This window comes from Chondrus crispus, genomic scaffold, assembly GCF_000350225.1.
Source record: "Chondrus crispus Stackhouse genomic scaffold, scaffold_183, whole genome shotgun sequence".
Lineage (NCBI taxonomy): Eukaryota > Rhodophyta > Florideophyceae > Gigartinales > Gigartinaceae > Chondrus > Chondrus crispus.
In genome coordinates this window covers 5,362-76,995 of record NW_005179054.1, presented here as the reverse complement: position 1 = coordinate 76,995, position 71,634 = coordinate 5,362, and the positions used below count along the sequence as shown (strand labels likewise).

Genomic DNA, 71,634 nt, shown 5'->3' with positions numbered 1-71,634 from the left:
TCCTCCCCCTCTCCGCGAGGCCCGCGCGCCTGGTATACGGCTTTCGATCAGCCCGCCTCTAACTCTGCCTCTGCTGACCACGACACTCGCTTTTCAAGACCTATTCACGAGGCCGTAGCAGCTTTACTTCAGCAGTATGGCATGTACGGTCGTGCATGGGATAGGCTCGGACATGAAACTATATTCCGCGCTTGTGACTATCTTTCCTCGTTCGATACTGCTGCCGACCATTCGGGGCTCGCCAGTGAAGGCGTCATTCTCTTTCTTGAGGAACTTTCTGATCTCACCCTCGCCCCGCTCAGCAGGCTCATGCAGGAGAGGGACCCGTCTTCCGTTTCTGACACCCTTGTCACTATGCCACTAGTCGGCAACGGCGTATGTTCCCAACTCATGCAGGGAGACAGATCGGGTATTCGACGAATTTAGGTCATATGCAGCACGGCTCCATCAGTCTTTGCACTGTTCGCCTTCCATGTCGAGATGAACCGTCTGTGCTTCGTATGTGCATGGTACAAATGGAGAGAACATCATCCAGCTAGAGATGCATCTGGTGTATTCACTCACCGTGTTTCGATCCTGTATTGACGGCTACGAGCACGGCTAGATCGAGGACATGGCGCAGTCTCGTGAGATATCGAATTCGTTGTCATCTTGAATTCGGCTACGTATCACCCGTGCGTACTGTACAGTACCGTATGATGATAATCAAATCGCTAGAGCACCACTTCCGGGTATTGATCGCGTTTGGTCCATGTCCAAAGGCGGAACGCATACAATTTCGCCCATGGCATCTGTGCATGGGAGAGCTTCTGTTGATCTGTCCTCAGCAACTGTGAACCATTTGGTTAGATAGGCTACAGAAAATGCTGCTTTATTATCCCGGAAAGGCTTTGCCACGCATCGCAACGGATCCTCGTCACTGCTACAAGACCTGATCAAGCAAAACAATGGAATCATACCGTAGCTTCAACAGAACTTGCTCTGTCTATATCTTTCTTGGTATAGCAAGTAGCGCTTTGCTCGAATGGTGTAGCTATCGCCTTGGGCTACAGACTCCAGACCAATGAAAACACTAACTTTGTAACAGAACACCTGTAGAAATCGTCTTACAGTACAAGTTTACAACAACTCTCGAGGAAAACATTGCACTTTTGCGGTGCGACGACAGTTTCATGCGTCTGTCAATGCGGCCACGCCGGGTAGAGTCTTTCCTTCGAGCAGTTCGAGGCTCGCACCACCGCCCGTGGAAACGTGAGACACAGAATCCGCTGCACCCATCTCTTTTACTGCAGTGGCCGTGTCACCTCCACCAATGATCGTCACAGCTCCAGATGAAGTAGCTTCCACGACAGCATCGACCACGGCCTTTGTTCCTTTTGCAAACGCTTCAAACTCAAACACGCCGACAGGACCGTTCCACACGACTGTCTTCGCCCGCAACACGACCTCGCGCATTGCCTCTTGGCTCTTCGGACCTGCATCGAGACCCATCCATTCATCCGGAATGCCCTCTGAGTCCGTCGCAACTCTTGTGTTAGCCACTGGGGCAAACTTGTCAGCAATCGTGAAGTCGACGGGGAAATGAAGCTTGACATTCTTCGCCTTAGCTTTGTCCACAATTTCCTGCGCGATCTTTGCACCGGCTTCGTCGAAAAGCGACTGTCCAATGGCCATTCCCTCGACGGCTTTCTTGAATGTGAATGCCATACCTCCTCCAATGATCATCTCATCGACCTTATCAAGTAAGTTCTCAATGAGTTGGATCTTATCGGACACCTTGGATCCTCCTAAAATGCTAAGAAACGGGCGTTGGGGTTCCTGCAGGGCCTTTCCAAAATACTCAAGCTCCTTCTTCATGAGAAAGCCAGAGGCCTTTTGTGGGAGATCCACGCCGACCATGGACGAGTGAGCGCGGTGAGCAGTGCCAAAGGCGTCGTTAACGTAAACATCAGCCAAAGTGCTGAGACTCTTCCGAAACTCCGTCACCTTAGCAGCATCAGCCTTGATCTTGTTGCCATCAGCATCAACGCCCTTGCCCTCCTCCTCGATGTGGAAGCGCAAATTCTCGAGCAAGAAGACGGATCCGGTCTCGGGGTCCTTGCAAGCCTCCTCAGTAGCGGAGCCGACGGCATCTTCGAGGAAGGTGACCGTCTTGCCGATCTTCTCCGAGACGACGTCTGCCACGGGCTTGAGCGAGAACTTGGGGTTAACACGGCCGGACGGGCGTCCGAGATGCGAAGCGAGGACGACGGACTTGGCGCCCTTTTCCAGAGCGTATTTGATGGTGGGGAGGGCGGCGTCGATACGCTGGGTGTTGGTGATGGTCTTGCCGGTCTCCTTGTCGAAGGGGACGTTGAAGTCGACACGGATGAAGACGCGCTTGCCAGCGAGATCGAGAGCGTCGATACAGAGCTTGGAGAAAGACATGGTAGTGGGAATTTGAGCTGCGAGTTGGAAAAGAATGGGTGGGTCAATGGCGATGTAGGTTAGTACCTAGGCTGGAAGGGCTAACCTCGACTATTAAAAAGGACTGGTTTTAGATTCGTCTGATAGGGTTGGCTGCGGTGTTTGGACTTGTACGAGATGGTTTTGATGTGATCCAATGGGATGGTCAGATTTTTCGGTTGGCTGCTAGCCCAATGGACTTGCGAAGAGAAACTAATCAACCAATAGTACATCGCAGAACAAAAATGATTCTGCAGTGACGACAATTGAGTAAATAGAGATTTAGAGGATCTCTACCCGGTGACGGTATTCGATTCTCTAATCAAAAATTTCCGGCCAAGTGCTTAATTTTTATTGGGTACTTCTATTGCTCTAATTCTCAATAGATTTACCAGAATACTGTAGAATCGCAGCGCAACTCTACCGCGGAGCCCACATCCGGTCAGTACCGCTGCACTCATCCCGTTCAACGCTTTAGAGCAACCCCACCGGGCACATCTATTTGATCAATAGAATTTCCGCTCACAATTTTCAACCCCACCGCGCAATTCTATCGCTTTCCGAAATCGAATAGAACAATTTTGGGATCTATCCGAGCGCCGATAGATTCTAAAAACGTTCTATCCGGTGAATAGATTCCGCGATAGAATGCCACGTGCCAGGCGTGTCAGCCGAATTCTGGCCAATTGTGCATCCTTCTCACCCGAGAACCTCCGCTGCTTCGTCGCTGCAGCATGCATTCCGGTGGCGCGTGACCTGTGCATGCTCGCGACGATGCTTTCATCATCGCCATCGCTGTCGTCCATATACTGTACTGAAGGACGCTTCCGAGGACTGTTCTCCGGTCCATTGGCGATGATAACTCGTGAGAGCGCGTAGTTGGACAATACCCGAGAGAGGGCGCGCGACGAAGAGGGAAAGAGGGCACAGGCTGCGGAAGAGAGACATGCAGCCGCGCGGGATTCACGGCGAGGGGTGGGCGTCTCGATGAACGATCGCCTCTTCGCAGACGATGTGTGACGTCTCGCCGTTGTCTGCGCGGGCATATAGCGATAGATTTGCAACATATGCGTTGGGGTTGACGCGAATAGATTCCACACGAATAGATTGACGAATAGGCACAAAATTCAATTCGGGCAACCGGCGAATGGTCAGCGTACACGTTGTATTTCTATCCGGCAATAGAATCGACGCGGTGGGGATGCTCTTACAATGGCAACTTCGCAGCCCTGCGGGAAGCCGGAACTGGGTGCTGCCCGGGATCTTTCTCGATAAAGCGGCGGCGGATAGTGTCTTGGAAGATTTTTCCTGCCTGGTCGGTGCGGAGATCGGATCTTCGACGCTGCGATCCATGCAAGGGCGAGAACGCAATTCTTCTCGGCATCTCAGTTCTTTCCGCGCCCCATAGCTGGCAGAGTAGAGTGAGTGCACGGGAGAGCGGAAAGTACGTTGCGCGACGATGCGATGTAACAGCTGCAATTGCACTTCAATGCAAACCGCCAGCAGCGCTAGCGGTTTGCATTGAAGTGCAATTTGCGGGGCACCCACATCTGCCAAGCGCAGCTACCCCACTAGCCAATCCGGGGGGCCGTCCTGTCACCTCTATTCGATATATTAGAGCGCGATTTGGGTTTAATGAGGGGTCGAATAGACCCAGATCGTGCTCTAATCTATTGGGAAATTTTTTCGAATAGATTAGAAAACGTGCAATAGAGTATGGTTTTTTCTTTGCGGCTGAAAATTTGTCATTAGAATAGAGAATAGACCCGCGGTAGAGATGCTCTTAGTGCTACTTGTGAATCCGAATCCCTCCCGGTTCACCCTGCAGGAGGAGCAGGTAACTAGAATAATAGCCGTTGTAGTCTAGTTGCTACGCGAAGGCCGCCTTACAGCACCTATGCCCCTGTCAATTGAGTCAGGATTCCTATGAATCCTCCCTCCATTATCTACTTCCTAGCCCTCTTCCTGAACAACGCATGTCGCAACACCTGCTGACTCTTCGGAAGCGGCATCGACTTAGGCCGGTCACGTTCATACTCGGCATATCTCATCCCCCTAGCCCCTGTCAACGATGACAACGACGACGGTCTCCTCCTCATTACGTCCATCCGTCCAAGACCGCCACCCGGCCCGTTACCTGCCAACGCCCGCTCTTCATCATCCACGTCTAGGTGTTCCGTCGCATCAGCCTCATTCGCCGATAGCACCGCTGCAAGCAAGTCCAGTTGTTCTTCCTTAGTCTCGAAATCCAGCTTGGCCTTGTCCATCCCTTCAAGATGTGTGATCACCTTGAACGCATAACCTTGGTCAATCAAGAATTGTTGCCGTTTGGAAGAGTAGAACATCTCCTGAGTATCCGTTGACACGAGCGAGTAGAAAAATGCGTTGAAGTTTTGCCCGGCACGCGGTTTCGGTCGTAGGATACGTCCGAGACGCTGCGCCTCCTGTCGGCGAGACCCATAATGTGAGCTCACTTGAATCAGGACGTTCGCCTCCGGGATATCGATAGATGTATCACCAACTTTCGACAATAGAATCGTCCCTAGCTCGGGGTTGTGCTGAAAGTTGGCAAGGATTCGTAGTCTCTCAGTCTGTGTCGTTGGTCCGTATATGTATGGCCTACAAAGTCTTCTGGCGTACATTTGGAGCGCATACACGTTATCTGCAAAAATGATCACTTTGTCCCCTCGATCTTCATGAAACTTGACGAGGAATTGACACATACGGAACTTGTTCGGGTTCATTGCATAAAGAAGCTTTCTTCTTGCTGGCGTCGATGACAGATACTCACGATAAAACTCCTTCGTCATCGGACACCATACCTCCGCGCATTGAACAGTCGCAAGGTAGTTTTCTCGTTGCAGGTCGAGCCAGTTTGCCTCGTATAGCTTCGGTCCAATGAGGAAGTTGATATCTCCGATCTTCTCATCTTCACGAAGCAGCGTTGCCGTCAGTCCTAACTTACAATGCGCTTTGATAACACCAATGACCCGACGAAATACGTTTGCTGGCACCACATGCACCTCATCAAGGAGCAAAAGGCCCCATTCCTTCGATTTCAATTCATTCAGCATTCTTTCAGACTCCGCTGCTCGCCGCCCGCTATGTGAAATCATCGAATATGTTGTTACTGTCACGCCGCCGTAGAAGCTCTTATCTTTTGGACCGCCGCCCGACGCCACGAAACGCCCAACATGGTCCCGCGGCATCGTGCTCCACGTCGCAAACTGGTATCGCCATTGTTCCACAGACACAGAACTGGTGCATAAGCACAAGACAGGCTTTTTGATCGTGCATGCCGCCGTTACACCAACAAGACTTTTTCCAGCCCCGCAAGGCAACACAATTACACCCGATCGTGCTCTGCCGTTTCCAAACATTTTCTCTAGGCTCTTCTCTTGGTAGGGGCGAATCTTCGCGATTGGTTTCAAGTCAAGATCTATGCTCCGATTCGTCGAATCATTCCTGAAATCGTATTCTTCCATAAGTGGATAGTCCAGTTCAATCGCACGACGCTTGACGTGTTCCACCATCTCAGGACGCACCTCAAATTCAAATGCCTTCTTCTTGGCGCTACCAACCAAGTAATCTTCTTCATCTTCGTCATCTTCATCATCTAGGGCCTTCGCAAGTGCAGCTAGAGTAGCTGCATCGCTCACCGCTTCTTCACGACCAGCGATAACAATGCCTTGCTCTTCCGTTTCTACCTCTTTGCTTTCGGCACCGATCGCGCTCTCCGGCATTCGAGATGAAGAAATTTCTGGATCCGCAGCAAAAATCCGCAGTACCTTCTCATCTAATGTCTGCACGAGGTACTTTCCCTTCTTCAGTACCAGCTTAGTCTTCCCATATGTTTTTGTGCAATCTCGAATAAATTTCGGAACTTCCTTTGGCAACGCCGTCTTGCAAAGCTTCCCCAACGCACGAATAATGCTTTCGCTATCTAAACCAACGCTTACCGCCGCATAAAGCGCATACGGCGTAAGCCGATATTCGTGAAGCTGCTCGGGGCGCGACACTGGTTCTGCAATAGCCACAAGAAAATCGTACGCCTGCTTATAAATCGGGGAGAAAGTCTCCAAGAAGATACGCATATCTCCCGATACATATACTGGGCGGGACTGATGATCCGGTCGCAGCGGTAGTTGACTAAAGTCCCTAATCTCTGCGTCATCGTCATCCGCTTCCTCAACGTCAAGGTTGAACGTGGCCTCCCTCGCGGCACGCGGAATTGGCACCATGTCGTCCTCGTCTCTGACGTCTTCTTTAGGGCGCTTCTCCTTATCCGGTCTATACTCAGAATCGCCGGAGTCAGAGTCGCCTTCGCGACGACGTTTCTTTCGTCGCCTTCGGCGCTCCCTGTTCTCACGCTTGTCCTCCTTGCGTCTCCTCTTGCGCTCTCGCCGGTGGCGTGCCTCTACATCAACGTCTACGTTTGGGTTGTACGCATCGACATCTATCGGCTCCTCGCCTTCCGTGCTGCGAAAGCTTATGCCAGTAGACGCTGCTCGCCTCGGGTTTGATCGCCCATCCATGTCGAGCAGGGTGTATGCGGAGACTCTGCGTGACAGACAATGCCGGGCTGATCAAAACTCTTGCCTCTCTGACTTTTTGCAGCAGAAAGTGAGAAGGGATCGTGCAAACCTGAAAGGTCAAGGGCGTTCAGACCACTCAGTTCGATAGTTGGTGGCCTGCTAGGGTGTTCAAGCCTTCAGCGCGTCAGTCTCCATCGGCTGGCAATTTCCCGCAGCACAAACGCAGCGACGTAAACTGTAGAGACTGAGAAAGTGCAGGGAGAAGGAGCTGGATGACGAAGCAGGTCAAATGTTTGATATCTCGGGAGTTACACACCGTCTGTTCCGACTGCACATTTCCCATGGTTCTAACGCCTCACCGGCCTTCACGCAATTGCGATGTGGCGCTGGCACAAAAAAAAATACGGCACAGTGCCTTTCTAGAAAAACTATGCACGTGTACACGTGTGTGTATGCGATGCGAACAGAGGCGAGGCAAAAAAAGTTCTGTTTACCGACAACCTTTTTTGCTTTTACTTTACATAAAGTCACGAAAACGCGTGTTTTGGCAGAGTGTTTGCCAAGATAGGCATATCATAGGGCCATTGGCCATGAGGTGGCGAAAGCCATTTCGTCCAATAAGAACGCTCCGGACCGCCGCCGTCCATACTTGGACGGCTGGTATTGGGCGACGAATGTAGTCGGACCAAAAGGGAGAATTTTGTATGCGCACCATCGTAGATTTAACTATTAATTAGTAATCTACACTCGACGGAGGCGCGGTATCGCGCCCACCAGTCTCGGACTGGATGACATAAAGTTGTGTGACCGGGGGCAGCTCGCCCCCTCACACAGGAAAGGAACCAACTCTCGATCACGTTTATTGCTCACCTCGTTCATGGTAGCATCGCGGTGAGGAACGATCTCACTGCGCCCTTCAGACCACCACCGACCCGCGCTTCCCTCCTTCCTCCTTTACTCCACTCATCCTATCTGCGCATCCACCAACACTTCTCAACCACGCCTACGAACGCCACAGTAGACTACTGCGCCACCCTCGAACCTACAGTGCGCCCGCGGCCCCGGGATCGGGTGGCGCATCTCAGTTCTCTGAGTCAACTCATGGTGTCGGTCTACTACTCCTCGACAGCCTTTTTCGCTTCTTCCGCTCTACTTTCTCGCGCTGCATCTTACTGCACCGCACTGCTCTTCCCTACTTTCGTTCGTCCTACATTCTCAAGTACGTCTCAAGCTCAAGTAAATCAAGTTTGTAAATCTAGTCAAGTCTAGTCAAGTCCAGTCAAGTGTTTGTCGGTGGTGGGGTTACTTGTTGGGGTTTGACGTTGTGTGTGATTGCTGTGTTTTATTTGGTCTCTATTCGGGTTTTCTCGACCTATTGTCTAAGAGACTTTACTTCGGTGTCGATTGGGGTTCCCATTTTACAACTTTCAGTTGTTTTATTTGGGCTTCGGAGACTTCCTTTAACTTTTGCCAACACTGGCAAAGGTTGTCGACATTGATAATCACTGCGAACTTCGTCCGTCAATAATGGAGATCATTTTGCCCTCTTGCACCACTGCACAGTAATTGTTGACAACTTTGGTCAACAATATTCGGCTTGTGTGCGTGATCGTTGTGTTTTTCGTGGTGCTGATTTTCTCTCAAGTTTGATCTTCGCACCCCTCAATACACTCACTACGGTTCGCACTTCTGCACAACTTTCGATCAACTCTCCGTCATGTCAAGTAATGGTGAACCTGAGCAAAGTTCTAAAACTCAAAGTCCCGTCTGACTTCATCCAATGGCGCAGGAAGATGACGGCTTATCTTCAGCGCAACGATTCACTTCTAGTTGGACTGAAACCGAAGCCCACCGGCCGTGGTTCATCTTCGAGTGATGCAATCGAGGACTGGATGATGCGAGCTGCGCGTGCAAAAGGCAATATCATTCTTTGCCTTGGAGACGCCGTCGCGTCCCAAACACGCTTGTTTGTGGACGACGATGAAAAGACGGCCTCCGATCTGTGGAAAGAGCTTCAGCGTATCTTCACCATGTCAAACGCTCAAGCGGTGCAAAACATCAAACAAAAGTTGGACACCTTAATCTTCAAAGACAATGGTAACTGGGACAAGCATGTCGCTTCGTTTTTAACAACCATTGGGGAGCTAGCTAGGTATTATGCTGAGCTCTCTGAGTCGGAGAAAACTTCCAAGTTAATCCGCTCTTTGCCTTCCTCGTTTGCGCCTCTCGCCATGGTCTCTAGTCTACAGGACCTCAACTTCGACAAAATTTTCAATGCTGTGCAAACCGAGATTGCACGTCGAGGTAATCCTCACAACATGCAGCAGCCGAGTGACAATAACTCTTCTCAGCCTAAGGCCAACTTCGCGCAAAGAGGCGGTCGTGGTTCAAGAGGTAGAGGTCGAGGAAGAAGTTCCAGGGGTAGACGTGTTGGATAAAGAGGAACTTTCGGAGGGCGAGTCGACAAACGCACTTGTAACTACCGCAAACGTCCGGGTCACTTTTACAATGACTGTTGGGACCGACTAAGGGACGAGGGAGCAGGAAGTGGACAAGCGCCTCAAGGACGTCTTTCGTCCCGTCCCAATCGAAATGTGCACTTCGGCACACAACTTCCGGACGCTCTTCCTCCTCGTGGTACCATCCACAACAGTAGTGACCCTCCTACTCGCGGTTGGGGAGCTAGCAACAACCGCCGAAGCCAAGGAGGTCCTCGCCCCTCTACCCGCTTCGCTCAAGCGGACGACGAAGTCCCAAGAGGATTCATGGTGCAACTACAAAACAACGACTTCGACTTCCGAAGCCAAATTGCTGAAGTATCTACCACGAAGAGGTCCTGTGCGCACATTGACTCCGGTGCTACGCATCATTTCTTCAATTCTCGAAAATCGTTCATCAAATACTCACGTATTTCACAAGATGTAATGGCTGCATCTGGTGTGTCAAGACTAGTTGGCCAAGGAGAAGTGTCAATCCCTCTTGGCGGTGGCATAGTGATCGAAGCTTACCATGCCCCTCACTTCTCTTCCAACATTCTCTCAGTCGGGCTCTTAAGTTCTAACTTCATTGTTGCGTTTACCGACGACATCCGTCCGCACAACGCATTTTTCCTAATGGAGAAAGGAACTTGGACGATTTTGTGGGAAACTCAGAAGAAGAATGGATTGTACACTCTCGATATGAACAATTCAAAATCAAACATATCTTTGACAACAGCCGCCATGAACGTCAACAAGAGAATTCTTGTTGACGTAGAGTGGCATGGGAAGACTGGCCACCTTGGCATTAACCGCTACATCAAGCTTTCTCATGCAGTCGAATCTGTTCCGTTCTTTGAAAAGTCCATCCTTCAGCAACTCGATTGCGCCCCTTGCTTAAAAGGGAAATCTCATCGTGCTCCTTTATCTAAAAGTGTATTCATCACAAAACCGCCACTGGATTTGATTCACACTGACATTTCAGGTCCTGTGACTCCAAGTGTCGCTGGGAACTCCTACACACTTGCAATACTGGACGACTACAGCGGTAAGTCTGATTGTGGTAAATCACCAAGTGCCCACTAGTCTACATACTGTACTCGAACACCCGACAGTGTATGACAAGGACCGCATTGGTTAATTCCCAATTCGAAAGGTAATTACCTTATCGCCCGGTAAGTTGGGCAGCGCAAATCGCGTCCGTGTACGTACTGTACTCGAATCATACCGTCTAATGTATGATACCGGCGTACCTCGCTGGCGGCCAAGTGCAGGACCGTTACTGCCCGACGTGTGGTCGTACCGTTACAATCTGGCACTGTAAGAACGGGGACTACAGTAGTAGATATAATAAAGTAGGGAAGGGGAAGGACTCGAGGGAATGATCGATCAACACAGTGGCATCATCTCGAGGGCCGACCCCTTTGTCCCTTGGTTTTGTGCCTAAGTCTTTCGCCTGACTACGTTTTTGTCTTCCCTTTTTGTACATCGAGTACAACGAAAAGTACTCCACCGCAGGGGTAACGCACGACGAGCGCTCCGCATAGCGCCCGGATTCGTCCTCCGTGACGGCGTCGCCTCCGCACGTCGTCGAGTTACCACGTCGAGGACGTCGATCTGCCTTTCGTGGCATCGTTGTGTCGAACCCACACCGTTCTACCAAAATCTCTACCAACCAGCTACCGAACTCCCTTCTGTCTTGTTTTGTGGTTATTACTACACTTGTGCACGGCACTCGTCGCGTCTCGCACGCCTCGAACTACAGTACGACGTGTGGCAGCTCCCGCCACCCGAAGCCCGTCGAGCGCGGCACGTTCTACTACACTGGTCTCCCGACCTAGAAGTGTGAGCGCACGCTACGTTTTCTGCGCAAAGCAATATCGTTGGCAACCGTCGCCTCGTCGATATGAGTTCGCCTCATCGTTCCCTCGCCGGTTCCGAAGCGGCGGAACCGTCCGCTCCGATCCCACCGCCGGTTGAACCGAGCGGAGTCGTTGAACATGCTTCCGACTTTCGCCCAACTCAAGGTGCTCCCGACATGGATTCGTACGAGAGGATGCTTCGAAACCTCGAGGATATACGGGAAGCGCTCCGTAGCGACGTCTATGATGATGTCTATGAGCATTGCCGAGACAATTTCCGTGACCAAATGTTGGGTCGATACCAATCTTTCACGCAAGGACTTGAGAGCCTCCGAACTCACGTCGATACGATCGAATCTCGACTCGTCCTTTGCTAGAGCCTTATGCCCGATAGGTCAACTGACCTGACCGCAGAGCAGATGGGCGCGTTCTCGCGCCTAGCCGCTCAAGTGAATAAGCAACGAAGCCGCGCGAATCGGCTGCGAGAGAGAGGATCGGATATATCCTCAACGTCCGCGAACGCTCGCGACGTGTCTCGACCGAGTCCTGTTTTGTTGCGCCCTTTTGACCCTCTTCCTACAGGTTCCGATCGTCTGGAACCGAGTCGGCTTCGTCGTGAAGCTCACGCTCGTGATGCACGGGCCACAGGCCCTCCGTTTGTGTCCCACAAGATTCCATACCGACCGGAAACGCCTTCACCGCCACTCGCTGTGACGCCCTTCGGTCATTTAGGACCTCTTGAGCCTGGGATCGAGCCCACGAAGACCTTACTTCAAGAGTTCAGCCACGTTGTCGACTATCGACTCTATCGTCTCGACGATACTTCTATTCTCGTCTCGGAGAACGATGCCGGACGAATTGGCAAATACGTGAAGCGCTGCCAAGGCATACGGCCTACGATGAAGACCTTGGATGGCTACTGCCCGATAACGCTGCTGTCTTTTCTCAAGGACATCAGCATCTTCTTTAACGCACAGCGCCTCAACGACGGCGTAGCTGTACAAGTCATTGCTCATTTCTTGGAGCGTGACGCGGAACGCCTGTACACTTCTTACACGATGACGGCGTTACGATCCGGTTCGCTACGGAGCGCTGGGTCAATTTCGTGGCCCGGGTTGGTGAACCTGCTGATCTGCCGCTATCTTACGGACGACGTTCTCAACGATGCCTACGAAAAGGTCGCTACGATTAGTCAACTTCCGCATGAAAACGAAAACGTGTACGCAGATCGACTCGAAGATCTCCCGTACTCCTGTACCGCCGTGTTCTCCGACGCCGCGCTGGTGAACTACTTCATCCACGGATTGGCTGTCGAAACGAGGGATGTAGTAACCAAGACCGTTTATCGCCTTCCGTTTGGCGAACGAAACGACCTTGCCGCTGTTCGCCGCATCGCGCTCGCGGAGGGTAATACCTACCGAGCCCGTTCGGGAAAAGCTTTACCCGACATCGGAGCGAACGCGCAACGGACGCCTCGAGTACGCCCACTGAGTGTGGGAGAACGGGTACCGACCGGTGTCGGTAAACGTAACAACCCGGAGGGAGATCCCGTAGGGGTGATCAGACGGTACTGGAAAGGCAGGGGATAACTCAGCATGTACACGGGGTGCACGTACCGCCACGGGTGACAGGTGGCGGCGGAATGGCCACGTGTACCACCGTACGTATAACGTCTCGATAGGTTACAGTAGACTAGAAGGTCTTACTGTAGGGGCGTAGAAATTAGTGTAATAGGAGTGTCAGCCGGGGGAGTCCTAGCTAGCACACGTGGTGCGCGCTCTGCCTGCGAGTACAGGTGGCAGGAGTACAGCCACGTGTGCCGCTGTACAGATTACTCCCCGGTGGAGTACAGTAGAGGTACTCCACTGTAGTGATCCAAAGTAGAAGTGGATCACCACTGTACTGCCCGGCCGCCGGAGGTCGACGTACTTAGGGGCCGAGGCAGTACGCCCCCAGAGTAAAGGGGGCAGCGACCCCCTTTGGCGAGAACTGAGCAAAAACAGGCAGATCGTCCCGTGCGGGTTATTCTTGAGGGCCGGAAGCACACGCTCCCCAGTTTGGTCGTTCCACCGCCTGCTGGAAGCGTATGCCCATTGAGCCCTATCCCCTCCGGGGTCGCAATTCCACTCGCCCGTCTACCGGAGTCATAACCGCCGCCCTCGCAGAGAGGTTGGTGGTGTTGTAATTTTACCGCTGCCGTGGACACCCCCTCCGTGACGGGGTAAAAACCGAACCGGAAGAATCCATATTATTACAACTGGTCTCCCGTCCTAGGATTCTTTTATTGATCTCCGAATCGGACGACCGGGATTGGAAGGGATCGAGAATCACCGCCTCGTTTCAAGATGAGTGGACGAGAAGACGCGAGATCGCAGGGGGGCTTCCCCTGAGACGTCAGGGACGACGATTCAGTAAATCGGTCCCAGCTGGGGGGGCCAAGTTGCCCGGAGGGCTCGACAGATAACGTGGGCTCCGTTAGAAGCGCCGAGGCACGAGCGGCCTATGTGGAGCGCCTGGCCCGCGCAAGGACGCCATCGCAGACAAGAGCGGCATTGCCACCGAAGCCGGCGGAAGAGCCCCTCGAAGGCCGACAACGCGGAGAGAGCGAGCCGGCCCCCGCCAGAATCGGCGACGAACTAGTATGACGATCCACGAAGACGCACCGGGACCTAGCGGACCTGACCCAGAGGGCGGCCTTAATCACGTGGTTGGCGGCCGAGCTGGACAAGCCAATCCCGGCGGCCGTGGAGGCGCAATTGACAAGGACGCTTCGAAAGATCGTTGAGGATCACAGCCGGACCCTCGTAAGGAGCGCCGTGGACGAAGTAGTCGGACGCGGCCTCTTTTGGGACACGATCACTTCAACCGTGGGGGACGTTACCCGGGCAGAGGTGCGCGCTCGAACGCCGCAGGCAGAGCGACTGCCGTTGGCGACCACGGAGGTACTACTGCCGTCACTGATGCTCGGGAACGTGCGGCCGCAGTACCTCCAAATAGGACGTGAGACCCCGTGGGATGGAGAAGAGCGCGATGGCCGACTTCAAGCCCAAGAGATGGGACAGCCACCCGCGTTTCCGCCCGGAGCCGGTCGCGTAGTGCTACCGACGCAGAAGTACCGGAGAAAGACCAAGGGCAAGGGATACGAGACCGACGAATCGGAAGCTAGTGACGCCACGAGGGACGAAACAGATTCCTCTGAGGACGATTTTGAAGTAGACGTGCGGCATGTGCGTCGGATTCGCCCCCTAAACGACCTCTTTAAAAAGGTCATGGATTACCGCCGGTATCGGCTGCACAACCGTTCGGGACGATACAACGCCAAGGATGCCAGCACGGTTTCGAGGGCCGGAAAGCGGATGGCTCTACAGATGAAGGGCGTGACCTTCAGTGGAGACGACCCGATTGCGGTGCTAAATTTCCTCTCTAGGTTTACGGCGGCGTGCAACCAGAACGGCGTGCATGAGGGAGCGGCCCTCTGGTGCTTCCAGTTCTTCATGACTGGCACGGCCTTGGCAAAGGTGCAGACCCGTATTGTGGGGGAGTCTGGAGTAGCCGACGCCCGTAGGGACGAAGTGTTGTCGTCCTATCCGGAGGTTGTCAATTACCTCCTCAGGACATACGCGGCCAATGAAGTCATCGCAGAAGCCTACGCCGAGGTAACGAACTTCATACAGAGTTCGGGGATGTCCGAGACGGAGTATGGCGACCGTCTCTGGAGAAAAGCCATCCGCTGTGGAAATGTCTTTTCCGATAATCGGCTCAAATCGCTCTTCGCAGAGGAGCTCTTCCCTGCAATTCGTACGCAGGTGCGTCACGACCTCACGACGCATCCCCGCATAGCTTTGACGGAGCTAACGCAGTACGCCGAGGGCATGGGGAATGCCTACCGGGGTGGAAAGAATTAACCGGCAGCCGCAGGGAGCCGGGACTGCTCCGGCCACCGGACAGGACGCGAGCAGCGTTGCCTGCTCCTCTCAAAAGAGTCGTCCGAACCGGGTCCCCTCGAGGAAGTGGATGTTTCCTCGGACCGCCCGCTCGCGATGGCCGTTGAGACGGCCGCGTTCCCCTCGCCCCGGGGGACACGCACAACGTACTTCACAGCCTCTCCGGGTTCGACGGCAACAGAGGGTGGGAGCAGTATGTGGCCCAAGCCAAACACACCCCGTCGGGGAGGAGACGCCCGGCATTGGGAGCCACCTCGACAGGACGCGAGCAGCGGAACGCCCTGCCGCCTCTGCCTTTCACGAGAGAGACCTTGCTGTCATGGGATGTCGCCGGACGTCCGAGCTCGGATTTTGGCCCAACGGGAGACAAACTTCCAACAGAGACGCATCCAGAGGAATTACAGCCCTTGGGGACGGGCTCGAAACTCACCAAGGGCGAATCCGTCACCGAGTTTCCGGACAACCCCGTTTCCGGGGACCCCGCAGGGAACCCAGATTATCGGACCGGGCGCGTATTCCGGCGGCGCCCACGGAAGGAGGCCGGGAAACGACAGGGAGGCAGCGTAGAAGCTTCTGTCTCCCTTTAACCGAGCCTCGTCCGGAGGGAAGCACCCCCGACCCGAAGGACACACCGGCACCGGCAGAAGGGAAAGCCTCGTGGGAATAATGTAGCAAGAGACCCGGTTTGCGTCCTGAGAAAGGAGAACTATAAATTAGACCTGTCAGTCGGATGCCGACCGACGGTTATGTTTCCTATCAGGGGTGTCCTAGACAATGGAGCCGGCCCTAACATTATCCACGAGCGCGTTCTTCCCCCGAATTGGAGAGAGAACGCAGCGAGAAAACCGACCCCACGACTAACGGACGCTTCGAAGAATGCAATGGCTCTTAGCGGAGTGGTGGTGCTACACGTCCGAATTGGAAATATGACCACGAGGATGCATTTTTTAGTGGCAAGCAACCTAGCGGTGAGCGCCATTTTGGGGACGAAGTTTATCGATCGCCATGTGAGGGGCATCTTGCCAAAAGAGAGGCGAGTTGTCTTTCGCAATGGAGGAAGTGTGACCCTGCTGGGGAGCTCCCCGGGGCCCGAAGGGATCGGAAAATATGGAGAACCTGCCGACACGGACGAGATCCAACAAAGTGCGAGTGGCTAAGCAGATTGTGCTGCCATCTATGTCACAAGTGCCGGTATTGGTAAACACCGAGGCAAGAGTGTAGTGCAATGTGCCTGGCAGGCCGCGAACACAGTCCGACGGTCAAACAAAAAGACAAAAAACAACAGCAGCAACAACCACTGCCGATGGCACGCGCTACGGAGCGTTCGAGACTCCCTTTCCCCTTGTGTGGGCTTGCGGCCCACGGTAGCTCAACTCCGACGGGGGGGTTAAGGAAAGATGCCCGGCCCGGGAGGAAAATGGTGGTAGAGACTTGCGAAGACTTGAGCGCTCGACGAGTGCGGTTGGGCTTGTCTACATGTCACCGCGGTTCGCTGGGTTGTAAGGCCAATGCTCGACGAGCGTCTTCAGCACCTTGGGTATAATTCAAGGTCTTCGACGGGGGCTTGCTCAGCACTATCTGACGGGATCGTAACCGTGTAGCAGCGCTACTACCGACGTGTTGCCCGATGGCTAAAAACACCCTCACCGGCGCGATCGCGATCGCGGGAGGCGGTACCAACTCTGTCTTATACAGTAAGACCTTCGACGGAGGCGTCGTTGCAACAGCCTTCCGACGGAACTTGAAACAGTAGCAGCGCTACACAACGTGTTGCCCGATGGCTAAAACACCTACACCGGATCGGTCGCAACCAACTCCAGTGGAACCAACACAATTAGGGGAAAAATAGAGATAGAGGTAGAAATGAATAGGGAAATAAAGGAAAAAGAAAATGGGAACCCCCGAGCGCAAAGCATGCCGTAGGCTTAGGTAAAAGGGAGCGTCTTGGTAGAGACGGACTTCGACAAAGGCGACATTCAACTCTGGCAACTCGGATTACCTTTACTGACTTGGTGGTCAGAGGGCTAAGGTATATATCGTCCCGCCGGAGTCACTACAGTAGCTCGCGGCGCTAGATCCTAGATCTAATCTAGTGTCAGCAAAATTAATGCCAACTAATTAACTAAATAAAATAAAATAATTAAAAATTAAAATTGTGCAATTATTCACACGTGTGTCCCCCAACCCGGACTACTTTTCATATCCAAATATTTTCCTTTCTTTTAACCCCCCTTTCCAGGTGCGTATTGCACTACATATCCCCCTTCTGAGCGTCCTTGCACATCGGCTACACTCCTTGATCTTCAACTCCTTCTTCTCTTCTCGACCCCCTACTTTTCCATTCCTGACCGACGGTCTCCGCATGAGCAAGGACAAGACGAATCCCACGTGTCCTCCATCTCCTGAGCTCGCGGGCGAAAATACTGCCCGTCGACGCACCGGGGTCGGCTTCGCGAACAAGTCTCGCGCTTCCGTCGACCTCCCTCCTATACCCCGACGTCCCCCTAATTCGGACGTCTCCGACCCGGCCTTTCATCCAGGTTATCATCCCTCTTGGGTAGCCCGCCACTACCCCTCGCTCGAAGAGCTACAGGACAAAATCATGGACGAACATCCTTCCTTATTTGCCTCGGCCCAGTGGTTCTCCTCCGTGGGTATTCGCGACGTTTCCAAAATCGAACACCAATTCGCCGACGACGCGGGCATGCTTCCCGGTAATCTCCCTGTGCTTGCTATCCGCTCCTTTGACTGGCGAACCCGTATAGCAATTCCGACTTCCATCCTACGTTATCCTCCCCCACGGGGCCGTCTCACTCTCTCCCTGCGATTTATGGAGGCCGTATTCGCTCGACTTGCCATCCCTATTTCCGACACCCTCATACCCTCGTCATACGGTTGCGACACCTGGCGTTGTCGTACAGAGGGCGAACGCCTCTACTTAGACAATCTCATTGATATCACCTTTGGTGACCCTGCCGCCGAGGCGGATCGCCTGTGGCGAAACCGACATACTGTCACATCCGATGCCATCTTTTGGACCGAACCCATTATCCCTTCGAATTTCCGTCATTTAAAACGCGGGGGTATTTTCTTCTTTCAGAACACAGTGCGCTTTGAACGGCGTATTCGGTATGATACGGGGTACTTCATCGGCTACCAAATGGTAGAGGCGCGCGAGATTTCCCGTCAGCATTATGCAAGTCGTTACCAGCGCGTCCCCTCATGGTGGAGCCAATACGAGGTGAGTCAAGGCTTTTGGGCCCAAATGGGACCCATACTCACGTACTATGGCAGCTACCTGCGGGATCCGCAACACAGGTTATGGGTGGTCTTCCTCACAGACTGGTGCGTCAAAGTAGCTGCGACCCTCTTGTGGGAGACCTATGACTGCTGGCGCCTGTGGCACCTCCCCGCAAAGCTGATAGCACAAATGGCGTCTGTTGGACTTCACTGTCCCTCTGGGTGGCTCTGATGTCAATCGCGAAATACGCTCCCTCCTTGATACGATCGAGGGCGTGGATTGGGACTGTGTCCCTCCGCAAAACTCCTCTCGATCCTTCAATCGCCAACGTCCCTCTTTCTCCCCTGGTCGAAACCACCCAGCCGCGGGCGACTTCGTGTGGTTCAACCCCTGGTCATCGACCCTCTGCTCAGCGTGGGAAGCCCAAACGAGCCGCCGATTCGGAAACCAAACACCGGTCCCCGACGATACCCCCATCGTCACATCTGACCCCCGGGAGCTTCACCTATGCTCCCGTCCTTCCTCTCCAATTCCTCCTCGATCGGCTGTCCCTGCTTCCCCGCGCGCAGCCCTAGCCTCTCCATCCTGGTCAAAGGCGCCGCCTGCTGTCGAAATTTCCTCGGCAGGCCACACGGAAACATTGTCGGTGAGGGAAGTGATATCTCCCCCCCCCCATCTCCAACAATTTCCAAAAATACCCACGACGTCACGAGCGTATACTCTGCCTTGCTCCGTGCTCACGGTGTTGAGGGAGAGGCTCTGCAAGGAGCCTCGATTGACGACCTGCGAGTTTTAGCTCGCCTTGCGTCATCGCTTCCAAAGGGCAAATCCTTTGGCAACCCTCCCGTCTGAGCTGACGGGCGCGACACTTCCCTCGTGATAGCTTGTCGCATCTCTATCCTGCCTGCGTGACGCTGAATTTGCGACCTCGTCATGTCGCCTTTGATCCGTAAATTGAATTTTCCTGCGTGCTCCTTCGTCACTTCGTTTCCTCTTCTTTTTCTCATTGATGCCCATCCCGTCATGTAACGGTTGAAGGACAAGCACAGTATGTATGTCTTTGTACTTTTACTTTGTATAAACATACTGCGCGTGTCCTTCCCGAATGGACTGGCTCCTCCATTCTTTAAAAGGATGGCATAGAACTACAACATAATTTCTATGCCATACCTAAAAGAATTGTCAAAGGAGGAGTACAGTATCCACTAGTACTAAAGAGGATGGTCGGGGAGATTGAAGGCAAGGACATAAGCGATTGTATGGAGATTAGTTGTAGAGTGAAAGGATAGTTTATTATAGTCTAGCAGGTACTGTATTGTTCTAAATTTCAGATACGATTTCTATAAAAGGCGCGGCGTTCGGACGGGGAAAGCAAAAGGGGCCGGGCACAACCACTCACTAACCCTGAGAGCCACCCAACCTGCAACCCCAAGTGTGTCCAACTTAAGAACCGCTTTGCAAAACCATTCAACACAAGTAAGTCACTCTGTTCATTTTAATAACCCTGCGCACCGCTAAAAGTGGTAGCATCGCCAAATCGATCTAACCCTATTTTTTACCAAAAGTTTTCCAGTGTGCGAAATCAACACCAACAGCGCAGATTCCACACGTGGCACGGGCCGCACCAATAGCGAGCCGGAGCCCATTATCGTCAAAAAACAAGGCGAAATTCAAGCTCAGAGCCAATCTACCTCGGCTAACAAGAGTGCAACACCGCTGCCCGGTGAAAAAGAGTTACTTTTTAATATTGCTCTGGAAAAGGGTGAGCTCGACCGTGGGGCAACCTTCGAGCTACCGTCGGCTAACGCAGGACCGAGTGGAGAGAAGTGCTCCACTTGTCAAGTTAACAAGCCGTACAACCAATCGTGGCCGGAGCACAACCAGTCTGAGTCCCATATAAGGCACCTCATTTTAAGCCGTGGATTTGGCCCTGCTGTGGAAAATCTTAACCGCGAGCACTCTAATATCCTTACAATAAAGTGCGATTTATGTCATACGAACTACAGGAACGCCTTATTGTTCAACGCGCATAAGGTTGAAGACGAGCACCGCCGCCGTGTCAAGGAACTACATCGACTAGTACACTTGGCATCGAGCAAGGGCGTGATTGGACGTTGGATCAAGGTTACTAAACCGAGGAAAACGAACCCCGGTGTACTATCGAAGACCTTGGGGCACCTCAAGAAATACTCTAAACGTTCAATTTAGAGGTATTGACTACAGTAGAAATTTTGCATTAAAAAATTGCCTTGTTTGAAAATTTCAAAATTGTCTACTGTACACTATGGAGCCAGATTCAATAATCCAAATGCAAAATGAGATCAGCTCTCTCCGCCAGCAAGTAGCTCAAGCTAATCAGTCATTACAGGAGCAAATAGCTCAAACAAATCAAGCTGTTGCTATCGCCACCCAATCTATTTCTAACGTAAATACCACGAATAGCAATAGCAATAGCCTTTTGTTAAAAACTGGCAAACCTGAAAAGTTCAACGGTGAAAATGCCCGAAGCTGGTTGAAAAGTATAGCAAATATTTTTGCGCAGCACAGCAATACAATCGATGACAATACAAAAATCAACTATGCCGTAAGCTATATGACGGGTGCGGGACTACAATGGTGGGAGTTAGCAAACCTAAACGACAATGCTATAACATCATATGATGAGTTTCAAAAAGAACTATTAAACTATTTTGAAACTGTGAACAGAGAGTTGACCGCAAGAAAAATGTTGAGTGATCTAAAACAAATGGGCAAGTTAACCTTAGTCCGGGAATATAATAGAGAGTTCTCAAGATGGCTCTTGCAGATCCCAAGTATGACATCTGCTGAACAGATATTCCATTACAGCCAGGGACTTAAGACCCGCACAAGAATCGAGGTCGAGCGGGCGGAACCACAATCATTACAAGACGCTATGAAAATTGCGGACAGACTTGATAGTCTCTTCAATAGTGGTCAAAACTACTTTGGATTCGCAAGATCAACGCCTAATTTCTCCTCTGCGCCTACACCAATGCAAATTGGGAACATGCAACCGCGCAGAAGTACGAAACTGTCCCCAGCAGAAAATCGCGAAGAATTGAGCATAGGTTATGCTTCGTCTGTAGTAAACAAAACTGCATAGCCAGAATCCACTACAACAATCAGAGGCCTAGACCTAACGCGTTCACCCAAAACAAAAACTAGTTGTTCCGTTAAGTGAAGTCGGCACATTGGCGGATAAATGTACTATAGCCGAAGACAAAACTACAAAAACGCAAAAAAATGATAAAAAACAAAAAGACAAAAAGAAGCAGTATTCAAGAGAGAACAACGGTAAAGAGTCCGTCAAAGTATGTACATTCTCACCATACAAGAAGAGAAGAAATACAAAGGGGCAAGCTCTACTAGTATTCAACGGGGAGGTGCAAGATGCAACCGACAATTCCCGTTGCAATATTCTGGTAGACAGTGGGTGCGAAGAAATAGTAATATCAAAGGCATATGCAGAGAAATTGAAGTTGAGAAAGGAGAATACTAACCTGAGTGCAGAACTATGGGACCGAACACTTGTTCCTATGGATCGGTGTTGCGAGAACCTTATCATACGGATTGGGGAAGCTACCATTACCGTACGGCCATACGTGGTGGACTGGATTGCTTACGACTTAATCCTAGGCAAAGCGTGGTTATCCGAAGCCAACCCTTTAATCGATTGGAAAATGAACCGTATGCTCCTTAAACAGGAAGAAAGGTTAATAACTCTGGACGCAGAGGCTCATAAGCATGGGGAAGCCCGCCTGACATACATGCTTACGAGTAAACAGTTCGTGAGGTTAGCGAAAAAGCAGAAAAGCACCATATATCATGTCGTATTGAAACCTTCTCAAGAGGAAGGAGAAAATACTATAGAGACTAGTGAAAAGGACGATTACATGAAACAGTTAGACAGACTCCTGGGAGAATACAGATGCGTATTCCCGCAGGATCTGCCTAAAGGATTGCCTCCGAAAAGATCCGTTGAAATGAGAATAGACTTAGAAATGGACGCAAGACCCAAAACGGGTCCCATCTATAAACTTTCAAGAAAAGAGCTGGAAGAAATGAAGAACCAGCTAGAAGAAGCCCTTGAAAATGGATTCATACGCCCAAGTATAAGTCCTTGGGGTAGCCCTGTCTTGTTCACTCCAAAGAAAGACGGTGGCCTAAGAATGTGCATCGATTATCGAGCACTCAACAAACAGACTATTAAGAACCAAGTACCCTTACCGAAAATCGATGAAGTATGGGATCAAGTAGGAGGATCGAAATACTTCTCGACCATTGATCTAAGATCGGGGTATCATCAAATAAGGTTGAGGGATGTTGATATTCAAAAGACAGCATTCCGGACTAGATATGGTCAATACGAATACCTAGTAACGCCCTTTGGATTAACAGGGGCTCCAGGATGCTTCCAGACACTCATGAACAATATCTTCAGACCACACTTAGATAAGTTTGTCCTTGTCTACTTAGACGACATCCTTATCTACAGTAAAACGAAACAGGATCATCTGAACCATCTTAGGACAATACTGCAAATATTGAAGGAGCATCAACTATACGGAAAGCTTTCAAAGTGTAAATTCCTTTGTCATAATCTTGAGTACCTTGGCCACACAATAAGTGAGAATGGTATTCAAGTGAACCCAAGGAAGATTGAAGCTGTTCAAAAATGGGAAGCTCCTCGTAATGTAAAGCAAATTCAAAGCTTTCTTGGTCTTTGTAACTACTACCGGAGATTTGTAAAGGACTTTGCGACGATAGCAACTCCTTTATCTAATCTAACAAGAAAAGGTACACCTTTTCAGTGGGGACCATCACAAAAAGGAGCATTTGAAGAACTGAAGAGCAAACTAACAGAGGCTCCCGTACTTCGATACGCAGATCCCAGTTTACCGTATGAAGTAACTTCTGACGCATCTCAAACAGGTGTTGGTGCTGTCTTCACGCAAACTGACGAAACAGGATGCCGCCCAGTAGCATACGCTTCATGGAAACTGAATAAAGCAGAACAAGGATAAAGTACACATAAAAGAGAACTTCTTGCTATTGTGTACTCTTTACAAACTTGGAGACCATACCTACACGGCTCAAAGTTTAAGATACTGACTGACCATCACCCATTGAAATACTTGGATTCACAACGAATCTTATCCCGAAAACAAGCCAGATGGGTTGAATTCATGCAAGAGTTCGACTACCACATTGATTACATGAAGGGAAAGCAGAATACAGTAGCTGATGCATTATCGAGACAGTACCAGGAAGTGCACCAGACATCAGCCAGTGTTGTGAAACAGTTGATGGCATTTACACTGGTAAAGGTGGATGAAAATATTCTCAAAAGCCTTGAACGAGAGTACAGAAAGGACCCCGATTTCAAGAATGCGTTTGAAACCCCAACTGCTCCGTTCAGTAATAACAAAAACCGCCTTTACTTTGAGAATAGGCTCTGTATTCCGAAAGGAAAGATCAGAGAAATCGTGTTGCACGACACTCACGAATCTCTCTTTGGTGCACATCGAGGATTCAAAAAGACCTTACAATATGTCAGGAGACATTTTTATTGGCCTAGCATGAACAAAGAACTACACGAATACATCAAGACATACGCAAAGTGTCAAGAAGCCAAAAGCCTAACCCAGAACAAACTGGGAAAATTCAGACCATTTCCGCCACCACTAAAGAAATGGGAACATATATCTATGGACTTCATATTCGATCTCCCGGGGACGAATACGAACAAAACTGCTATACTTGTTGTTGTGGACAAACTCTCGAAACACACGCATTTTATTCCAATTGAATCAAACCATACTGCCAAAGATACAGCAGGGGTGTTCTACAACGAGATATACAAACATCACGGTCTTCCAAGAAAGATAATATCAGACCGTGACACAAGATTCACAAGTACTTTATGGAAGAAAATCATGAAGCTACTACGAGTCAAGTTAACTTATCAACCGCCTTCCATCCTCAAACTGCTGGACAATCAGAAAGGGCATTCAGAACATTGCAAGAAATGCTACGTTGCTTTGTTAGCTATACGCAAAGAGACTGGAGTAAACACCTACCAGGACTCGAGTTTGCGTACAACAATCACATAAGTGACACAACTAAACAAACTCCTTTTTTCCTAGAGTATGGTCAGCACCCACTCTCTGTTTCTGACGTCCTCCACTCTGATGGATCAGAAACACCTACTGTGACCACACAAAGGTTTTTGGAGAACATAAGAAGAGCTAATGAAATGGCAAAGCTGTCCATCACAGCTTCGAACGAACGAAACGCCGAACAAGTCAACAAACACAGAAGAGATCATTCATTTCACCTAGGAGACCAAGTAATGCTCTCGACGAAGAACTTACCACTCAAGACAGGAAGAAGCAAAAAGTTATCACCGAAGTACATTGGACCATTCGAAGTCATCGACATCCTAGCGTCCGGAAACGCATACGAGTTGCAACTACCAGAGAAATATCAAAACCTTCATCCTACATTCCACATATCTCTTCTCAAGCCATACTACAATGATCAACATAGAAGAACTATCGGTCGCGAGTCTACATTTCAGACCGAAGACAAGATGCCGCCTACAATTGACATCATTTCCCACCGCAGCACTCAAGACTCTATCGATTTCTTAGTATCAGAAAACTCAGGAAACACACTTCAAGACAATTGGATTGACGAACAAGACCTTCCATGCCACAAGCCTTCTATTCAACGTTACTTCGACTCCATCACCTACTACCCACCTCCAAGCTTATTCGAGGACAAATAACCATCTTAAAGGGGGAGAGGTTGTAACGGTTGAAGGACAAGCACAGTATGTATGTCTTTGTACTTTTACTTTGTATAAACATACTGCGCGTGTCCTTCCCGAATGGACTGGCTCCTCCATTCTTTAAAAGGATGGCATAGAACTACAACATAATTTCTATGCCATACCTAAAAGAATTGTCAAAGGAGGAGTACAGTATCCACTAGTACTAAAGAGGATGGTCGGGGAGATTGAAGGCAAGGACATAAGCGATTGTATGGAGATTAGTTGTAGAGTGAAAGGATAGTTTATTATAGTCTAGCAGGTACTGTATTGTTCTAAATTTCAGATACGATTTCTATAAAAGGCGCGGCGTTCGGACGGGGAAAGCAAAAGGGGCCGGGCACAACCACTCACTAACCCTGAGAGCTACCCAACCTGCAACCCCAAGTGTGTCCAACTTAAGAACCGCTTTGCAAAACCATTCAACACAAGTAAGTCACTCTGTTCATTTTAATAACCCTGCGCACCGCTAAACGTCATAATCACGGTGGCACCCGTATACCTCCTTCCTCCTTCTCTTCACCTCGCCACTTCCTCCTCTTTTTGTCTCTCTTTTTTTTGTATACGCCCCGTCGCCGCGGTCGCATCTTCCTCTTTCCACTTTCCTTCTCTTTTCCTCGTTACTGTATTCCTTCTCTTGTCCTTCTCTTGTCCTTCTCTTGTCCTTCTCTTTTTCTCATCCTCTCCCAACTCAGTCTCGCACGTCTCCATGTTATTGCGACGACGTCACGCGGCCTCACGACTTCGTTTGCAAAGCTCATTATTGTTAACTTCTGAGAGACACGGATGAATTCGGGATGTCACAAAGAAAATAAATATGAATCATTGCCGCGTTCGGTCACTCAGTCTAGCTCGCCGAGTGCAGACGACAACAAAATTTTGAGGTAAACTGTACAATCCCTCCATGGTCAAACGTACGCTTCGCCCTTCATCTCTTCCGACGGACTCATGGCGTCGAGCGCAATTGTTTTCTCCACACGCTCCTTCTCACTTCCATCCCTGAGAACGCGCAATTGAGTCGTTTTGAGCAAAATATAATTACACTCTTGGAATGTTCAAGCTCTTTTTCGTATTATTTTGCCCTCTGATCAGGGTGGGTAATGTCCTCTTCTTCACCGACGGGGAATTCCGTGCGAGCACCCCTTTTCTTTTTTCCAGCTGAACCGAATGTAAACGAAAGCATTCCAAGCAGAATAATAAACGTACGGACCTTGACGATTCCTTTTGATGATATTGCAAAGGTGACGGAGATCTGGGAAAAGTACTCTCCGTGGCGCCTATGTTTGAGGTCCTGTAGTCGCCAGCAAACTGGTGGGCTTCATTTTTCTCACTGCGTGAGCTCGTTGAGGCGTTCTTCAGGGGGTCCTTCGTGCGGCTATGTCAAATGCTACAACTCGTCGGGTCAGTGTCACTCCCTTTCCATCTGTGACACGGCGTTTCTGGCTTTCTCCTCGGGGTGCCAGCTCGCGAGCGGCAACTACATCCCTTTTGGTTTGCTGTATGGACGACGTCCTCGTAACACCATCAAACTCTGGACCGAAGGTCTTGGCCTCGATTCGAAATGAAACCGACCGTCTTGTCTTCACGTGCCAGCTTCATCGGGAACTGTTGTGTCCTTTGAATACATTTTTGCCCTTCAGGGTCCCTGCTGATCGCCGTGCTTAACCTCGTTGGCCAGCCACACGTGACCCTTGTCGTCGAACGGGGTAAGCAAAGGAGTTCTGTGCTGGACATCCTCCTCAACTTCTCCTGCATCCCCAAGAAAAATTCATCTCGGTGTTGAACGTTCGGTGACACTTAGGTCGTTTGGGACGGCTTAGGGTGTGCGCATCGCAAAAAAAGACAAAAAGACAAACAAAAAACATATGGCCACCCGCCGATGAGTCCTCTGTTCCGGGTGAAGACAGCCTTGAAAGGAGTGTCGTTTCCTCCATTTTTCCCTTCGTCTGCCTGTAGGCTCAATACGTTCAATCGACCCGTCACGAGGCCTTAGAGAGGTCCCAATCCGCGCACGACAAAGAAAGATCAACTTAGCATATGTCTTATGGGAGGCAGGAGAGGGTGCGGGTGTAAAGTGTCGCCTCATGAAGGGGGTCACAAAAGGTATTACAAATGGTCATTCGACGATTCCCTCCGCGAGAGGTATCGAGGTCGAGAAGGTATGGGCAGTCGTGTTTCCGAATATGTTTTGCCTTTGACGACCTCCAGCGAAGCTTGTGGTGTCCCCTATCACTGTCCTCATTACTCAATGTGTTTTGTAATTAGGCTCGACGAGTCCCTGAATCACTTCCCTCCTGTGCCCTCAACTTGTGCACTCGGTGAGGCATCCCCTTCTTGACACTTTCGCGACGCCACTAGGGCAGATCTTGGAGGGGTCTCCATTAGTCATCCCGGATACCGGAGGAGTTTCCTTTCGAATAAAAGAAACGATCTGAGACGATCATACGACGTAAAACACGTCGCTCCGGCGTACGCGTCTTCACCCTTGTCGACTACTGTAGTTACTCCAGCTCGAGCTTTCTATACCTCATTCTGCTGCGGTCTTTCGCAGTCCCATCTCGGTGGCCCTCCTTGTCGTTGCACATATACCGAAGGTCCAGCTTATGACGTAAATACGTCCCAGTCTCTCAAGTGCCTTCTCTCTCTCTTTTTTCTCTGGTGCCCACCGTGTGAAATTTGGTGACACATCGTCAGGCCAGTACCCTCCGGGTGCCCTGGAAATTGCGCGATCCTACGAGTTGCGAGCTTGCCTACAGGGTGACGCATCGCGACGAACCCCTCAACTCGGATCGATCATGACTACAAACCTTGCCTCCTTGTATTTCATCTTCTCCAGTCCACAGCTTCTTCTCCATTAATACGGCACCCTGCGGGGAGCTTGGTGCTCCTGTCTCTGATTACAAAACATATATATGCATATGTGTAAAAAAGGATGGCTGAACGCCGGAAGAAAAAGCGGGTAAGAAGGTAGAGGGGAAAGGGACCTGAAAGTGAAAGAAAATGAAGAGGGGGTGGACGCCGCGGTTGATCACTCGATGTAGCAAAAAAATAAAACTTGAGGTGTGGCATCCTCCCTCGTTATGACCGACAGATTGATCGCCGTAACCAAGCTCGTGAAGCTACACACGCTCTCCGTTGGGAACTTCCTCGCCGCCATGGTCCTCCGGACTCCTCTCCACCCACTTGTAAAGTGCTGTCTTCGTGGCAGGTATACGAAACCTCATAGCGTATCGCCCCTTTGTAGCGGACAACAAAATGAACAACTACGGAGGTTGTCGGTTCGCTACTCTGACTTGGGATTGAATTATAGATCGGTAGGCGTGGCAAATATTTTCTGGCGTTGTCCGCGACACGGAGATCGCCCTCTGCACCTCACAAAAAAATGCGAAAACACAGACAAAAACTGAAACAAAAATAATGGAAAGGGAGAGGTTTTGGTGGCAGGCGGGTAAGTAGGTTGTTCGTCGCGCAGGTCCAGTGTAGGCGCAACGAAACCCCTCCGTGCCCATCGTGCTAACACATTAGTGTTCCCCTCGATCACGAAGTCGGTAGGAAGATATTACGCGTATCAAGCGAGCTCGTGACCCTGTGTTGCCGTCGGGAGGAGTCTTGTGCCTTCTTCGATCCTTTCAGAAAGGAGACGGATGTACTCAGCCCTTGTACGGGGCCGTGTAGTTGCACGTGAGGTCGGCGCGTCAGGGCGGTTATGGTCCATGTGGAATCATCTTGTCGCTCGTCGGGCGCATTGTAGGCGTTGCAAATGAACTGGGCAAGTGCCCTTGGGTGCGATCGGTCACGGCTTCGCCAGTGGTAAGTCTTGAGTATGTGTGCGGTCGGCTGTGAAAATTGCCAACAACATTTCGTACAAGTGCGGGTAATTCCCTGAATTATAGTTAAATTTTCGGAGACTGGCTGGAGCTCAGTCGGTGACTCGCACTGATCAATTGGCTGCTTACCATCGGCGAAACCCTATTTCTTTCGATCAAAATAAGTCTCACGGGTGCGGATCGCTGATTCAAACGTCATTCCTTCTCTGTACGTCCATGACGTGTGGGGGTGATCCTGTAGACTCCGTGCCTCAGGAGGGAATCCCCTATCTCTCTAACGCCTTGAAAACGCGTCGCGTATCCACTCCTTCCTTTGACGGGATTTCGCCCTTTGCTCTTCTGGGACGCCTCACTCTGACTTTCCCCCTTCGCACTTTTGCCTTCTCCATCGTCTCGGGTTTCCAGACTCTTCTTGACACGATCACCATGGTAGTGCGCGGGCGGCCTGCGGTGGCAGGGGCAACTTCTTCTTCCGAAAATATCTCACAACCGCGCTTCGCGGTAACTGCGCAACCGGTTCCCACGTCGCGTCCTTCGTCCCATACCCATACCACTTCACCCTGAGGATTAATTCCTCATCTTGATTCCCGTGGTCGATGATCTTCTATATGACGTACTCGGCATCCGCCTCCTCTCCATCGCGTACGGGGTTACTTACTTCCCCCTCCTGAAGATCCTGCGATGTCACTAAATCTTCTGAATTAACTATCTGCTGTAGGTTTTGCGGTATCTCCGCCGACCGATCTCGACTAACTAAATTTTCCTCGGCTTCTTGTGTCTGCGCCCGCGCGTGAGGGTCGTCCTCACTCTCCATCGCGTCGCGTCCTTGATCTGTCACGTGTCCCCTTAGGTACTGTATGGCCTGATGTAGACCTGATGTGGGGCTGGTTCCATCGGATATGGGGCCAGTTCTACTCGATCTCGCGAAACGCGTTCCTCCTGATCACCAATGGCAATCACTACCGTATATTGATCCGATCTTCTGACCTGATAAGGTCCTGTAGCGACTTGGGCCAGCTTGTGTTTCGGTTCGCTAGCCGTACCCTGCTCCTTCCGGAGGAACACGTAGGACCCCGGTGGGATCTCATATTGCGGCTTGCGAAGGCGTGCGTCGAAATTTTGCTTGTACCGGGCTTGTTCCTCTCGCAAACTCCTATCGGCGCTTCGCATTAGGCTCTCCAACCACGACTGCCATTTCAGGTAGTATGCTCGTGACGAGCTGAAGTTCTCCAAAGTGGGCTGCGCTTGTAACGCAATGCTTCTCGGCGCCCGAGCTAACACCAGCTCGAAGGGCGCTATGTTCGTAGTTCGATGAACTTGCGTGTTGTAGGCGAACGACACAGCGTCGCTAAATAAGTCCCAGTCCTTGGGATGCTCTCCAACGTATTTTCGCAACGCGGAAGTCAGCGTGCGGTTAAACCTCTCAACTTGGCTGTTGGCTTGCGGGTGGTACTTGGTCTTGAACACATTGCGTATGCCGAGAATTCGGCAGAAATTCTGAAAGAACCGGGCCGTGAACTGTGTTCCATTGTCGGACAGCAGCTTGAACGGCGGTCCGTACACGAATACCCAATGGTGGACGAAGGCTTGTGCCATGTGCGCAGCTGATATCTTCTTCAACGGTACGGTTCGTACCAGTTTCGAGTATCGATCGCTGATCACGAGAATATACCGATTCCCTCGTTTAGTTGTAATTAGCTCGCTGAGGATGTCGATGGCGACAAACTCCAGCGGAGCTTTGGGCGTGAACAGCTTTATTTCCTTTGTGTTTCTTCTTAACTTCACCCTTTCCTGCGCACATGCGGCGCAATTCTTCGCGACTGCATAGCAGTCTAGGGCCATCGTAGGCCAATAAAAATATCTTCTCAAAGTCTTGTAAAGTTTCCTGCCTCCCGGGTGGCCTGCCAATTTTGCGTAGTGGCCTAACCCTAGGACGCGGTCCCTTAACGATTGTGGTATCACCACTTGTACAAACTCCGCCGCAGTACGGCATAGAGTTCCTTCGAGTTCCTTGGTCTCCGTGCTGAACGTTCTCACCTTTCCAGCTTCCATTTCTTCCTTGATGCGGTTGCAGAAGGGGTCGACGGCTTGCTCGCGAATGAGCTCCTCCGGAGTGACAGCTTGGAATTAATCGAGGCGCTCAGGGGCGGTCCCCCCTCAAGAGCGAGGATGTCGTCTAACGCGTCAAAACTGTCCTCGTCCTCCACTGTTCCCTCGGCCGGTTCGGCCATAAAGCATGGAATTTCCTCGTCGATTTCGTCGATGGTTTCTCCTGCGGTCCGTAATCTTGACAGGGCATCGGCTTGGCTGTTTGCCTTGCCCTTCTTGTACTTGATTTCGAAACCAAATTCCGAGAGGCGGAGCCTCCATCGGATTAATCTCCCGCTGGGGTCGGTTACGTTCATCAACCACCTCAATGAGGCATGGTCGGTATGCACAATGAAGTGCTCGCCATATAGATATGGTCTTAAAGTTTGTACGGCCCAAATTACCGCTAGACATTCTTTTTCTGATACAGAATAGTTTCTCTCGGCTGCGGCTAACGTTCTTGAAAAGAACCCGATGGGTTTACGTTGCGCATCCGGATGCGTTTGAAATAATGCAGCGCCGATTTGATAGTCGCTTGCATCGGTGTCTACCGAGTATGGTAGGTCCTTCTTCGGCAGGGCCAACACCGGTGGCGCCAAGATAGCGTCTTTGAGCTTGTGAAAAGCTTTTTCGCACGGTTCGTCGAATCCTTCCAACTGGACCGGTTGTCCCTACTTCAACAGTTGATTGAGCGGGTGCGCGATTTTCGCATAATGCGGAACGAATCTGCGGTAGACATTACAAAGTCCCAAGAAGCTCCTGAGCTGGGTCTGCGTTTGAGGGTACCTCACTTGTTCCAATGCGACGGTTCGCGCAGCGTCCACTTCCAATGTACCTGGCCGAACGACATGGCCCAGGTACTTGATCTTTTCGACGAAAAATTCGCACTTGCGAAGCTTGAGCTTCACACCTGCCTTCTCCAATACAGAAAGTATTTCATCCACGTGCACGATGTGCTCCTCCCACGACTTGCTAAAAATTATTATGTCATCCAGATACACCAAACAGCATTTCCAACGGAACGGAGAGAGCAGGATATCCATTGCTCTCTGAAACGTCGCTGGCGCGTTAGTTAGCCCGAAGGGTATTCTTGAGAAGCGATACAGTCCTGAGTGGCACGAAAATGCGGTTTTGTCGCGGTCGCGCTCAGGGATAGGCATCTGCCAATACCCCGAGATCGCGTCCAACGCGGAGAAAACCTTGGTGTCACCAAGCGAGTCCAGGCACTCATCCATGCGCGGTAAAGGGTACGTGTCCTTTACCGTTACCGCGTTTAACCGGCGATAGTCTACGCAAAAGCGCATCGATCCATCCGGCCTCGGCACTAATAAAACGGGCTCCGCCCATTCTGACTGCGCCGGTTCGATGACTCCTGCTTCTAACATCTTCTGTACTTCTGCGTCCTCGACCTCCCGAGCCTTTGAACCGGCTCGGTAGGGAGCTTGTGCAATTGGCCTTGTATCCGGGGCCAGTTCAATCCGGTGGACCGTGGTGTTGATCTCACCGAGGGTCCCTTCCCACATGCGGAAATACTTTTTCAACATTCGACCGAATCTTTCGCGCAGCCGGTCCCGCACGTGGCTCAGGTCGAGTTCCTCCACGTCCGGCGGGGGACGCTCAATCTGCCGCTCCGGCTTCGTAGTTGCCGTCGCGGAGAGCCTTTCCTCCCGTTCTCCTTGCTGGTCTTCGCGATCTTGATCCGACGGTTCGCATCTTGTCTCGCCCGTAGGCGTCTTGGTGGAATTAGGAAAATTTTCCTTCTTCCTTTCTCGAATTCTGAGAACTTCACCTATGGTGGTTTTGCTCTCGAGCGCGGCTCTCGGATGCGGCAATAATTCTGCCACCACCTGGCTTTTTTGCACCCTGACAGGGTACGTCCTAAAATTCGCAACGAGTAAACGAAATGGCCGGTGAGGCTCAACCTGAACGACACCATTCGTGCACGTCAACCCGTGCCTTTCGTACAACGACGAGTACGGCTGAACCACAACCAAGCCCGCCCTCTTTGAGGTGCATTCCACGACGCGTTGCGTCCCTGGCTCGATAGTCGTGGCTCTTGCCACTTTTACCTTAGGGGAAATTCGCTCGACCTTTCCATCGTTCTCGTCCTCTCCCGGGACGAGATTCTTCCTCCTTTTCTCGTCGAGAACCGTCTAACTATCGGAACCTCCGAGAAATCCGCCAACTCAACCGTTTTCTTCCTTGGATAAATGGCTTCCACAAACCGGTCACAGTAGTCCGCGCCTAGAATTAGCGGGACGGCTAGTTTTTCGCATACAATAAACTCAGCTGCGGCCACAAATTTTCCAAGCCTCACAGGCATTCTGATGGTTCCGAGAGTCTGGACGGGCCTATTGTTCGCGTCGCCAATGTCTTGGGTCGGTCCGTAGGACACTAGAGATTCCATTCCAGCCGGGAGTTCCGATTTTCGCACAAGGTTTGGTCCCGCGCCGGTGTCTAAAATAGACAACACTCGGCTGATCAATCCGATTGTGGGTCCAATGTCCGCGTAAACTTTATAGTTTTTTCGCGCAAGAACCAAAATCTTCTCGGGACACTACCTTCGCTTAACCCTGTACCAGGGTCTTCGAACTTCTTCCAGCGGATGATCTCTGGCTCGGCTCAAAATTTTCTTGACTTGAGCTGGCCCTTTGGGCTTATCCACCAATCCAACAACCTCCTCCTTGAGGCCTGATTTTTCCCGTAGAGACGGGGAACGGGGCTGAGCCCCGGGCACAGTACGTCGACCCTGTGCCTCTCGCGACTCATGCAAGATTCCCCTCTCTAGTTTTCCTGCCGCTGCGGGATCCTTCTCACATCCGACGGCGCGGGCCCTGCGGCGGACCCTCTGAAGGGTTGGTTCGACCTTGGCGTTGAAGCACTCGGCGTGCTCGCCGTCTGCGAACCGAACCAATTCTTGACCTTCAGGTAACTCGTCGATGGTATCCCTAACCTCTCCATCGGAGATATCGCCTCATAATTCTCCAAAACTCGGTCCATTTCCCGGAGGGAAAGAATTCAAGTTGGCGTGGCGTGCCCCTTTTCGTAACAATGATAGCACACCAATCCGTGCGTCTTGACGGGATATTGCGGCCTAGGCCCCCCACAGGCCGGCAGCCTTCCTTGACGTTGGGGCCTTCCCATCCAGCCTGGCCTTCGAAACGTCGTACCCTTGTCTTCCATCGGAATGCGCGGCGCCGGCGTGTAGCCGCGCCCCCGAAACATCATGACGGGATCCGTGGGCTCTGAAAACGACTCCGTCGTGTATGCAGGCGTCAGTAAAGTTGACGACCCGCTGTCCCCGTAGTCCTCGTGTCCGTAGCCCTCCGATGGCGCAATGAACTCGCCTTCGGCTACTAACGCTCCTTCGTAGTGATTTTCGCTACTTCCATGCGCACCGCGCTCATCTGACGCTGAAATGGACTCGGCTAAATGGACGGCGGCGTGATTTTTGCGACCGGGATAAGAAGCCCTCGGCTTCTTCCCCGCCCTGATCGTCGACAGCGTCTGGATGGTGACCTTCTTGGTCTTCTTGTCCTTAGCGCGGCTCGCCGAGCCATGCGCCTTCGAGTAATTGACTAATCTCAAAAACGAAACGTCCCGATTGTCTTGTCGGTATTGAGATACCATCGGCTTGATACTCGAATCGAGTCCTTTAATAAACATCGTCATTTGTTCTTCCATCGAATATACGTTTCCACATCGATTGCTCGCGTCCGTCAGACGGATATAAAATTCCATCTCGTCTTCAGACGGTCTTGGCTGAACTTCTCGCAATGCGAGCACGGCTTGACGGATCGCCTCGTCGGTTGCGAAACTCCTCAACAACCACTGTACGGCCTCCGGCCAAACGGATACCTTTCCGTGGTGGGACCCGGCCGTCTGAGACACCGAAGTGTATTGTCTCAGGGCGATGCCGCTTAGAAATTCGGGCAACAAGCGGATCGCTTGCCCCTCGTCCATTTCTTGAGTATCAAACTCTTGAACTAACTTTGCCAAAAAATCCAACACAAGGACCCCGTCCTCACCTGTGAACGTGTTGTCCTTCTTCACCTTAGGCGGAATATCTCTCGTGATTTTTCGCACGGCGATCCGCCGGGAACTTGACAAATGTGGCTGTGGGTTCCGCAAACGGTACGTTCGGTACGAAAGTAATTTCTTGAAGAGGTAGTTGGTCGGATTCAGCTCCTCCAACTCCTCCCATCGCGGCCCGCGCCGCGTTGCGACATCTTCGGGCTCCGCGTCCTTGTCTCTCCGCGAGGCGGACGAAATGACTCCGCCTTGTCTGGAGGAAATTTTCTTGCTTGACGAAATTCCGTTTCCTTCTTCTGAACGGCGTTCGGAATCGCCCGAATGGTTCGACGAACCGTCGTTACCATCTTCGGAGGGACCAAGCGACTTCGACTGTGAGTCACGGTTCTCCGGATCGTCACTACAGTGACCCTTGCTTGTACGTCGCTTGTCCTTCTTCGAGGGCTTCGACTTGGATCTCCGCTGCCGAGCGGGCTTGTCCTTCTTCGACCGACGGTCGCCCTCTCTACCCGAAGGGAGCGGCTCGTCGTCCGATCCTTGCGGAGCTTGATCAGCGGCCTGCTAAAGGTCCTTGAGACGTTGCGCGGCGCGATCGAATCGGTCATCGATGCTTGTCCTAAATTTTCGTAATAACTCCAAGGCTTGATTCGCGTCGCGCCTCGCGTCCTTGACTGAAATTTTCAACGAAGCTAGCACCTCCGGCTCCAGACCGTCGGTCGCATCACCTCGGTCCTTCTCGACGAGATCCACTCGAGCCGATAGCTCTCCTAACTCGGTGTGGAACTCGGATGCTTGCAACTCCAGTTGCTTCCGGACGAGGGTTAATTCAGCCTCGAGATTTTTGGTCATCTCTTGGCGAATTTCCCCGCTCATCTTCTCGAACCTGTAGAATAGGTTATCCTTGTCGGCTTCAATCCCCGTCGGGGGTTCTTGACCTTCGGGATCCGTGGCCGTATTGGCCTGGCTTCGGGTGCGAGGACCCCGCGGGATCCTCGACACCCTTGCCGATCCGCTCCTACTCGCCCCGGGACAGACGTCCCCGGGTGCACTTGTCGACATCGCTCGTACGAGCGAACCTGAACAAAAAAAAGTTACAAACAAAAATAAAAAAGAGACTCCGTTACCCAGACCACTTTCGTAGTACAACTCCAGATCAAACCTGTCACCGACACAATTCCAGGTCGGGTTTGCTGTACACGTAATTCTAGGTCGGGAGACCACTGTTGTAGTGCAATGTGCCTGGCAGGCCGCGAAAACAGTCCGACGGTCAAACAAAAAGACGAAAACAGCAACAGCAACAACCACTGCCGATGGCACGCGCTACGGAACGTTCGAGACTCCCTTCCCCTTGTGTGGGCTTGCGGCCCACGGTAGCACGACTTCGACGGGGGGGTTAAGGAAAGATACCCGGCCCGGGAGGATAATGGTGGTAGAAACTTGTGAAAGCTTGAGTGCTCGACGAGTGCGGGTTGGGCTTGTCTACGAGAATGTAACCGCGGTTCGCTGGGTTGTAAGGCCAATGCTCGACGAGCGTCTTCAGCACCTTGCATATAACTCAAGGTCTTCGACGGGGGCTTGTTCATCACTACCCGACGGGATCGTAACCGTGTAGCAACGCTACTACCGACGTGTTGCCCGACGGCAAAAAACACCCTCACCAGCGCGATCGCGGTCGAGGTAGGTGGTACCAACTCTGTCTTATACAGTAAGACCTTCGACGGAGGCGTCGTTACGACAGCCTTCCGACGGAACTTGAAACAGTAGCAGCGCTACACAAAGTGTTGCCCGATGGCTAAAACACCTACACCGGATCGGTCGCAACCGACTCCAATGGAACCAACACAATTAAGGGAAAAATAGATGTAGAGATAGAAAAGGTAAAAGGATAACGAAAAGGAATGGGACCCCGAGCAATAGAGGATGTCGTTAGCAGCGTAAAAGGGAAGCGCGTCGCGTGAACGGAAGCGGTCTTCGACGAAGGCGAGATCTAACTCCGGCAACTCGGGATACCTTTACTGACTTGGTGGTCAGAGGGCTAAGGTATATATCGCCCCGCCGGAACCACTACAGTAGCTCTCGGCGCTAGATCCTAGATCTAATCTAATGTTAAATAACTAATATGCAACTAATTAAAATTAATAATTAAAATAATAAGGTGAAATAATTTTCACTTGTCACCCCCCCCACTTTGTCATACCCCTCAATTCCTTTTCTTTCCACCCCCTCACGGTGCAGCCGATTAATGCACTACACGTTCCTTTATCGGTCTCTGTAACGTATTCCGGCGCTTTGTGCCAAACTTTGCACGCATTGCAACCCCATTGAATCGCAAGCTCGAGAAAGGACAGCCCGCAAAATTTGGCGACCTCACGGACGAAGAGCACGAGGCGATCGAGGAGCTGAAACGTCGTCTCACGTCATCTCCAATCCTGGCGCTGCCCAAGCGAAAAGGGAGCTACAAGTTGGACACAGACGCATGTGACCATCAGGTGGGATGCACTCTCCTGCAGGACCAAGAGGGTCCTGTTTACGTCCCAATTGGGTATTGGAGTCGAGCCCTGACGAAGCAGGAGCGCGACTACACTACGACAGAAAAGGAATGTTTGGCAATTGTTTGGGCTATCCTCCTCCTACGGCCGTACCTGGAGGGACAAATATTTATCGTTCGGACGGACCACGATTCCCTGAGGTGGGTCCTGAACCTAGCCAATGCCAAGGGACGATTAGCTCGCTGGCGCCTCCGGTTATCGGAATACGACTTCATAGTCGAACACCGTGCCGGGATTAAACACCAGGCAGCCGACGCCCTCTCGCGGCTTGAGACGACCGGATTGGATATTTCGACCCTGAGGGATGAAATACCTTGCTACGTGGTAGACGAAGACGTACAAGGAGATCTACTGTCCTCCGAGGGCATGACACCTCGTTATCCCGGCAACCCGGACGTAATGACTCTCGCGCATGATGATGCCGAGATATTGCCCGTGATGCAAGACGACCTAATTCGGGAGCAGAAGACAGACTCGTATTGTAAGACCATGATGGAAGAGGTCGGGAAATCGGGAACGCAGTTCGAGGTCCATCAACACGGCCTCCTGTACCGGCGCACATCCTTGCAGGGGAGTATACACATCGTGGTCCCGGCGTCCCTGAGGGCGAGAATCTCCTTCTTGAGTCATTACCCGAGATTACAGGGACACCCCGGCACGAGCAAGATGTACGAGACAATGAGGCGTCTGTACTAATGGCCTCATATGGCTTCGGACGTCCAACAGACGGTCGCCGACTGCCGGTCGTGCACCCGCGTGAGGGGAACGCAATACCGCCAGCAGAAGAAGCTAACGTTGTTCCCCGCCGCAGGGCCGCTAGAACTCGTCGCCATGGACCTGTATGGACCCTTGCCAAAAACCCCACCCGGGAACCGCCACATATTGGTCATCACGGACCGCTTTACTAAGCTGTGCCGTGCTATACCCCTTCGGACGACTCAAGCTCAGCAGGTGGCCCAAACATTCTTTGACGCGTGGGTATACCCGTATGGCATGCCGGATACACTGCTGACCGGCAACGGACTCCAGTTCACAGCTAAATTCTTCGAAGCTGTATGCGGCCTTCTCGGAATTCGGCACGTGCTCACGACGGCCTATCATCCGCAAACTAACGGTCAGGCCGAGAGATTCAACCGGACGTTGGCGACCCGATTGCGGCATTACGTCTCCAAACACCAACGGGACTGGGACGAGTACGTACAACCCCTGACGTTCGCGTACAATATGCAGGTCCACAAGTCGACGGGCACGACCCCCTTTGACCTCATCTTGACGCGGCACCCACCAGGGATATCTGTCCAAGCCCTTTCTGGCGCCATACCGTCCTCAAATGGGAGTGAACCGACATCGGCACAAATGAAGCGAATCACCGTACAGCAGGTGCTGAAGATTCTCTCCCGCGCGGGTACCAAGTTGACACACGCCCAAGCACAATACAAGAGTAATTTCGACAAGGCCGTAAGGATGTTACCCTCCTTCGAGGTCGGACAGGAGTTCTTTCTCGACAGACCCCTGGATTTCTCCGCGACGCCGCTCGAGAATGAGGACGACCACCGGAAACTCCTTCCTAAAACGACAGGTCCCTATAGGGTCATAAAGGCGTCACTGGACGGAGACACCGTCACGACTGAGCGCAACGGTCTCTTGGATACAGTATCCATAAACGGTGTGACAAAGGCGCCGCAACCCTCCGTTCCGAAGACCCCCTCGCCCGTAAGGTCGACGCCCATGGCGACCCCCGCCAAGCGGAACCACACCACCCAAAAGGGCCTCCGTATCACGGACCACCCCGGCGGTCTCCATCGACCCGGACAGCGAGGTTCCCGTCCATCAGGACCCCGCTGAGGCCAAAGCGGATACAGAGCACGCCATAGACCGCATCGTCGCCCATGGCGAGTCGGGACGACGGCTCCCCACTTTATCGCGTCCGATGGTTCGGCTATAGCCCCAAAGAGGACACCTGGGAGCGAGCGGATAGCCTCTCAGAGAACTTCATCCGCCGATACCGAGCTAGACACTGACCGAGACGGTCGGTCCAAGAAGAGGGGGGAAGAAAGGATGAAGTGTACGGAAAGAATGAGATTTTTTGGGCAAAAATTGTCAACACCCCATGGGAACGCTCCGTGGGACAGAGGCGGCGGTTTGAGGCACGAAAATTTTAGGGAACGTCCAATGGGAGCTCGTTAATTTACAAGGACAAGCCTAGAAGACGAGAAAACCAGGCAGGTGTTACTGGCAAGAAGGCCGATTTTTATTGCAAAGGAAAACCCCGATCGGGCAGTCACTACCCTAACGAAGGCGAAGTCGCGACCCCACATGGATATTAGTAACGCACGAACGACCCATCATGGATGCAGCGACGACGATTGCCGCTGGAAGAAACTCTGTACGGGAGAGCGCAGGCACCGGGCTTCGCCGATCTATGGACTACAGTACGAAGGAAGACAACCGCGATGAGGACGAAAGAAATGCAAATGCAATTTATTTGGAGGTGATAGTACCCGGACGAGGACGCTTACGGGAAGGGGCGACATCAGAATTGGAGGCTGAGGCCCCGTCGGCCCCACTACCGGCAGAACGGTCAGGCTCGAGCCCGAACCGGACGAGGACGTCCGAAATAGCGCCGTCGGTCACGTCCCGAACGCGGGCCTGCAGAATCCCGCTAAGGGCAGACTGCACCTCAGTCAGAGCCGAACGTGTACGCTCAAGGGTATGAGAGTCCCGTATGAGGGTCGCCGCTTGACGAAGGACGACCGGAACCGCAGCAGCCGGTTCAGCCCCATATTTTTGGGCAATCTCAAGATACTCCTGCCAAGCCGCCCTGAGGTCTTCATCCACAATGGGCCGTACGTCCACTTGGTCGAACGTCTCCAGGACGAGTTCGGGCCTTGCGGCGACGAAGCTAGCCGTCGCACCAGCAGGCGGGCTGGAGGCAGGAACTTAAACGATGTCCTCCACAACCGCAGCGGCCGATTGGGGCGCTCCACCCCCGTCGTCGGGAGGCAGCACGGACCTCAGAGGAGCCACTGGTACCGGAGAGGAAATATCGTCGTCGTCAAAATAGACAGGTCCCCTTCCTCCGAGAGGCGCAGCGACGGACTCGACCCCGTATAGGGACGGCACGGCCGAGACAGCCTCACGACCATTCGGAGGGAAAATCGGAACGGCATCCGAAGCGACCTCAGGTGGATGAAAGCACTCCGGAACGAATCCTTTCCCACGGGGGTAATAATCAGTGACTTCCAATATCGGCCAGGGGGAACGACGAGGCTCGGGAAGGACGACCCGAGTGGGATATGCTTTGCCGTCGTCATGCCCACCAGGGTGACGCGGCATAGGCGAGAACCGGTGGCTCTCATAGTCGTACCAAAGGAACTCCGGGGTCTTCGTCTAATCGGTTTCGGCGGCGTATCGCAAAAGCGTCTCCGTCTCCTGAGGGTCGAATTCCGTTCCTCGGACGATATTCTGTGCGCCGAGCTCGCGGACGTACTAAATAAGTCCGGTAGGCAGAGGCATGAGTCGACCCACAGGGGAAGCGATGACGCGGTCTTGGAAGAGACGCCAGTCACGGTTCTTGGCGTTCATCTGAATCCCGTAGCGAGCGGCGTGAAAGAAGGCCATGACGGACGAGATGACCCACTCTACGGCGACGATCTGCCAAAGCCATGCACGGAGGCGACTCTTCTGAAGATCCAAACTACCGTGATACGCCAAAACGGCTGGCGTGGGCACGCAGAGCGACCGAGGGACGTTCCGATAGAAGGGTTGCGGTGGCACGCGGATGTAGTAGTTCGGCCGGAGTCGGGAAGGCATGTCGAAGAATTCCAAATTATGCCACCCGTAGTAAAGCCACTCCATATTCCGAATACGGGACTCGTCGGAACAGTTGTCGCCCCACCAGCGCCGATCGCGAAGCCAATACAACCGGTCATACGGGGGCTCGAAGGCAAGGAGCCCGAGCACGTTGTGACCTGCAGGGAGAAAACTCCCGCCAGAGGCGACGTCGTCCTCAGGTCGCGGAAGATGTTGAAGACCGGAGAGGATGGTCTGCAGACGGATTTGATACTCCCTTTCGGGCCAAAAACGCACATGCGATAGGTCGGCTCTTCCATGCGTGCGTGTCCGGTCGTTCGGTGTCAGGGGTAGGTGGCGCCAGCGTGCTGTCCACGCTTCGTCCCTGCTTCGGCGATACCCGTTCGGGAGGCTGATTCCTTCTCGACAGACTTCTTTAAAACGGAGGGCGTCAAAGTACCAATGGGACCAGCCCACCTACTGTTCGACCGGGTACGGCACCGCGGAAGGACGTTGGGAAGGCTCGGCGGGGGTGCGGCGCTGACGATGGTCGTACTCCTTCGCCGGATTGACCCAGCGGGACGCCGACCCCGGCGAAAGAGGAGACATAGCTGGAGGCGTCGTAGGTGCTCGAGCGGGTTCCGAGATGAAGGACGTGGGGTCGAGCGGCGGGCTTGTAGGAGGTAAGGAGGCCGTCGCGTCCGTACTTATGGCCACCGTTCGCGGAAATCGTCCCGGCGGCGGAGGGGCGCCCCAGCGGGTTTCGCCCTGAATTACGTCCGTGGAGGTACTGTGCGCACTTGTTGGCATGAAAGGCGTCGCTCCGTAGCTCACGGCCCTTCGGCGGCGGGCCTGCCTCCTAATTATTACTGTAGCATAACCCCCCACCGGGGCTTTATTTAGATTAGATCAACTCAGAATCAGATCAGTTACTGTACGGCTCGATGCTCTACAGTACCACCACGTGTACCCCCAAGTACAGGGGGTGCACGTGTACACGTGTATGCGCGGAAACGAAGAGCGCGCGCACACGTGTACTGTCAGCCCCGATGGCTGACAGTATTACAGTGTCGACCGACCACTACAGTACGTCGCTACAGTACATCGGTACTGTACTATTATGATAGGTTATTATGTACATTAAATATGGAGCGGACCGGCGGCGGGGAAGGGCGACAAGGAAGGATTTGTCGACGACCGACCGCCGAGGGTCGACGCCCGGCTTATTCTAACCGCGCGCCTTCGCCTTCGCGCGCGTTAGACGACACCGGGCGCGGGTAGACGACGCGCGACGCAGCCCACGAGCCCGATCCACCTCCGCCCGTCGGTACTGGATCGTTACCCAGTACCGCACCAGGGCGTCGAGGCGTCGATCCGCTCGGGCGTGCGCGTGTCCTCCCCGATCCCGCTCTACCACGCTACCTGGGCCCGTGCTCCGGTTCCGTAGTGGGTGTCCGTCTTCCCTTGTCTTCTCCCTCTCGAGGGTCTCCGCAAGAACTGGGCATACACCCCGCTCCGTTGGGGGTGTTTATACTACAGCGGTCTCCCGACCTAGAAGACCCTGGAGACCGATCTCCGAGAAGACTTCCGCTTCCCTCCGCGAACCGATCGCGTCGAGATGAGCCAAGAGCTCGAGCCCTCGATCCGCTCAGAAGCGGCGGATCTGAGTCCGGCCGCTGTGCAGTCCCCATCCGCCCCGTCGGGCGACGGCCAGGCAGGTCCTCGTGACCGCGAACCGTCGCTCGGTTCCTCCGAGGAAAGAGCCGCGGCGATGTTCGAACGCATAGCCGAATACATCGAGGAAGTCCGTACTTCCCTTCGGATCGATGTATCGGACCATGTATACACTCGATGTGTGGCCAAACTCCGCTCCCTGCGTGAAGGGAGGTTCGATAGAGTGACGCAGTCCTTAGAGAATCTCCGAGCACTTATCGACGAGTTACACTCGCGGATAGTGCTCGTCGAAGACTACCGTTTCGCCTCGCCCGGACCGTCCGGGCAAGGTCGCCCTGAGAGGCCGACCTCGGTGCGACGACCCGAGGACCGAACCTCTCCGTCTGCAGAGCAATTGGGTGCGTTCGCGCACCTCTCCGCTGAGCTCGACGCCACTCGTCGGCGTGCTCGTGACATGGAACGTACCATGGCCGAAAGGCTACCCGGTGCCCCCTCGAGAGGGCCCGGTAGTACCGTACCTCCGAGCGCCGCCGCCCCCGAAGGTTAGCGTCCGACTGGTGCCGCTACCAGTCGGACTGCAGAAGAAAGCCGTCCTCCGATAGACGCGAACTTCGCGTCTGAGACCCAAGCCTTGCCGCCTATCGCCGGAAGTAGGCGGCAAGTGGACCGCGTATCGTACGCGGACGAACAGGACCGTGGAGGAGCCGCCCGCGGATCCGGAGAACCGATGTTCTCCGTCGATCCCCGCTGGGGCGGCTACCCGCCGGCGAGTTACGCCGAGCATCCAGGTCCGGTAGTCGTCCGTACGCTACCGGTTACCTCCTTCGGCACGCTGGGTCCCGCTGAACCCGGGCTCGAGCCGGTACATACGATGATCCAAGAGTTCAGCGTCGTTGCTGACTATCGTATGTACCGCTTGAATAGCACCTCGAGGCTCGTTACCTCGGGTGACGCCGGACGGATCGCGAAGTACGTCGAGCGCTGTCGTGGGATCCGTCTCACGATGCGCAGCTTCGACGGTACCGACCAGATCCAGCTGCTGCCGTTCTTGAAGGATATCCAAATCACCTTCAACTCGCAACACCTGACCAAAGGTGTTGCGGTACGAGTCCTCGCGCACTTCCTCGAGCGCGACGCGGAGCGCCTGTGTACGAGTTATACGATGCGTGGCCTCCGCGCCGGCCAGCTCCACGACGACGTGTGCTGGCCGGGGCTCGTGAATCAATTCTTAAAACGCTACCTCACGGACGACGTGTTAGGTGAAGCGTACGACGCTGTCGCTACGGCGCGACAGCAATCGCATGAGACGGAAAGCACGTTTGCTGACCGACTCGAGACTGCTGCTTTCCGATGCACGGCAGTCTTCTCCGAACAGTCCGTCGCGCACTACTTCGTGCGGGGACTTGCACCGGCAACCCGTGCCGCAGTATCCGAAACTGTGCAAAGGCTGCCAGGCAGTCAGAAGACCGATCTTCCGACCATCCGCCGTATCGCCACGGCGGAAGGTACAACGTACCGCGCTCGGCGCGGTTTACCTCTGCCGGATCCGAAACCGGCAGGGAGGGCTGGCAGGACTACGAAGTCCGCCACGACAAGTTCGCCCGCCTCGACCCTCCATATCGGGGAGGATGAGTGGCAGGCCGACCCTGTCCTCATTACGCAAGGAGAAGGGCCCGCGGGGGCACGAACCCCCTCACCGATGTCAACCGGAACGACATCGAGTTACACGACCGCATTCGCAGCCACTCCGGGTGTGGCAAGGGGCACTGACCCCCGCGTCGCCGAGCTCGATATCTCGAGTCGAGATAAGGGAAGCGGCTCGCCCTGCGTGCCCCTCCTCACCGATGAGGAGGCGCGGCACGCGGCGACCTTCCCCTCAACGGACGGCAGCGCGTACGTGTGCTGGTTATGCCGAACGTACCGGCATGTCATGTACGCGTGCCCGTTCCTGTCGCCGGAACAACGACTGTTCACGGCGTACAGGAACTACGGCTACCAGATGGAGACGCGCCCTGGTGCACGTAATCTCCTCCGGCAAGCGGTGGGCGAGGGCCGTCCCCCGCGTCAAGGTTTCCCGAACCTATCGGTTGGGGGCGCACGCTTCGCCCCCCGTGGAGGCGGGTACCGTCGTAACGAAGTCGATCGTCGACATCGACCCGCATACCGGCAGGCAGACACAAGGTACCCCCGGCAAGGAGAAAGAGGGGACCGAGACCGTGCTCGGTTACCCCAACAGGTACAAAATGCGATAATGTACCTGCAAGACTGGGTAGAGGATCCGTACCCTCTACCCACGGAGGGTCACGAAGGAGAGCCAACTCGCTTCGTCCACCTTATGCTGCGACGACCGGACGCCGCAGGTCAAGGCCCGGAAGTACCCGAATGCTTCGCCAGGGCCGCTGAGCCGCAGTGGGGGAATCGTCCCGACCCACGCGACCGACTACCCGAAGAAGACCTGGCCGTAGATAGCCAGGAGGTTAGCTCCGATAGCACGGGTAGTTCGAAAAAAGGATAAAGACGGTTACGTACACACGGTCGCGTGAGCTGTCTTTTCCCCACCAACTAGACCCGACCCGGCGTGCTCGCCATGGACACGGGGGGTATTGTCCGATAATACATCCCCCGCTACCGGAGGCGAGCACGGGAGCCCCTGTAATGCCGGTACAGGAGGGAGCACACGTCGAGGCCGCCGAAGGCCCGACGTTATGAGAACAAGACACCGGGACAGCCGACGTCCCGGTGAAGCGTAACGATGGCGACGGGGGCAACGACGACCGAAAAGATTCGGTCGACCCCCTGACTCCCGCGAGCCCAAGGTCGCCGGAGCAAGGTCCGTTTCACACGAACTCGAGTAATCCGGGGGGCGTCACTGATCCGCGGACGCCCCAAGGAAGGGGGAGAAGGAAACGCAAGCGGGGCCAGCACCGAAATCGAAGGCCCCGGCGGAACGAACTCACCGATAAGGTCGCCCCGAAGGTTGTCGACGGCGTCATTTGCCCTATGACGTCGAAGATTTACAACGTCCTCCGCTCGATAGCCACAGAGGGAAATGCATTTAAACCCCGCAAGATCGCCGTTGATACGTGCTCGGGGTATAATCTGGTGAGGAAGGCCGACCTTCCCCCCGATTGGACGCGTTACGTCGTGCACGACGCACCTCTGCCACGATTGGCAGGCGCGAATAGCAACCCTCTCAAGCTTTCGGCCGTCGTCCGCCTGGCCGTGCGGTTGAGGAACACGGTGTTCCGAATTCCGTTCGTAGTCGCGGACCAGCTCGCCGTGCCGGTCCTCCTCGGCACGGCCTTCTTCGATACGCATGTGCGATGTATCGACATCGATGCTCAACGAATGGAGCTACGCCAAGGCGGTTCCGTCGCCATCGTCGACGGAAAGGGGGAGTCGACTCCCCCTACCAGGCGACACGGGCGACACACGGGTCGGCCAGACGTACGCGAGGAGGCCCGGCAAGCGATCCGAATCGCCCGCTGGGTTACCATCCCCGCAATGTCACAAGCCCGCGTGCGAGTGACAACCGCGGGGAGGGGCCTCGTGTTCCTGGAACCCAAGCCCTCACTCCAACACCGACATCGAGTGAGTCTGACGAATGGCGTCGCGGAGATCCTACCGAATCGGACATTCGACGTCATCGTCGCGAATTTCTCACGACGAGAAAGGAGGCTTCCGAAGCACACCGTCGTGGGATACGCGAAGCGCAACCCCCTTGCGATCCTCACTCTCGAACGTAAGGTCGCCAAGGGGATCGCGCACGCGCTACACCTGACCGACTTGACCGATCGAGTCGGTGGGGTAGGAGTTGGCCGATCCAACTCCGACGATAAGACCACCACCGGGGGCAGGGGGGTCCATCCGGACGGTCACCTTTATGCTAACCGACGGCGAGCGGTACTGTACTCCCCCAGCAAAAGGATCCCGAAAATCCACCGATGGATTGGGAAAAAGAGATCGACCTGTCATACATCGACGATGACAAGCTCCGTGGCCACGTAATCCAGATGCTCCGTAAGCACTCGAGTCTGTGGAGCGGTGCGTTTGGAACGATCCAAGCCACGGAGCACCGCATTCCCCTCGAACCGGGAACGAAACCGATTCGTTCTATGCCCTATCGGAAGGGCCCGGCCATGCGCGAAATGGTCGCGAAGGAGGTCAACAAGATGTTGAACGCAGGGGTTATCGAACCCGCGAGCACCGACTGGGCGTCCCCCGTCACAGGAAGGTCAGATTTATGATAAATTTAATAAAAGCAATGATGTTGCTATTTTTGGGGCCAAAAAATGCTGGATTTTTGCCAGCAATGAACGGTGGCCCGTGGGTCATTGGTTCCCGGGCAGCCATATTTTGCCAGCTTTTTTGGCCGTTCCCATTCAGCACGGGGATGAGGGGCGTTTCTGGTTCCGGCCAGTGACTGGACCAGAATTTTTGCTGGAGTACCATAGTTGTAACGGAAATGTTTTTTTGATACCTCGATGTAGCAAAGTGATGTGCTATTCTGCTGCCTACTAAACCAGCGCTTGCCCGTGATGTCCTTAACCTTCACGTGCTCGTACCAGAATAAGCTCATGCCTAACCCGCGCTAGTACCAGAGGCGTTCATCGACCTTTTCACGTTTTCTCAACTGATTGAGTCCTCTCGCCATCATTTTTCCTTTGCTTCCCGACTTTGCGCATCCTGTGTTCCTACTGAGGCTCAATGACCCCGCGAAAAAGGTCTGGGAAGAAGGCAGGGCGTGCTCATTCGCGTTCTGCGGCCATGAAACCCGCTGCTTCAGGCAATCAGCGAGGCCGCTTGTCTCAGCAGAAGGGACCCCTGACATCTCGGAAGTCTAACAGCCAAGCGCCTGGGGCTCAGGTCCCCGCGGAACGCCGGTCATCTCCTCGTGTTGCGGCCGAAGCTACTCCCGCAGCGGCTGGGCAGGAATCCCGGCGGGTTTCAAGCAATACAGTCAGGACACCCCAAGGCAGTCCGCTATCTCACACGTGCTCGCTTCCCGTTCGAAGTCAGGGAAGTGGTCCGTCTGATGCAGCACCTCCGCGTGCGGGCAAGCGCAAGCGCGCCATCGGTTCGTCTCCGGGTGAAGACTTTTCCCTTTTGTTCGGGGATGGAGATCATGGCGAGGAAGATGAACACACAGAACGCAAACGGGCGAACCGTCAGTTGCTCGAGCTCCATGGACGCGAGCCAGAGGAGTTCGTCGACGAGAGTGTGCAGGCTAGTGCAGCAGAGATGGACGGGGTCGCCGAAACTCAAGATGTGGAAGACGTCGTCGTTCCCACGCGTCGTGAGTGCATGGCAGGTTCCTTGCCGAGTCAGCCCCGGGGCCCCCATTTGGCTCGAGCACTTGGGGAAGACTCTAACCACGGAGTACTTCGAGTCATGCAGGAACTGCATGCTCGTTTGGAGAAGCAGCTCGCCATTGAAAAAAAGGAAATTCTGGGTGCAATCAAGGCTGTATCTTCTCGTGTCTCAACCTTAGAGCGGACGTTATCACGCTGCCAGGACGCCGTCAACATTGTTCTTCTGAATTCCGCCCTGCCGAAGACAGGAAAAGCAGCCGAGAAGGCCTCTTTAAACGACCTCCTTAGGCCTATGGAGGACATCTTCGCAGGGAAATTCATGTGCATTATCTTCACAAGAGCGTTGATAAATTGCACTATGAGAGTTCTTCCTCAGAGAAAGGAAGCGAGTGAATCCTTAGAGGGTGTGAGTCGTGACACACAATTTTCCAAGCTTCAATTGGACGTCAATAGTTCCGAAGTGTTGGGGTTCGGACTTTTACTTGTCGAGGTCCTTTTGTGGAAAAGGGACCCAAGCGAGGAGAAAACCGAGGAGCTGCTGGGTACGAAGCAAGCTCGTCAGTATCTGGTCCTGCGAAAGGCTTGGGGAAAGAGCTTGATTGCAAATGCAATGAACAATCCGAGTATTGGGACGAAGTCACTCGAAATGGTACATCCGAACATCCGCGGGAAGCTGAAGACCGCTGAGAAACCTTTTTGGCTGAGGCCGGGCTACATAACAATGATCACAGTCGAGTCTTTCTTCAACGAAGAATTTGCTTCAACGGCCATCAAGAAGGCCCGGCGTGTGGCTCGGCGTCGAAGCGATAAGATGGGGGAAGATGAGCCAATTGGATTCATCAAGGACGAAGACATTAGGGTTGAGATCGTTCGCCGCGTTGTCAAGATAGGTAATCAGTTTCTGAACAAGTCCAGGGAGCTTGGGCGGAAATCCTTCTTTCAAAACTTCTCATATGTTTTCCAAAGTCAAGTGGGAGTCTCATTCCAGTATGAGAATCCACCCCGCCCGCACATGAACCTCCAAGATATCCCAGACGGAACCTGTCGTACTGCTATGAAGTCGGTCGCTGAGGTGAACCCCCTGAATTTGATAGCATGGAAGAAGCTGATTTCTGAAAGCGATCCCTTCATATTTATCACTACGTATGACGTTGAGACGAAAGACAAGGATGGAAGGAAGGAGACTCGAAAAATTGTTATCCGACTCAATGCCATGCACGTCGCCTTGAAGTTCTTGGTGGCTTTTACCAGGTGTGGCAGTGATGAAGACCTCTATTCAATATCCAAGGAATCCTTTCGTGTGATTTACATGACTGCTGTCCTGTTTCGGGAGATCATGCTGATGAAGGTGATCGAGGCGAGGGGTGCATTTTCTCGAAACGAGCAGATATTGCATGAAGTGGATGGCCAGGATCACCACAATGGATCATGGCGGTCGCGACTGAGATCGCTCTACTCAGATCTTTTGACTGAAGGACAGGGAGAAAAGCGGGGTGAGCTTCCACAGCAACTGTCCAGTATTTTGAAGGAGAAGCTAGTGATGTCCGTAGATATGTACAACTCCGTGCACGATCCCCCGGTCCGTTCAGGTTCACATCACGAGGATAATGATGATCTGAGCGTGGTGGATGGTGAGGATGAAATCCAGGCGGATCAAGTCGAAGACGATGAGGATGTGGTCATGGTCCACGACTTCGATTTATAAGGGGTCGTATTTGATGTGATAGTGAAACTTCTTAGTTCACCACAGTGAAAAATGCGTAAAGCGGGAGACTGCTGTAGCATGAATGAATTGAGTTTACTTAAAGAGGCCCAGAACTTTGGCAACAGTGATGAATTGCTTCACATGGGCAGACCCTTTGATAGAGATGAATGGGACATGCACTTCAAGTACTCCTAGTACGTCGCTGCGATTTACATCAGCAAATATAGACTGACAAGGATTGGATTGAAGATTCCATCGCAGGTAGAACGACTCCTTCCGGTCCGATGGTCCGCTGACCACTTTTTCAGCACTCATTACCTTGGAAATGCGTTCTTGGAAGTTAAGCTCTGATAGTCTTATGTCTTCCAGTGGATAGGAGTAGGTCTGCTCTATGGAATCCCAAGTGCAATCCCGACGAAATACAACGTGCCGTTGTTCATCCTCGTCATCCCTTATAACAGCAAGAGAATCTCCAATTGTCATATAGCACGGGTCAGAAAGAGATTCGGTGTTGGGACCGGCCATACAGCCTATCACTCTGGCAGATACATAATTGTCGGTACCTTTTTCCAGCCTTTTTGCGATGATCACGTCTCTGACAACTTGCGGTGATGCTGGTCCGAGTGCTTCTGACAAGTCTAGGAAGCTCCTAAAGTATATACTCGTCTCCTTCACAACTGATTTCCGGCACATATAATCTTCCGGAAGAATAGAAACCTTTGTTCGTAGCTGAGCTTTGACTCTTTCGGATATAGAATCAAACTGGAGCAATGTGCAGTCTGCTCGCGCCTTAAATGAGTCTTGTACAAACCACTTCGTTCCACGGGTTATTTCAACTGGGGTAGGACGTGTCGGTGTCTTGAGTAACCAATGCTCTAGACGCAACGAAATAAACTTAAGAGGAATATTGGAGCCTGCATCAGAAATGAGGAGCGGATTCTGAGTCCATAGTGCAGTCGTAATCGAGGATTGCTGTCCTTTCACCACTTCCTCAAGATACTGAAGGCGTCTGGAAAGAGCATTTAGCTCACAGTATCTTTGATTGTATTCTGGTCAAGTGAGACAGTCGTCGTGTGGTTAACCTTCTTGCATTTTTCTACCATGGCACTACCTGGAGCATAGTCCATATCATCTGCATCCATCGATGCGCTTGCCACGTCTGAGCTTGCGCTGTTATCCAATCGCACGGATGTATCTTTGAGTCTCCAGCTAAACTTTTGTCCATCTTGTACAAACTCGTTTCCCTCCTTGAAAGTAACCTTGCTTTTACATGCCCTGAATCCAAACGCTGCCTTGTATTGAATGGTCCCTTTGAGCACCTCTCGACGATCATCATGAAGATAGTTGAGACTAATGACTGTTGCTGGGAACCATGCCTTGCTTTCTTCTTCATTCTCCAAGGTATAGTAGACCTCTATATCACTCCCGAATTGGAGGCCATTGAAAAGATCTGATACCATTATCAACTGGTGGATGGTATCGTCCTCTGTTAATTTCCCTTGGAAAGTGATACTTGAGAAATTTGTTTGAAATATATACCGAAGACTAAAGAGTCGGGGGTAACCATTGGAACGTAGTCAGTATATAGACATATGTGTTTTTTGTGAAATCGATATTTTTGTAACGGTCACATTTAAAGATGCACGGCTCTGTGCAGCATCTAAATACCATGGGACTTAGACGTGCAAGTGAACAGCTGGGTATGGGCTCCAAAGGTACCGACATCATCCAGTCCGGATTGCTTTGAAAGTCAGTCATGTGTCATTGAATTACTGTTCTTTTAATCATAGTTGCTTTAGATTTAATTGTGCAATGAAGATAGAAGTGTCACTACAGAGTGATGATGATACTGTTCTCGCTATTGAAAGTATGAATTACCCAGTACCTACTCTTGGATGTCGTCCTCATCAGTGCCCTTCCTCTGTGAATCACTGTCACCACTAGAATCACTTGAGCGGTAATCAGAAGAAGAGTTCGGGACCGTTTAGAATTAGGCCTCAAGCCAGATTTTACACACGGTAACGTACGGACCCTACGTGTCCGTACCGGTCTTTATATCAAGGAGGGAGAAAACTCACCCTCAGAATGGGTGACCGTGGAATAAGGCCAGGCACGGTGTGTACAAGTGGTGCTAGTGAACCCTACAGACGCCGAAAAAAGAAACGAATATCAAATCATTGCATTAGTCATATGAAACTGCAGTACGTAAACGAACTTTATTGCGTTTGAGGACTACAAGTGAACACAAATATTCGTCAGAATCCTCCCGCCTGGTGAACGCGCTCGAGCAACACAAGCTTGCGATATACATTATAATGCCCTAGAATCCCGTCCTAAGGATGCGGGGCGCAGAGGCACGGTTGTTGTAATGATGGTAATTCCGGTCCAGATGGAAAATGGCGTTAGCTGAACTTCATGCCACAGCGCGTTGCGCATGACTTTTCATTTTTCGGGCTGACGTTGGAAAGGGTGGGGATATTGAGAAAGCAATGAGTCGGCTGCCTGGAGCCCGCGATTACCTTGGTTTAAAAATAGCCCGAAGATTGCGTACGCTTAATGATGGCACCTCCGCATATGCACGTTCTGGGGAAGGCCGGGGTTGGGTTTCGGCTCGGCGTTCTCGACGGCCGCTGGTTTCTAAAAGGGAGAAAATGTCCGAATACTTCCTGCGTCGCGCGACACAGTCCTTGCTGTATAAATTTGCATCGGATTTAAAGGCAATGTTTACGTATTTGAACCGGATGCGTCCTGATATCAGTGGCAACTGATCACGGGCCGGCGAAGAATGCCGTCCGACATAGTCATTGCTGTAAAAATTTGCAATATTTGGGGTGCAAAATTTGAGATTTGGGAGCTGTGATCAGTCGCCACTGATCGCAGGCCGGCGAGGGGTGCCGTCCGTCACCGTCCTTGATGTAAAATTTGCAAAATTTGGATGGTATTGAATTGTGATTATACTTTGGTGGGAAATGATACCTAGTGTCGTACGGCACCCCTGTCAGGCATGTGATCAGCGGCGGCTGATCACACGACGCCAACGGAGAGTTAGAACTAATTAAAATACGTAAATAATGCATTTGCACAGGATACAGAAAGTACAGCAGGAACACGTATACGTTTGTTCAAAAATGATGCAAATATGCAGCAGGGTCATGAAGACAACTGTGTTTTGAGAAGTACGCAAATTTTTTACAGCAATGACGGTGTCGTAAGACACCCTTGCCGGCCTGTGATCAGTGGCCACTGATCACAGCTCCCATCCTGCAAAATTTGCCACCAAATTTTGCAAATTTTATACAGCAATGACGATGTCGTACGACACCCCCTGCCGGCCTGTGATCAGTGGCCACTGATCACAGCTCCCCACTGATCACAGGTCCTAACTCTCAAAATTTGCATCAATATTTTGCAATTTTATACAGCAATGACGGTGTAGTGCGACACCCCCTGCCGGCCTGTGATCAGTGGCCACTGATCACAGGACGCAACCCACTTCACAACCACCTTTTTCAACGTCCACCTCTCATAGACAAACAAGTATTTATAAGTGCCGACAATTCGTGTCCGCCCCAGTCACTGAAAAAGCGTCGCTTTCGTACGACAACAACGCACCTTCACGAATACTGCAGAGAAAATGGGACCACAATATAGAGTATAGGGAAGAAAACCCCAAAAAGTTTTTTAAAGACACTTGTTTACATAAACAGATAGAGGGAAGAGGAGATGCAGCCAGAGAGGCGGAGAGGGAGGGATAGAGAGAGAGGGATACAAGGAAGAGAGATGGACACAAATATAGAGAGATGGACACACACATAGATAGATGGTCACCATAAAGAATTGGATAAACATATAGAGAGATGGGTATAAACATAGAGAGAGACAGAGACAGAGACAGACAGAGAGATACAGAGGGAGAGACAGAGAGGTTTATCCAACCATTTGTGCAATCGGTGGTATGCACTCCATTTATTGTCCAGCTAGGCATTATGGAATTCTAAAGGAGGTGATGGTTACTTAGTCAATATCGTGCCACCGTTAATTTTCTCAAACAATTAGACCAATGGCAGTAGGATGACTAATTCTACTTTAGTGGTCCTTGTCTACTTTACGAGCGGTCCTGGGCGAGTAAGGTGATTCCTTACCGGCTCAGGTGCACCTTGTCAATAAACAAACACTTTCATATGTGATCTTCGTGATCCCCTCACACAACTCACACAAAGCCATCACAAAATGCACACTGCCATCACAAAATGCACATTATCAGTGTGAGAGTTTTTATTTCAAGGTTGACGTTTGAGAGTTTTGAGATGCGTCTCACAAAACCGTCACAAAAGATTCACGAAAATGTGTGATGTTTGAGACGATTTTTGTCATGATCACAAAACGTTCTCAAAAAGTGCTACAATTCAACAAATAATCACAAACCATGTGTGACGAATAAGAAGATGGAGTGAGACGAATGAGATGAAGGCGGCGAAAAGAGCAAAACTCTCACAAATCGTCACACAAATCGTCTCACTTTTGTGACGCCCTAAATCGTCACAAAACGGAGCACAGGGATATAGTGCCATCCCCCCAATAGTGCTATAGCTAAAGGTATGTCGCGCTATAGCACTATATCGTAGGAGGCACTGTATACGATTCCGTATCATAGTCGGCAAATCATCATCCACCAGCTTCTCGCACGTGTAAAACATTGCGTTTTGGTCACCACGTGTAATACATTGCATTTTGGTCGCCACGTGTAAAACATTGCATATCGATCCACACGTGTAATACATTGCATTTGGGTCCACACGTGTGATGTGTTTGTCGCGCGACAAGATCTACAAAAGCTGTATGGGTGGCTACCCATACTACAATCAACCTCTAAAAAATTAACAAAAATTAATCTAGTTCCAGTATGGCTGGCCAGCCATACAGCTTTTGTAAATCTTGTCGCGCGACAGCCATTACATATTACAGGGTCGCTCAATAGTGCCTACTTTAGTAGTGTTTCCCTCTATATAGTGCTATGGCTCACTCTCTGGCACAGGTTTTCATACGCTCACATGTATCATCCGGCATGGTTCAGTACTCAAAGGATGAAGTTATTTAGTTGTGTTATACAGGCTTTGTTGTGTTTGTGTTAGCAGTGTGCATTGTCCCCAAATATATGTATTTGAGCCTCCTTTCTATAGTGCCAACCTCCTAATAGTGCCATAGCTAGAGGTATGTCACGCTATAGAACTATATCGTAGGAGGCGCTGTATACGATTCCGTATCATAATCGGCCAATCATCATCCACCAGCTTCTCGCACGTGTAAAACATTGCGTTTTGGTCACCACGTGTAATACATTGCATTTTGGTCGCCACGTGTAAAACATTGCATATCGATCCACACGTGTAATACATTGCATTTGGGTCCACACGTGTGATGTGTTTGTCGCGCGACAAGATCTACAAAAGCTGTATGGGTGGCTACCCATACTAGAATCAACCTCTAAAAAATTAACAAAAATTAATCTAGTTCCAGTATGGCTGGCCAGCCATACAGCTTTTGTAAATCTTGTCGCGCGACAGCCATTATATGTTACAGGGGGGTTGCTCAATAGTGCCTACTTTAGTAGTGCTTCCCTCTATATAGTGCTAGTTATTTAGTTGTGTTATACAGGCTTTGTTGTGTTTGTGTTAGCAGTGTGCTTTGTCCCGAAATATATGTATTTGAGCCTCCTTTATATAGTGCCATCCCCCCAATAGTGCCATAGCTAGAGGTGCTTGTCATTCTTGACATTGTGAGCGCGAAAGACGCGAGGAAAGTATATTGAGGGGTGCTGTTGCGGCAATTCTGCCGCGGGGCACCGAGCGACCTGTAATGACGGGAATCCACCCGTATTCTTTTACTCCTCACAAGTCTGCTGCCTCCCCCTTCCTATCTTCGGGGATGGCTTCTTAAGTACACGTTCCCCGGGATGAGTCGGCTATCCCCAACCCTCCCTCCCGTAATTTCCCCTTCGATCCAGCTTCCCCTTGCCCCACCGGTAGCCACCCCCTCGTGCCATTTTCCCTTCGCGCCCTCGGCCGGCGACCTGCGCGGTCTTTCTGCCCCTGCCCGAGCCCCGTGCGGCCTATGGTTTCCCTTCTCCCCGGTGGCTGGCACCCCCAATTCCCCGCGCGTGCTGTCTCGCTCCCTCCTTCCCGCCTTTCGCTTGCCCGTCCTTCGGCGGTATACGGATGCGCTCCGCCCCGTGGTACGCGTGTCCAGCCGCCACCTGGCAACCGAATGCCTCGTAACACTGCTTGAGACACACAGCAATCTCACAAAACTGGGCTTCGTCTCGTTGAAAAATTACGGAAGATGGTTGGTGTGGCATTGAAATTGAATTTTTTCATTCTTTTGAGATTGACCGGTGTTTTGAGTAATCCCACGACCTCAAATTGACCAAGCAAAGTCCCAGGGCACACATCAGTGCAGATTGCAGCACAAGCAGTTGAGGACACCAAGTACAGCTTTTCGGCTCCAGCTTCAAGTACGTCTTGCCGCCACAATTTTCGATTTCCTGCTTTAGGACGTGCACAGCAGTCAGAAAACAGTCATAGAGGCTTCGTGAGACTGGAGTCTTGAAGCATTCAAGCGTCACCCTAGAAAGGCTGCACTCCAGAATACATTTTGCTTGCTTTGCATCATTCTCACCTCCAATCAATCGTTTTGGGAATAGGCCAGGCTGGTCGCATTAGAAGAATCCCTCCGTGTGTAATCATGGCTTCTCAGAAGACAGCGTTTGAAGTCTCGAGCCCATTGGCGAGACCCATGAATTCACGCATTTCTGTGCAACTCCAAGAGAGCCCGTGCCAAGCACTTCAGAGTCGCAGGACACAGAAGGTCGCAAGGCAGAATATCGATGCAAATGGAAGTGGACAAAAGCAGTAAGCAACGAGATAACTCCAAACCCCGGCAGACTCATATTTCCCCGGAATTGGCAAATCAAGCCATTAATGATGCTATTACATACTCAGGTGGGGACGTTGTGGTTATGGCTAGAACCTGTGCAAGTGGATTTTGTGATGCATTACAACAATGCTATGGTTCAGAAGAAATATCAGATGTGTTTATTGCTTGCGGCTCAGGTTTAAACGGCTTAATTGGATTGCAAGTCGCTGTAGAGCTGCAGAAGAGAGGTTATGCACCAGCGGTCTATGCTGCAGAGCAATCTAAGCATGCTAATTTCCGATATGTCTGCGATGAAGCCGGAATCGACTTGCACGACTTCATTCCCAGCACGCTAGAGTTTTATTATGACATCGTTGTAGATGCCTTGCTTGGAACTGGCTTTGATGGGGGGGACATTCGACAACAGTACTGGACTGTTTACGAGATGCTAATCTCAACTCGGCTTGCGATTGTGAGCCTTGATGTACCATCTGGCTGGGATCTTTCGACGGGTCCAAGAAAAATTGATGTGACAGCAGATTCGTTTATCAAACCCGAAGTGCTAGTGTCTTTAGAAGCACCAAAGCTTGGATCAAATGTGTTTGCCGGGGGCTACCACTTTATAGCTGGTCGACATCTTCCTCAAAGCTACTTTTGGAAAAGGGAATCTCTGTTCCGGCTTTTCCCGGCGAGGAGTCAAACTGCGTGCTCATGTCAAGTAACCCGTTTCGCTTCGAAGGTGCTAATGGAGAGACATATGGGCGACCTGGACAATTCAATGCCACGCTCTACACGAAAAACCCTACCCGAGAATGGGTCGATATTGACAAGCACGATGACCTGTGGGACGAACTAGACTAGTATTAGAGTGTGCTCAGTGAGTTTAAGAGTGGAAATCATTGTCAAGTGCTATACAGGGACTCTAGCTGCGAAAAAACGCTGTCTACTGGCCAACTTTTTTGCTTAACGCGACGCGCCACATAATGTAATTCGACGTGGCCTGCGTCAGCGCGGAAGCTGTGACTTTTCCTGTTTGTCGCCATACGAACCCACACGCAACACCGGTGACACAGGCGGAGGCCATGTATCGAACGTTTGGCGGGTCATATCCAAGTTTTGATTTCCCTAAGTGTGCAATGCCGAAGGCACCAGACGCGATGAGTAGTGCAGATATGGACCCGTGGCCTAGGCGTTGCTCCAACATATTCTGAATCATACCCCTAAATATAAGCTCCTCGGTAACGCCGTTCATGAATATGCCTAGGAAAGTGGCGGCTTCTTTGGCCGCGTCTAAACGAGGTGGCGTCTTGACGTCAGCAAACCGGGTTAGGGCGGCAAGTGGAACGGTGATGAGATCAGAGGCAGCACGCACAGCTAGCGCTATCAGCACATCGACTGGGGTTACCTTGAAAGTGTAGCCCAAGTCACGAGCGTGGGCCAGCTTTGAAAAGGGCGTAGAATTGTGAAGCAGTTCACGACTGTCAAAGCTGCGGTGAACAAGCCCCAGGCTGTAACCTTTCCAGTCGGTGATATGTCCGATGACAACAGCTTAAATTCCAGTGGAAGCCAGATGCAAAGAACGGTAATCAGGTCGGCCATTTCGGAGCGAAGCGATGAGTGGTCGTTTGGCTTTGTGAGCTGAAGCAGTGACGGGATGAGGATATACGCTACGTAAATTGCCAATATAGGGACTGCGCGGCGGCGACCGTCCATGATGTTGGGTGCACCGGCGAGGCACACTGGAACCAAAACTAATAGCACCGTCCAAGCTGCTTGCCATCCATGTCCAAATTCGTTGACAAATGTCGAAGAAGAGTAAGCCAGGAATAAAAGAGTCCAGCACATCGAGGCTGAGGACTCCAAAGTATGGGCTCGGCCGCCTGGTTCTGGCATTTTTGGAAAGCCGCGGTCAGTCATTGGCTCCATGCTGAAGGATGGAACGAAGATTCTACTCGAACAGTGAAGTACAACACGGTTGAAGCTGTTTCAAATGTCTCTGCGGTAGCCGGAAAACGCTCTTGTAGAAAGCAGGGTTGCCTTGAGCACTTTGTCGTTGCTCGCTGCGATTTTTGCGTTTCTAAAAGGTTTACTAGGAAGGTACTCTTGCTGGGCCTTGCACGTGTTCGGGTGTGTGTGAACATCCGCACACGTTGCAGACTTACAGTGTATGCAGGCGAAGTAGGGGGGGTTTTCTCTGGGCAGAACGGACCGGTTGCAGGAGGGGGTCGCTCAATTGTGCCTACTATAGTAGTGCTTCCCTCTATATAGTGCTATGGCTCGCCCTCTGGCACAGGTTATCATAAGCTCACACGTGCATCATCCGGCATGGTTCAGTACGCAGTACAGCTATCCATGCTGTCTTAAAGGAGACCCTGACCAAAGGATGTTGTGTTATGCAGGCTTTGTTGTGTTTGTGTTACAAGTGTGCTTTGTCCCCAAATATATGTATTTGAGCCTCCTTTATATAGTGCCATCCCCCCAATAGTGCCATAGCTAGAGGTATGTCACGCTATAGCACTATATCGTAGGAGGCACTGTATACGATTCCGTATCATAATCGGCCAATCATCATCCACCAGCTTCTCGCACGTGTAAAACATTGCGTTTTGGTCACCACGTGTAATACATTGCATTTTGGTCGCCACGTGTAAAACATTGCATATCGATCCACACGTGTAATACATTGCATTTGGGTCCACACGTGTGATGTGTTTGTCGCGCGACAAGATCTACAAAAGCTGTATGGGTGGCTACCCATACTAGAATCAACCTCTAAAAAATTAACAAAAATTAATCTAGTTCCAGTATGGCTGGCCAGCCATACAGCTTTTGTAAATCTTGTCGCGTGACAGCCATTACATGTCATTCCAAAGAAACTTGTCTGCGCATGCAGGCCTGCGCGGTATACCCTTCCCTAAAAGCATTATTTGGTTAAAAGGCTAATTTGATGATTCAGTTCTCGTTGCTGCCAGTGCGGACAATGGGTGCAGTATTTCATCCCTGGACTCCAGGGAAACGCTCCGGGGCCTAAGCGTTCACCTCTTCTACAGTTTCCCGCAATGTTACCTCCGTGCCTCTCCCCATCCCGCCAAAAAAGAAAATAGCCGGCTCACAACACCTTTAAAGGCCAAACAGTAGTATTTGATCCACAATCAAACACTTTCTCGTCATGTTCACGAAACAGGCCTCCAGTTTCCCGAAATGTTACCTCCTCGCTTCTCCCCGTCCCGCCAAAAAAATGGCGGGCACACAGCACCGTTAAAGGCCAAACAGTAGTAATTGATCGACGATCAACACCTTCTCGTCCTGCTCCCGGGATTGGCCTCCAGTTACGGACAATTCACGCCCCTTCCGATGTCGATTGGAATGCGTCGTCAGGCAGCGCGCGCCAAGCAAGGGACAGACGGGACGCAAGGGCCAAAGACAAACGGCAGACAGCGGTAAATTTATTGAAGATGAAAAAAAAGTTGCCGATGTGGTTCGCCTCACAGTCGACTGTGAGGCGAACCACACTGATGATCATCAGTCGTGGGACAGCAGACCGATTACAAAAATGTATCAAGACCAAGGACGACGACAAACTGTCCCGCCTTCTTGACCCAGCCAACAACTGTCCCGGAGCCCCCCGTGTCGTCAAAGCGGACGAGGACAAAATCATTAAGCAGCGCATTAAATACACTGCCTCCCGGGGATTTGCAATTAACAATTATACATTGCGAGCTATCATGGCTCGCATTGCCAATGATGGTCGACGCGGTTTTCAGACGAAGGACAACATGCCCTCCCCGGACGTTATTCGTACCTGGAGAACCCGAAACAGGGATATCACGTTTCCAACAGCCGATCCCACGAATCTTCTAATCCTAGTTACTCCCCGACTCCTCTAAATCTCCGAAGCACTGCGAATCCCTAAAGTACAAAAACCATCCTACTCCTTACTCCTGAATCCCCTGCCGGCCTGTGATCAGTGGCCTCTGATCACAGCTCCCCACTGATCACCGGTCCTAACTCTCAAAATTTGCACCCCAATTTGCAAATTTTATACAGCAATGACGATGTCGGACGACACCCCCTGCCGGCCTGTGATCAGTGGCCACTGATCACAGCTCCCCACTGATCACCGGTCCTAACTCTCAAAATTTGCACCCAAATTTTGCAAATTTTATACAGCAATGACGGTGCACCGGTTGACAAGGAGAGTGGGTGTATGTTGAGGAAAACGAAAAAGTTAAGGATCAGACTGGCTGCAGGAACTAGAGAGGTGTAGGGACACGGACTTCGAAAGGTGGGGATACATAACGTGCCCCCTTGCAACAAGCCCACAAAGGTAGCAGACCTGAATTTTGTTTGCAATAACGATACAGTTTATATGTCGCAACTACGGATATAGAGGCCGGCGCAGAGCTTATAGTCAGTGCATAAAAGTATGCAGAGCTGTGTGGTAGTACTAAAAACTGTTGAATAAAGACCAGAGTTCTTGTTCCGCACATATACTTATGCCTGACGTGGCGGATACCCTTCCTTTCGCCCCCACACTTGATAAATTCCACCGTCTGGGAGACTCCTGTGTTGTACTGCTGAGTTTGATGTGCATATGAGACACATATGGTCGTCGCTTTCGGCGCTGTCCTGCTCGCAGTAGTGCATAACTAATGCCTTTCGAACGTAGCTTCCAAGCTCAACCAGCGCTCTTCTTTCGTTTCGTTGTTGTATCATCACCCCGTATCCATCTTCTTCAGCTTCGCACTCCTTCACTGCGCAATATCGTGTTGTTTCTTGACTTTCTTTCTCACGAGCGTCCAGAATCCGGACTTGAACCACGGCTAGCACCATCCAGAACCTTCTGTCCTCATCATGCTCAGAATCATTGTTCTCATGAAGAGTGAATGTGAGATCAGGATCTGCGGTCGAAACTACAGAAGAATGCAAGGCTTGAATCACGCTCCCATAAGATATAGTGGCCAAAACAGATGTCTGGTCTCTTTTCGCCCGTCTGTTATTTTGCACCACTTGGCAGTTCCATATATCTGTACGGTTACGGAATTTCCATGGTCCGGCCGGCCACTTCTAAGACGTAGCTTTTGTTTCCATAAATGCTCTAAAAACTCCCTTGCTTTCAACAGAAATGCAAGGTCAGTTGATTGGAACATTTCCGAATGTTGACCTCCGTCTGCAGTGTTTCCGAGGTTCATAATTACTGAATTGTCTACGCGCCAGTCCTTCCTACTGAGAGACGACGATAAGAGTCCTTTCCGATGTAATCGAAGGTTCTGCAGAACAGGAGTTGGGAAGCAGTCCTGAAGCTTTTGTAGAAATCTTCCCGCATCCTGAAGCCCAGAACTGTCGTAGCCCAAGAGATTTAAAACCGACTTCGCTGTCTCAAAGCTCCAGCCGTTCTCACTAGTGTCAATGCCTTCAGTTTTAATTGCCAGACGAGTCTTCCAGTCGTTGGCAAGACGATGTTCCATAGCCTGTAATTGTGAGTTTTTCATATTGGATTGAGCTACCCCCCTCTTCAATGGCTGATGAGCGCTTTCAAACAACAACTCTTGTACATGTCTTACACTACCGAACAGTGGCAATGTATGTGTGAAGAACTCCAACAATCTGTGAAGGTTTGGTTTGTCCAAATGAGTGGAGGCAAAGCTGTTTGTGCGACACAGCTTATCTACTCGAGATAGGTAACGAAGTGCCATATTACGAATCTCCAGAAGTCTCTTGGTTCCTCCTTCTTCATTGTGTGTGTCTAATGACCTCTTACCATCTATCCTTGAGTCCGGAAAGTACTGTGTTCTGCTCACGAGAGAGGAAAACAGGTCGAGGAGGTCGAGAGCTTCATCGATAGTAGCACAGTTTCCGCTCTCTCTCTCGCCTGTGATTTTGTTCACGTACCAAACACTCTTCATCGCCCGTGGTGCTACCAAGAGCAGGCAGTACATAGACGATATCGTCATTGAATGTAGCACATGCTTGTCATGGTTGATTAGGCTCTCCTGATATATGAGATAGCCATCCTTCAAAGCCATCTTGGCAATTGCCTCGGCATCTTTGCGTACATCTTTTGGTAGCAGTGTTATACAGAGATTCATGATGTCGCGACCAATCCCGAGGAAAAGATGATCGGGAGCCACAACGCATGAGCGATACGAATCGAAAACAGAAGGAACAACCGGTTTGCTACTGCCGAGTACACGAGGCACACGAGCGCGAACTTGTCGCAGTTTCTCAGAGAGTTGATGAAGTGCCTGCAAACTTGTCTCAAACGTATCTGCGTCATCCATTCCGAGGGCTTTCAACTCTTCCCTGGATAACTTGGATCTCCTCAATGCAGTAGCCCGGTTCTCATCTCTCGCGAAAGATGGATGGTCGGAATGGATGCGGGTTGTGTAACAATACTTGCTTCCTTGAAATCCAGACTTGTCGTACCTACCATAGCTGCATAAGTGACATGGAACATTGGAGCAGTGCCCTAGTAGGTCCAAAGTGTGGGACACTGCAGGATAGTCTCCAACGTACCCGACGACATCGAGAAAAAGAACAACCTTCTCTCCTTTTGCAGTGGTCATCTCAAATCCCTTTTCTGTCCCCTCAATGATATCATCAATAACTGCCGCCAGTACCTCGTTTGTAGATACCCCTGGAGGAGTTAGCCCGATAGGTCTGATGGCTCCTGCTCCATTGCGGTTCTCCGGAGCCATACCTATTGGCAGCATGTATACACCACCCATGCTTCCTTTCTTTCCAATGTACGGCGTAAATCCATCAGAGTACAGAAACATTCTATACACAACGTACTTTCTTCCATCTTCCAAACGTCCACTGCTTTCCGCATCGACGCGATGACCCTTGTTCATTGGATTATCATCGGCAGATACTCGTTTCACTACGGTTTTGTCAAACATCTGGTTGTAAACGCCCCTATTCGTTCCGGTGAGATTCGAAACATTTCTTTCAGAAGATACAACCAAGCTGGTGGCGTGGTCGTCATCACAGTTCTGTCTTCTCCACATCCTATACACAAGGAAGGGTGTTTGCGTTGGTTCTTCCGAATCTTCGGCGTCTGGCTGTCCTGGGAGTGCAAGTTCGACGACCATGTCACTGGGAAGGAATGCCCGAGATTCTGGTCTCTTCGTCTTCATCGTTTTGGTACGCTTTGAATTGGACTCCGCCTGCGGTTCTGTCCAGTTTGGCTCATCGTAAACAAAGAAGGAAGATACAACTGCATCAAATCTCATGTTCGTTGAGGACGTTACTGCAAACTGGGCTTGCATCAATCTGCCCTTCACCGCGTCACTTGTTTCGAACGTAATGTTAAGAAGGAGCCCTTTTCGCAGTTTCACTGTCACACCATCTTCGGTTGGAATCCGATAAACAGATAGACTCCCAGCCCTATCCTTGATTATTGGAGTGTCCTCAATATCCGAGAACCTCGGTATCTCGATTGACGGATCCATATCATGCCGTCTTCCTTGCACCATCTCCCGCAATTTTGCTGTCGAAAAGTCAAGTTTTGCCCAGTTGCTCGGTCTTACAATCATGGTCGGAGCGCTGTCCTGTGAGGTATACTTTCCAACGCCAGCCTTCGACCCAGACTTCGACAAATCCACAGTAAACATTTCTACATGACAAGGAACGAAGAAGTTGGATTTCGCAAATGGACGAACACGTCTCTTCAGAGTAGATGTACTTGGCAGTTTGAGAGTGAACTGCCTTTCATTCGGTCTCCAGTTCCTAAAGTTGGCAAGTGTCTGATACGCAGTCTCGCTGAGACGCGTGCTCCCAGTTGCTGTTATTAGTGATGCAATATTTGTCCAGGTCAATCGAATTCCACCAGAAGCGCTTTCGAACATGCTGTCTATCAGCTCCTCAGACTCCTCAGCTTCGTAGGCATTGTCCTGCTCAACGCTCAATCCAATGTCTAATCCAGAAATTCCTTCGCTTTCTTCACAACGGATCGTGTTATTCCGTTCGGGGTGAGGACTTGATGGAAGTGCCTCCACACCGTCATGCATGACGCCTTGGTATTCTTGGAGGTCGCTTAAAAGCCCTTCTTTCAAAAGGGAAGCGTAGGATTCTGACTGACCGTCTAGTAACATGAACCCATCTCCTGGACGTTTAGCTGGCTTTGTAGACAGTTGCCTACATGGCCTTGCTCTTTTTCGATTTCTTTCAAGCTGAGGTTCAGAAGAAGATGGTGCGTGCCCATCCGAAGTAGTCCCTTGTGATACAACATCTTCGGAACGCTTTGCATAAGGTCCGCGTTTTTTAAGAACCCAACGACTCTTGCTTTGACGCCCCATCTGTGACAGTTTCGACCAGGTCCGCAACTAGAAATGGGGCTGCAGTGAAGTTTGGCATGGACCTCGGCATTAACAAGATTTCAGCAAGCTTACTGCTCTACAGCCGAAAGAAGGTCTTTTGTTACATTTGGCGATGCATACGGTTGTGCCGTTAATATTAAAGCTTGGTTCAATGAATAGAAACGGTAAAAAGGATATGCTCCTACTCGCATTTTGATGTGATGCCGCATGCAAAAGCTCAATGAATGGCTGTCGTTAAGGACAGCCATGCCATACCGAATTCGGTAATTTCAAATTGAGATTTCAGTACGACACGTGCCCATGAACAGTTTGAAATATCTAGGTACCGGTTTTTTCTGAACACTGCATATATATATGCAGCAATATAGTTCCAGGACCAGATCCAACTCTCCGCACGCCCGTCGTCCGCAGTCTTGATCCACCATGCATCCCGTTTTCTGACAGTTTCCTTTCTGCGAGTTGCGTGTTCGGTTGAGATATCATCCACACAGTAAGTGAAGCTACTTCTCCCACAGTCTTGACCCACAACGCATCTGTTTCTCTAACAGTTTCCGTTCTGCAAGTTGCTTGTCTGTTTGAAATATCATCCGCAGTAAGTGACGCCACTTCTGCCACAGTTCTGACCCACCACGCATCCATTTTTCTAACAGTTTCCTTTCTGCTAGTTGCGTGTTTGTTTGGGATATCATCCACAGTAAGTGACGCCAATTCTGTCACAGTCCTGACCCACCACGCATCCATTTTTGTAACAGTTTCCTTTCTGCGAGTTGCGTGTTTGGTTGAGATATCATCCACAGTAAGTGACGCCACTTCTGCCACAGTCCTGACCCTCCACGCATCCATTTTTCTAACAGTTTCCTATCTGCGAGTTGCGTGTTTGGTTGAGATATCATCCACAGTAAGTGACGCCACTTCTGCCACAGTCCTGACCCACCACGCATCCATTTTTCTAACAGTTTCCTTTCTGCGAGTTGCATGTTTGGTTGAGATATCATCCACAGTAAGTGACGCCACTTCTGCCACAGTCCTGACCCACCACGCATCCATTTTTCTAACAGTGTCCTATCTGCGAGTTGCGTGTTTGGTTGAGATATCATCCACAGTAAGTGACGCCACTTCTGCCACAGTTCTGACCCACCACGCATCCATTTTTCTAACAGTTTCCTTTCTGCGAGTTGCGTGTTTGGTTGAGATATCATCCACAGTAAGTGACGCCACTTCTGCCACAGTCCTGACCCACCACGCATCCATTTTTCTAACAGTTTCCTATCTGCGAGTTGCGTGTTTGGTTGAGATATCATCCACAGTAAGTGACGCCACTTCTGCCACAGTCCTGACCCACCACGCATCCATTTTTCTAACAGTTTCCTTTCTGCGAGTTGCATGTTTGGTTGAGATATCATCCACAGTAAGTGACGCCACTTCTGCCACAGTCCTGACCCACCACGCATCCATTTTTCTAACAGTGTCCTATCTGCGAGTTGCGTGTTTGGTTGAGATATCATCCACAGTAAGTGACGCCACTTCTGCCACAGTTCTGACCCACCACGCATCCATTTTTCTAACAGTTTCCTTTCTGCGAGTTGCGTGTTTGGTTGAGATATCATCTGCAGTAAGTGACGCCACTTCTGCCACAGTTCTGACCCACCACGCATCCATTTTTCTAACAGTTTCCTTTCTGCGAGTTGCATGTTTGGTTGAGATATCATCCACAGTAAGTGACGCCACTTCTGCCACAGTCCTGACCCTCCACGCATCCATTTTTCTAACAGTTTCCTATCTGCGAGTTGCGTGTTTGGTTGAGATATCATCCACAGTAAGTGACGCCACTTCTGCCACAGTTCTGACCCACCACGCATCCATTTTTCTAACAGTTTCCTATCTGCGAGTTGCATGTTTGGTTGAGATATCATCCACAGTAAGTGACGCCACTTCTGCCACAGTTCTGACCCACCACGCATCCATTTTTCTAACAGTTTCCTTTCTGCGAGTTGCGTGTTTGGTTGAGATATCATCTGCAGTAAGTGACGCCACTTCTGCCACAGTTCTGACCCACCACGCATCCATTTTTCTAACAGTTTCTTTTCTGCGAGTTGCGTCTTTGGTTTAGATGTCATCCACAGTAAGTGACGCCACTTCTCCCATAGTTCTGACCCACCACGAATCCATTTTTCTAACAGTTTCCTTTCTGCGAGTTGCGTGTTTGGTTGAGATATCTTCTGCAGTAAGTGACGCCACTTCTCCCATAGTCCTGACCCACCACGCATCCATTTTTCTAACAGTTTCTTTTCTGCGAGTTGCGTGTTTGGTTGAGATATCATCCATAGTAAGTGACGCCACTTCTGCTACAGTCATGACCCACCGCGCATCCCCGTTTCTGACAGTTTGCTTTCTGCGAGTTGCGGGTTTGGTTGAAATCGCATGCGGAGACACGAGTGCGCTGCAGACGTTTGGTAAGTGAGCGCTTTCTCTAGGCAATGCCGTTTTGCGATTACCTACAAAGCTGTAACGTAAGTTCGCACATTCTCTAACACATTGAAAGTTTCGAAGAACTGTTCTGACTAAGCCTCACAGCGTTCCTTGTCTCACTGCAGGTCAACCCGCCCGTCTTCTAACTCAGGATCAGGTAAGCCATCAGTACACCCTCCTTGGTCTATCAGAATTCCAATCCACCATCATGACGTACTGTGACCGTAACTGACCTCTCTTGTTATGTTTCTTGGCGTTGATTATTGTATTTAACGGAAGCGCAATGAACCACTGCTGCGGTATTCCGGTATTTGGACGGGGTAGATGTAGTGTATGTAGCCGTAACAATACTCTTTGGTTGCTACAAATAAATGTGATGTGAACGCCGCTGGAACCGCTATCGGTTTCATCCTTCGGGTTGGGACCGTTTCTGGACCGGCGGGGTGATATCACCTTTGCAAGAAAGGTACTGGATTAACATTTCATTGACTGAGAGTAGGTCGGAGCATTACGTGTAGTGTTGCATTGGAGCTGCAAATGGAGACATATTTTCACTGCCCTGGAGCAGCAAAACATGGTCGTCGGTGGCTGCGCATATGCAGCGATGATCACCGTCTCATCATTGCATCAATGTAAAAGCGTTTGGCCCTGCGGGACCTGCCTGTGTACAGCGCCAGCCAGCCATCTACCGCCGCAGGCCAGGCAGAGACGCTGTGCCATAACTATGCTGCTTTTCAGCCAATGGCGTTTGGCACTGCGAGACTTACCCGTGTGCAGCGCCAGCCAGCCATCTACCGCCGCAGGCCAGGCAGAGACGCTGTGCCATAACTATGCTGCTTTTCAGCCAATGGCGTTTGACACTGCGAGACTTACCCGTGTGCAGCGCCAGCCAGTCATCTACCGCCACAGGCCAGGCAGAGACGCTGTGCAATAACTCTGCTGCTTTTCAGCCAATGGCGTTTGGCACTGCGAGACTTACCTGTGTGCAGCGCCAGCCAGTCATCTACCGCCACAGGCCAGGCAGAGACGCTGTGCCATAACTATTCCGATTTTCAGCCAATGGCGTTATTGGTAAAAAATGTGCAAAATCGCGACATGAAATCAACAAGCGTTGCTACATTTATGACACATTTTTTGCTGGCCCGGACCAAAATATTTGCGCCGATTTTTTATTGCCTCCGATAGGCTGATTTGACCTTCCTGTGCTCCAGGAGCTCCTGGCCAGGAGCTCCTGGAGGGATGTTTTTCTGGTCACTTTTTTCGCTTTCTTCCTCTGGTGGGACCTCCTTGGTCCCGCCTGAAGTGGCAGAGCCCTCTTTTGCATCTCAAATGGTACAGGTGGGTTCAGAAGCCTGAGAATGGACACTTCCTCCCGCGTTTTGTGCTGCTTGGGAAGAGGTTCCCCGTCTGCGTTTCTCTTGGTGACGGCCACGACTTCTCCGTCGTTCGCCTCGTCAATATAGGTGACCTGGGCATTCCCTGAACCTTCTGTCGCAGGTGCTGTGGACGGAGTCGTAGCTCCTGCCCTCGGCAATGCCGTTCTAAGCCTAGTCCAGCATGTCTCCTTTTCATGACCAAGCTTCCCACAATTCGAACAACGAGTGTCTCGGCGCGGATTAGAAGGGCATCGGCTGGCCCCATGTCCCGGTTCCTTGCAGAATGAGCGGGTTCGGACCTGGCCACCTTGATCTGCTGTCTGATTCTTCTTTACCAACAAAGAAAGTTCTGCTAGCCGTTCTGCCAGCACGTCCACTTTCTTTTCGATCTTGTCCGGCTCCTGGCGTGTTTCCGGTCTCTGTACAATGCGCCTAGGCGCCGGAGGCTGAGTTTGCCTAGCATTGTGTGCAGCCATAAAGGCTTTGCGGCCAGACACGAAGTCCTTAACGGCCTTCTTCAGCTCCCCGTACGAGGTAGGGGCCCTATACAAGACGAACTGTGACACGTCGGTGTGCTCCATGACCGCGTTCCGGAGTAGTCCGAACTTGGCTTCGGGGTTGAAAGCTGCTTTTTCGAAGCGGTGATCCATCACGTTTAACGACGCGAGCACGTCGTCGCCGTCCAATCTACTCGCGACTGCGAGCCTGATGTTTTCTTCCGGTTCAGGGACTGACTCGAAACGGTCGAGCAATGCCTTCTTGACGGCTTGGTAGTCGCTGGCCGCCTCGTTCAGTCCACCATCTTGGCTGTACGTTTCATAGTAGTAGTCGAAAGCCTCCCCTTGCAGGTAGCACAGTAGCTCTCCGGCTTTGTCTTCGTCGGACTTGCCTTTCATTACGACGTTTTCGTAGACAAAGAAGAACTTGGCGACATCCGCCTCGTGCTTACCATCGAACACCAGGGAAGCGGGACCCGCCTGACTGTCGGCGTCGGCCCTCCACAAGAGTACCATGTTAGGGCGAAAACGGGGTACGTCGTCCCGTGTCTTACCCGTGTGTGTTTTTTTTGTGATGTGATGTCTCTCTCCGTCTCGTCCGTACAGGACGACCGAAAACCACCGCATTTATACTCTTTTTGCGCGCGGTCTACAATTACTAACTTAAACTTCCAATTACTTACACCGGTCCCAACTGTGGGATAAAACCTCTCCGCCCTGGGTTGGGTGAGAGGCGGACGCTTGAGCGAGGGAGCACGCGGCGTGGACGCGACGCGCTAATAGAACCGAGCGGACGAGCTCGCGAAAAGGGAGTGGCTCACTGGCCGGTTACGCGCAGTCGCCCCGTGGTGCGTGAACGGGAGCGACCGGTAACGGGTTAGAAGCCAGCGCGCGCGATAGACAACCGAAACGGACGTATATAGGCGCGAAAGGGACGGGGGCGAGCTTACCCCAGTTTACTGGTGGGGACGGGTGTCAGGTCTTAACCCCTCAGAGGGACGCCTCGGACACCTGTCCCAGTATACAGTACCTGCCGCCTAGTGCGTACCAGGTACTGTACGCCATTAAAAAACTAGCGCCTCAATTCCTAATTACCGCGCGGACGCTGTAGCTACACGTGTGTACTACTGTACACACGCGCTGCTTACAGACTACCGCACGGATGCCACGTGTGCTAGCGTACACGCGTCATACTGGTAGACTACTGCTTGGCCGACACGTGCACTACTGTACACGTACGCCAGATTACGACCGCTCGGCACGCGCGCGCTCCCTACACGTGGGCACACCCGCCCACGTGTCCACCGTGCACGGCCGCACTGTTAATAATCTCCCCGCGCGCGCGTCCGTCGTTATACTACACCAACCACGTGTCACAATAATGGTGTTCGGTTAGATTGCAAGGTCCAGCAATGCATTCTCCAGGCCCGAGCTGCAGGCATCCTGAAATGTGTTCTTACCCGTTCTACTTGAGAGTCAACTGCTCCAGCGAGCGCGAGCTACACCGAATACTGCAAATAGTGCGGTCCGCAGTATTATGGAATGCTGACTTGCTGTCTCTGTGACAGTATTTACTGCGGCCCGCACTAATATTGGTACCGCACTAATTCGGCCAAATATGCAATTAGTGAGGACTGCAGTATTTTAGATCAGTCAAAATAGTGCGGTCTCGTCTAATTCTGTCTGTAATGCACAGGTCACTAAGGGCCAATCAGAAGAAAGA

At 51.7% G+C, this 71,634-nt stretch overlaps 4 protein-coding genes; 1 reads left to right on the top strand and 3 right to left on the bottom strand.

The window, feature by feature from the left end:
• Positions 1–852: 852 nt before the first annotated feature.
• On the bottom strand, positions 853–2,427 carry CHC_T00009179001 (phosphoglycerate kinase). XM_005714369.1 is given in 2 exon segments: positions 853–1,170; positions 1,171–2,427. 1 exon segment carries the CDS (start codon positions 2,425–2,427, stop codon positions 1,171–1,173), a length of 1,257 nt encoding a protein of 418 aa, XP_005714426.1. The 3' UTR covers positions 853–1,170.
• Positions 2,428–4,150: 1,723 nt separating this feature from the next.
• On the bottom strand, positions 4,151–6,980 carry CHC_T00003258001 (hypothetical protein). XM_005714368.1 is given in 2 exon segments: positions 4,151–4,391; positions 4,392–6,980. 1 exon segment carries the CDS (start codon positions 6,978–6,980, stop codon positions 4,392–4,394), a length of 2,589 nt encoding a protein of 862 aa, XP_005714425.1. The 3' UTR covers positions 4,151–4,391.
• A 50,239-nt stretch (positions 6,981–57,219) lies between these two features.
• On the top strand, positions 57,220–58,104 carry CHC_T00003257001 (hypothetical protein). The gene has a single exon (XM_005714367.1). The coding sequence runs from the start codon at positions 57,220–57,222 to the stop codon at positions 58,102–58,104; it is 885 nt and encodes a 294-aa protein (XP_005714424.1).
• Positions 58,105–58,111: 7 nt separating this feature from the next.
• On the bottom strand, positions 58,112–59,389 carry CHC_T00003256001 (hypothetical protein). XM_005714366.1 is given in 2 exon segments: positions 58,112–59,161; positions 59,162–59,389. 1 exon segment carries the CDS (start codon positions 59,387–59,389, stop codon positions 59,162–59,164), a length of 228 nt encoding a protein of 75 aa, XP_005714423.1. The 3' UTR covers positions 58,112–59,161.
• Between the last annotated feature and the right edge of the window lie 12,245 nt (positions 59,390–71,634).

Excerpts from the sequence above, each read along its gene's own strand:
- CHC_T00009179001 (XM_005714369.1), bottom strand. The coding sequence starts at position 2,427 with ATGTCTTTCTCCAAGCTCTGTATCGACGCTCTCGATCTCGCTGGCAAG.
- CHC_T00003258001 (XM_005714368.1), bottom strand. The coding sequence starts at position 6,980 with ATGGATGGGCGATCAAACCCGAGGCGAGCAGCGTCTACTGGCATAAGC.
- CHC_T00003257001 (XM_005714367.1), top strand. The coding sequence starts at position 57,220 with ATGCAAATGGAAGTGGACAAAAGCAGTAAGCAACGAGATAACTCCAAA.
- CHC_T00003256001 (XM_005714366.1), bottom strand. The coding sequence starts at position 59,389 with ATGTTCACACACACCCGAACACGTGCAAGGCCCAGCAAGAGTACCTTC.